Source organism: Hemibagrus wyckioides, linkage group LG01 (genome assembly GCF_019097595.1).
Source record: "Hemibagrus wyckioides isolate EC202008001 linkage group LG01, SWU_Hwy_1.0, whole genome shotgun sequence".
NCBI lineage: Eukaryota > Metazoa > Chordata > Actinopteri > Siluriformes > Bagridae > Hemibagrus > Hemibagrus wyckioides.
In genome coordinates, this window is record NC_080710.1 from 16981458 (window position 1) to 17051317 (window position 69860).

At 37.5% G+C, this 69860-nt stretch overlaps 7 protein-coding genes across 14 annotated transcripts in view; 4 read left to right on the forward strand and 3 right to left on the reverse strand.

Moving 5' to 3' along the window:
• Positions 1-4367: 4367 nt before the first annotated feature.
• Positions 4368-12607, forward strand: f3a (coagulation factor IIIa). Its single transcript, XM_058381995.1, has 6 exons — positions 4368-4578; positions 4735-4843; positions 5977-6170; positions 6262-6446; positions 6957-7122; positions 7626-12607. Exons 1-6 carry the CDS (start codon positions 4509-4511, stop codon positions 7769-7771), a joined length of 870 nt encoding a protein of 289 aa, XP_058237978.1. The 5' UTR covers positions 4368-4508; the 3' UTR covers positions 7772-12607.
• acp5b (acid phosphatase 5b, tartrate resistant) lies at positions 8603-11797 on the reverse strand. Of its 2 annotated transcripts, none has more exons than XM_058381869.1 (7): positions 11394-11797; positions 11057-11149; positions 10700-10890; positions 10020-10147; positions 9705-9896; positions 8933-9080; positions 8603-8842 (listed from the first exon to the last, which is right to left on the reverse strand). In XM_058381869.1, exons 2-7 carry the CDS (start codon positions 11127-11129, stop codon positions 8603-8605), a joined length of 972 nt encoding a protein of 323 aa, XP_058237852.1. In that variant the 5' UTR covers positions 11130-11149; positions 11394-11797. The 2 variants fall into 2 exon arrangements, with proteins under 2 accessions (XP_058237852.1, XP_058237754.1); XM_058381771.1 differs by having other exon boundaries at positions 11496-11794.
• Positions 12051-20455, reverse strand: abcd3a (ATP-binding cassette, sub-family D (ALD), member 3a). The gene is made up of 23 exons (XM_058381650.1): positions 20310-20455; positions 19658-19694; positions 19294-19392; positions 18441-18529; positions 17878-17947; positions 17377-17474; positions 17156-17279; positions 17007-17063; positions 16770-16912; positions 16606-16675; positions 16408-16477; positions 16216-16313; positions 15962-16053; positions 15527-15618; positions 15372-15444; positions 15218-15281; positions 14904-14981; positions 14662-14727; positions 14477-14566; positions 14246-14365; positions 14038-14142; positions 13888-13944; positions 12051-12915 (listed from the first exon to the last, which is right to left on the reverse strand). The coding sequence occupies exons 1-23, from the start codon at positions 20417-20419 to the stop codon at positions 12838-12840; spliced, it is 1980 nt and encodes a 659-aa protein (XP_058237633.1). The 5' UTR covers positions 20420-20455; the 3' UTR covers positions 12051-12837.
• A 1203-nt stretch (positions 20456-21658) lies between these two features.
• Positions 21659-26924, forward strand: fam168b (family with sequence similarity 168 member B). 4 transcript variants are annotated; one of them, XM_058382194.1, is made up of 7 exons: positions 21659-21830; positions 23310-23398; positions 23519-23602; positions 24835-25013; positions 25115-25292; positions 25465-25589; positions 25685-26924. In XM_058382194.1, the coding sequence occupies exons 2-6, from the start codon at positions 23329-23331 to the stop codon at positions 25575-25577; spliced, it is 624 nt and encodes a 207-aa protein (XP_058238177.1). In that variant the 5' UTR covers positions 21659-21830; positions 23310-23328; the 3' UTR covers positions 25578-25589; positions 25685-26924. The 4 variants fall into 4 exon arrangements, with proteins under 4 accessions (XP_058238177.1, XP_058238102.1, XP_058238323.1 ...); XM_058382119.1 differs by having other exon boundaries at positions 21663-21830; positions 25112-25292; XM_058382340.1 differs by having other exon boundaries at positions 21663-21830; positions 24871-25013.
• A 9339-nt stretch (positions 26925-36263) lies between these two features.
• Positions 36264-42490, forward strand: cremb (cAMP responsive element modulator b). Of its 3 annotated transcripts, none has more exons than XM_058388026.1 (3): positions 36264-36397; positions 39361-39517; positions 41682-42232. In XM_058388026.1, the coding sequence occupies exons 1-3, from the start codon at positions 36367-36369 to the stop codon at positions 41824-41826; spliced, it is 333 nt and encodes a 110-aa protein (XP_058244009.1). In that variant the 5' UTR covers positions 36264-36366; the 3' UTR covers positions 41827-42232. The 3 variants fall into 3 exon arrangements, with proteins under 3 accessions (XP_058244009.1, XP_058243998.1, XP_058243991.1); XM_058388015.1 differs by having other exon boundaries at positions 36325-36396; positions 39342-39517; positions 42090-42490; XM_058388008.1 differs by having other exon boundaries at positions 36341-36396; positions 39342-39517.
• A 3096-nt stretch (positions 42491-45586) lies between these two features.
• cpne3 (copine III) lies at positions 45587-59678 on the forward strand. Of its 2 annotated transcripts, XM_058387982.1 has the most exons (17): positions 45587-45739; positions 50153-50293; positions 50407-50586; positions 51432-51506; positions 51958-52029; positions 52230-52310; positions 53052-53141; positions 53937-54035; positions 54140-54226; positions 54318-54377; positions 54478-54611; positions 55562-55616; positions 55701-55752; positions 55862-55995; positions 56618-56854; positions 57150-57264; positions 57502-57642. In XM_058387982.1, exons 2-16 carry the CDS (start codon positions 50162-50164, stop codon positions 57258-57260), a joined length of 1599 nt encoding a protein of 532 aa, XP_058243965.1. In that variant the 5' UTR covers positions 45587-45739; positions 50153-50161; the 3' UTR covers positions 57261-57264; positions 57502-57642. The 2 variants fall into 2 exon arrangements, with proteins under 2 accessions (XP_058243965.1, XP_058243955.1); XM_058387972.1 differs by lacking the exon at positions 57150-57264 and having other exon boundaries at positions 57502-59678.
• Positions 59679-62694: 3016 nt separating this feature from the next.
• Positions 62695-69860, reverse strand: part of LOC131351719 (cyclic nucleotide-gated cation channel beta-3) — a 7967-nt gene continuing 801 nt past the window's right edge. Inside the window, exons 3-18 of the mRNA XM_058387228.1 lie at positions 69755-69833; positions 68626-68786; positions 68125-68436; positions 67834-68042; positions 67624-67674; positions 67435-67521; positions 67285-67349; positions 67086-67208; positions 66206-66347; positions 65810-65969; positions 64741-64838; positions 64560-64643; positions 64356-64474; positions 64096-64248; positions 63101-63251; positions 62695-62848 (exon numbers count right to left, since the gene is read on the reverse strand). Of these exons, the coding sequence (XP_058243211.1) occupies positions 62831-62848; positions 63101-63251; positions 64096-64248; positions 64356-64474; positions 64560-64643; positions 64741-64838; positions 65810-65969; positions 66206-66347; positions 67086-67208; positions 67285-67349; positions 67435-67521; positions 67624-67674; positions 67834-68042; positions 68125-68436; positions 68626-68786; positions 69755-69833 (2012 nt within the window). The 3' untranslated portion in view covers positions 62695-62830. The remainder of the gene's footprint in view (positions 62849-63100; positions 63252-64095; positions 64249-64355; positions 64475-64559; positions 64644-64740; positions 64839-65809; positions 65970-66205; positions 66348-67085; positions 67209-67284; positions 67350-67434; positions 67522-67623; positions 67675-67833; positions 68043-68124; positions 68437-68625; positions 68787-69754; positions 69834-69860) is intronic.

The window sequence follows — 69860 nt, forward strand, 5'->3', positions numbered from 1 at the left end:
AGCATGCGGCAGACAACTTTATCAAGAGCAACATCAGAGCAATTTATCTCATTTACACAACAGATGAGGGGTTGAGTCTTGCTCAAGGGTTCAAGCAGTGGCAGCCCCAACCACTGAGCTACTACATGCCCCATTTCACAAACACTAAACTTTACACACAGTTCCCAAATATCCCACACTTCCACATATCGGGTCAAACATATTCAGTTTGATGATTCTGTCTAAATATAGAGTACAGTGACTCAGCTTCCTTAATGTAAAAATCTTTCATTGTTTCATTACACAGCTGACTAATAAACCAAGCAAGCTACTAGAACACAAAAACACTTATGTCTGTGTGTTCTAGTAGCTTGCTAGGTTTATTAGCTAGCTAACTAGCTCATGTTAAGTCAAACATTTTTCTAGCTACAAAGTGAAGATGCCCCTTATAGGCTGTAGCATGAATTAGATATGTCTAACACAATAGGCAATCACTACTAAACATTATCAATGGCATCTTAAGTTTAATACAGAATATTCATACTGTACCATAAAAAGATCTGTCTAGCTAGTCTAGCTTACACAGCTAGCTAATGATATTTTCTGAAGGTTTGATGAGAAGCTGTGATATGGCAATATCTCTGTGGGTTTTGGGTTTTGGTTATCAAGCTGTTTCTTTTAAAGCATTTACTTTAAAGCATAGATATCATAAAAAAGGTATCTGATAAGGTATGCTCATCTGCCTCCACTGTCTCAAACATTGCTGCTGCTGAACAAGTATTTGACTTGATGTTATTGTCATATTGTCTTCTAGGGTTAAATCGACTCTTTTTCTTCTTTTCTTCTTCTTATTATGTAACTCTGAAACTGTAATAAGTAATACATTTAATAAAGTTTATTTAAATATTTTATGTAAAAAATGAAATGAAGTAAATGTACTATGATCTAGTTATATTAAAACATCTACTATTACGAGAAAATAAATAATTTCACATCACCTGTGACTACTCCATTGTAACAGAACGTACATTCCGACCTGTCATTGCTTCCTGTCATTGTAAATGTAAACAGAAACTACTTCTGATCACTTCTGAAAGTAAAATGTTTCTTCTTTATTCTTCTTACAAAACCTTGTGCAAACATTTTTTATTCAAACACTATAATATCATTGATTGACCATTACTGTTATATAGTATTATATTACACATTACACATTATTGTCTGGCAAACCAATCATAATGTCATACAAAAACATTATAAAGAATGAAAATGATCCCTAAGTAATGCATTACACTTACTATTCTCAGACGCTGCTCTGCTAAAATGTGTATAAAACACCACATGGGACTGTGTAATGGAACAGTGAATGGTTATTACATTAAGGAAGCTGAGTCACTGTACTCTATATTTAGACAGAATCATCAAACTGAATATGTTTGACCCGATATGTGGAAGTGTGGGATATTTGGGAACTGTGTGTAAAGTTTATTGTCTGAGCTAGAGAGTAGGACATAAAATACCTCCATGGATAGGCTGGACTAACAGCTCAGTCTTTCATGTTTAATGGGTTTCCCATTTCATCTTGGGAGCAACCTCGAGAGTAGTGCCGATCATTCAAGGATTTATTATGATAGTGGTTCAAAGAAATACAACATTTTCTCATTTGCATTGTTGCGTAGCTAAATATAATTATTAGAATCAAACTGAAATATGTACAATTATACACAAAAATATAAAAAACTTCTCATTGCAAACTTTACTTCTGAGGGACTGGGCTTCTGTGTATAATAAGGATTTTAGCATGCAAAGCCACAAGCAAGAAGGATCCACTCTCTAATTAGCATAAGCTCCTGAATGGGGAATAGTTAAAGAATGGCACACAGAGCTATTCACAGCACCAGTGAGTCACATTCTCTAGTAAAGGGCTTTACGGAAAAGGATTAGTAAAAATGAACATTGCTTAATTAAAATGAAATTATCGTAAAATGAAATCTTTATTGTAAAATGAAATCTTTATCGTAAAATGAAATCATTGTAGTTAATTAATACATGGAATGACAGAAATTAAAATAAAAATATTTGGATGACTGTCATTTTTATTTTTTAACTGATAACTGTGTATTTTTTAGGTATATTTTTCCTGCTGGTTCAATTTTTAAATCCTTTATGTATACATGAAAGATTTTAAGGAATGAGACCATAGTGTATATGATAGGTAAAGATTTAGATTATAGTTTTGTTTTAACTATAATCCTTGATTGTTTTAGAGGGCTGGAAATTATACTGTACTACCAGCAAATAAAGATACACTATATTACCAAATGTTTTGGGACACCCCTCCAAATCATTGAATTCAGGTGTTGTTTTTTCAGGGGTTGGGCTTGGCGCCTTAGTTCCAGCGAAAGGAACCCTTAATGCTTCAGCATACCAAGAAATTTTGGACAATTTAATGCTCCCAACTTTGTGGGAACAGTTTTGGGATGGCCGCTTCCTGTTGGACACAGGACATGGATTAGTAAATTTGATGTGGAGGAACTTGACTTACTTGCTTGACCTCAACCTGACAGAACACCTTTGGGATGAATTAGAGAGGAGACTGTGAGCCATTCCTAAACTGCGACGTCTGCCTTTACATTCACATGAATGTAATATGGAGTTGGCCCATCATTTGCGGCTATAACAGCTTCAACTCTTCTGGGAAGGCTTTCCACAATGTTTAGGAGTATGTTTACAGGAATTTCTGACCATTCCTCTAGAAAGTGCATTTGTGAGTCAGGCACTGGATGGAAGAGGTCTGGTTCACAGTCTCCACTCTAATTCATCCCAAAGGTGTTCTATCGGGTTGAGGTCAGGACTCTGTGAAGTTCCTCCGCACCAGACTCACTTGCTTTGAGCACTGGTGTTCAGTCATGTTGGAACAGGAAGTTGGGAGCATTAAATTGTCCAAAATGTCTTGGTATGCTGAAGCATTAAGAGTTCCTTTCACTGGAACTAAGGGGCCAAGCCCAAACCCTGAAAAACATCAACTGAATGTGGTGAACATTATGGCTCATATAAATGATATATGGTTTATAATTGTTTGATGCAAACATATGCATTACTTTGCAGTTGGTTCTTGTGATTGCAAATGAGATAAGCATCTGTGTAAAGATAAAGCTATTCTAGGTTACTATGTTCTATGTGTCGGTTCCAGTTCAGATACAAATGTGAAACTATGCTGGGAAATGGTCTTTGTTTGGTCTTCATGTCTAGCGTACCATATAGTTAATTAATCTTTCAGGCATCGCTGATTCTTTTTGAAACTGGAGTTCAAACAAAACACACATACACACATAAAAATAATCATGCAATATGCTGAAGAATGTATTGAATGAATACCAAATTAGACTTAATATATTATTTCAGGGAAAAAAAGAAACCTCCAAATGTTTTTGTTCTCATATTAAAATTGGATAGAAGTCATACTAGTGATAATAAGGAGGATACAATGCAGTTTCTCCCGGTTTTGTGGATTTAACTACTTTACAGTACAGAGAATAATTAACTGTTGTGCACATTAAAGACAAATATATGTATATTAATAAATATATATGTATATAATTTTACATTTTATATATATATTTGTGTGTGTGTGTTGTATCTTGTAACTGTCTAAGCTGCTGCAACACAACAATTTCCCTCATGGGAAATCTTCTATCTATCTATCTATCTATCCATCCATCCATCCATCCATCCATCCATCCATCCATCCATCCATCCATCTATCTATCTCAAGCTTTACTGCATCATGTGTCTTGGTCAAATAGCAATCAGAGAATATATTCATTTTATTTTGATGTCAAAAACCTACAAACAAACAACACCTAGAAAACAGATGGTTATTTTAGAGACGTAGATACCAACCCCCCCCCCCTTTTTTTAGTTTATTTGTCTGGATATCTTTGCTGGTTTACTCTCTCTGTTGTTATTATTTATGTACATATTTTTTGTTAAGTATGTTCATACGGTATATCTTCTATTTAACTGTGGATAATTAATTGTATAATTCAATTTGATACACTGAACCCTTTACTTTTATTCCTACAATATTGTAATTAAAAGAAAGAAAGAAAGAAAGAAAGAAAGAAAGAAAGAAAGAAAGAAAGAAAGAAAGATGAAAAAATGACCTGGCAGGTTTGAAATTAGCAGGAAAGAAAGAAAACGCAAATCACGGAGTATTATTTATAACTGGTTAAAAGTAATTATATGGAAAATCCAGTTAATAAGAAGTTTTACAGCGCGTGCCATCTGGGCGGATGACCATATATGGTCAACATGTACGTGCTTTATTGTAGCCTATGAGGAGCTTCACTTCCCAGATTTATAACCAGCGCCAAGGTATATATAAAGCGCATTAGTTATAGAGCGCAATAATACAAGCGCACATCACCAGGACTGTATAAATCTCACTACAGCAGTTTGACCTGCTTACAGAAGTGTGACTTGATTCATTGGAGCGGTTTTATAATCTTAACCTCGTGGGAATAAAAATGAAGGGGACTCGACACTGGAGCTTCGTGACTGTGTGGCTGCTGTGTTTTCTAAACGCTTCGGTTTCAGGTAAGATGTGCTTATGAGTAGATATTACTCGGCTGTTTCTTTCTTTTTTTAATTCATAAAATCAGTGAATATTTCGTATATGTCTGATTTAAGTGTTTTCACTCGGCCAGACATAATGTCCGGTTTTGTTTAGTGTTGTCTTTTTTCTGTGTGCAGGCTCCTTCCCAAACGCTAAGAACGTCACTTGGGTTTCTTTCAATTTCAAGACGATATTAACGTGGAGTCCGAAACCTACTGACTATTCCTACACTGTGGAGTACTCAAAGTAAGAAAGCCACACAAACATGATGTTTTTGAGCTACTGACCTGCTTTAAAGGCTATTCTGATTGTGTGTATATCTAACAAATAGAGCATATCACCTTTATCACTGCGGCCATATGCTTTACAACTACATGTACATTAAAGACGCAGTAAGCACATGGGTGTTATTAGTGCAGCAGTCTCTATTGATTTAAATTGGCTTATTTAAACAGAGTCAAGTCATTGTACGCTGACCCTGGTCCACTTTGTTTCGGTTTTTGATATACATCTCCTTTGTTCTTTTTAAGTTTAAGATTTGGAGTTAAGCTTTAAGAGGTTGGTGGCACAGATGGTAGTGTTGCTGCACCACCGCTCCATGGTCCTCCTCATGTTTAGATGATTTTGTTCCACTTAAGCAAAAAGGTGAACTGGCTGGGCTTAATTGCCCCAGGTAATGTGTGTGTGCATGTTGCCCTGCAGTGGATTGGATTGGCTTCAGGGTGTGTCTCTGGAATGGCGATCCTGACCTGGATAAAGATTAAGATTTTTTTATTTTCTGGCTGAAAAGGAGACATAACTGCTAGCTATGCCAAAAGTGCTATTTTCCTGTCTTTGAAAAAGTCTTCTCTGCTAGGGAGAGCCAAACCTGTTATGGCTATATAGATTTTGTTTTTAAGAAGGACCTTCTTTCTATGTCTTGTATAGAATTTGTGATACTGTGTGTTTTATGCTTTATGTGTTAATTTAACCCCTTAATCTTTTTAGAGTCAGTGGACCTTGAATCAGTTTTCCTTCCTATAGGTTTCATTGTTGTTACTGTGTAATATATAGTAATTAGTGAATAATATGATTTATGATGAACAACGAAATAATAAGCTAAGACTTTAATTACGGCGGTAATTAACACCATGTGTTTGTGGCTGTGTTTGAGGGTGAAGATTAAGCTCTATATATATATATATATATATATATATATATATATATATATATATATATATATATATACATATTCTCCGTTAGCAATTTCGCTCAGGTAAAGCTTTAGTGCTTGCTGTATACAGTAGGTATTGCAAAGATCCACACCCTTTGCATGTCTTAACATGTTTCAGTTACTTTGTGTGATTGGTTTATAACTTAGTACAATATAATGCTTCCAGACTTGCTGAGGACAATCAGAGGCCCAGTCATTGCATTCGGACGAACGAAACCGAATGCGATCTTACAGCTAAACTCACAGATCTGAAAAGCAAATATAGAGCAGACGTTGTGTCCGAACCTTTGGCGGGCATAACCTCTGATCTCGTTGAATTCCCCCGCACAAAATCTGAGATCTTCTGCCCCTATCAAGACAGTAAGTTTATCTAAAATATGTGGTTCATACTATATATTTCATGCTGTTTATTAATGAAAAAGGATTAAAAATGATTCTCATTTTTGCCTAGCTGAAATCGGCAGTCCTACAGTTAAATATGAGGAAAGGAAAGAGGAGCGGAAATTAATCCTGACCATAGAAGATATCCCAACAGCAGTCTACGATGCACAGAACCGTCAGCTAACGATTCAGGATATCTTTAAAACTGATCTGCAATACAAGGTCACTTACAATAAAGCCAAGAGCTCTGGAAAGGTAAGGGATGACAAGTATGTCTTAATGCTAATTATTAAATGGCAGTGTTAAATATATGATTGTCAATCCAGTAAGTTTATGGTGTGTGTTTAAAGATGCCTCTATTAAATCCATATTTTTATGCCTTTTCTAGTTAGCAGTATTAAGTTTTACTGTTTAAACTTTATTCCTGATATCTGATGTTACTGTGGTGTGCAAGAGCAGTGAAGTACAGTACCTCTGGCACACATATGAGTTTATTTCCAAGCTTACATACTAAATCTATGTATCTAAAAAGTAAAACCCTCCTTATAGCTACAAAATAGTGACACTACGTGGGAAAAACTTTAGGAACCTGGATATTTTTGTCTGGTCTATATCAAACTGGCAGCCGTGTAGGAATGTCATATATTTTGACTTTAGTCTCTTGTGATATTGCAATGTAATTTGAAAAGAAGCCAGAAAGTGTCATCTGTTGTAAAATACAATAAGATATTGTATAAAAACATACAGTGTGTTTTTCTTGCTCAGAAAGTGAAGACAAGTGCAAGCAGTCGGATAGAGCTGACAGATCTGGACAGAGGAGAGAGTTACTGCTTCAGTGTGCAAGTCTACATTCCCACCCGGAGCATTAACAAACAGCTTGGAGAGTTAAGTCAGATTATGTGCACGTCAGTGGACCCGTCTATTACTGATGGTAAGTTCATACAGTATGTTTATAAATATTTGGTGGTAGTTGTCATGCATTCTGCAATGCTTACCTATTCATAGATTTGAAGGTATGTTTATTACAATGCTACATTTGTCTCACATTTTTTAAAAGCTGGCGTTGTGGTTTAAGCCTAATGCTGTGTTTGTGGGAAACGGATATTTGAATTCATTTTTAAACGTTCAGGATGGTTTATGTCACAGGCATGTTAAAATACGTGGTATAGTTTTATTTCTACAAATTCTACACAAAGAGTTTTACTGTCGAGTTTTTGTCCTCGGCTATTAAGCGAGAACAGAAAAAGAGGGCTAACGTAATTGCGCCACACAGGCATGAGACTACAATACTGATCTAATCAGTAAATTTACAGGGTTGGTGATAGTGAGGCAGAAAACCAAACTGATTCAAGATTTTTTTTTTGTGTGTGTTCGTGTTTATGTTATGGTCAACAGCCTCTAATTAGACTTTCCCCTTTCATTTCCTTTCTTTAGAATATAGCCCTGCAGTAATCGTTGGAGGTATCCTGACCATCATTGCCATAATATCAGCTGTAATTGCTGCCATAGTTATTTGTACCAAACAACGAAAGAATGCAATGACAAGAGAAAAAGAGGGAGTACCTTTAAAGAGCGTGTGAGAACAGAAACACACACTCATGGCAAAAAACACGGTACAGAACTGGACTAACCCTTTCAGAGGGTTGCAATATTACAGTGTTAAGCTGTAATTCATGCAGTTTCTGTGAAACTAATCAAGGTAGACATTACACATAGGATTTACTCTCTAACAGATGTTTGCAGATCTTTTTTTTTTCCATCGGTACGTTCAATCACTGGGATTATCTACTGTTTTTTTTTTATATATTTCATAAGCACTACCTTTTTTCGACAACAGTACTACTTTTATAATAGATATTTTATTTTTGTAGCTGTGGAATAGTGATTATATGTATATTAGTTTTTAGTAAAATCATATTTATTGTTTGGTTATTGTATTTTTTGGTGATTTAATAGATGTAAAACAAACTTAAAAATCGAGAGCTTTACATAACATACATACAGACATACATACACTATACATCTTTTGTTAGACAACTGAAGAAAATGTGAAATCTATGGAAAAAGGTGCAAAATGTGCATATTCATTCCATTTCGAACTTCAAATAAATTCTTAAAGATCATGGAGATTTGTGTGTTTGGTGGTGTGTGTACTGTTTCAGCCCATAGATATGGGCACACTGACACTGAGGATCTGACTAGTGAACAATTTCATCATTAAGTCATTTCATTGCACTTAACTGGACATCACTGCTGTAATGAATGTGTTTCACCAAGATGTGAAAGGAAGAACTTAATTTTGAAATGAAGTGTGGTTTTTAAACTGGTGAACAAGCAACACTACACAATATATGATTAGATCAGAAACTGTTTTGCCGAGTTCATTCAGAGCCATTTCATTATTAAGCCTGTCATATGATTCGTTTAGGCAAAGAGGTCTGATACACACACTTACCATCCAGCTGCAGGTAACTAACTAACATCTTGTTCTCTGTCACCTCAAAGTATACAAAACCACCTAAAGTCTGATTCACTGCACTAGAAAACACTTGCCACGATGACGGGAAGCTCTTCCTGTGGTGAGTGGAGTTATTCAGGACATCCCCGCTTCCGCTGACGACAAATGAACTTCCATCCTCTTCTCGGATAAACTAATGGACGATAAAAGTTGAGTATCCTAAATCCTGTTCCACTTCAGTGTGAATTACATTTGATTTAAAAAAAAAAAAAAGGGTGTTCACCTGTAAATCATGGTCATGACCACTCAGATATAAAGTGACGTTGTACTTCTTCAGCAGTGGTCTCAGCTTCTGTACCAGACAGGGAGTAGGACCATGGTGACCGATGGACCACACAGGGTAGTGACCAGCCACCACAACATATTCAGACCTAAGACAGAATAAAAGATCAAAATGGAGTTTTTTTTCTATTCAGTTCAGTACATTTTTTAGGTTCTGAGTCATCCAGATATCTGAATTATCTTGCACTAGTAGGTCAAGGTAACAGAACATGTTTAATCTTACATCTGGAGGCAAACTGAAGAAGTCTTGATGATATACCAAGCAAAATTCTTTTTAATCATGCTTTACTTTGGCATGGGGTGTGCCCGTGTAACTCGGACTCTTTGTTTCCAAAGTATTTACTCACAACTGTTTAAACATGACTAAAGATTTGTTGGGAGTCATGGTAATGTTGAGTACTATACATTTTCCGGAAATCAGATATGGTTGCTTGTGTGAACATTGTGCTATCTGGTCACAGTCTGTCCTCAGGAATGCTTGTGTGGATGTGGGTATGAAGGTGGATTTGTCAGTGAAAAACATGCTTCAGAGGCTTCATATTCCTTTTAAAGAATTCACACTAAAGTTATTGAGGAAAACACATTTTTTTCAGCTCAGTCATCAAATTTCCCACCATTTTGCGGTTTTCCTTCTGGTACGTAAGCATGCTTTAACTTCCGTTTGTTCAGTTAAATATGAATGTCTGGTTTCATTCTGAACTGGTAAATCTTACTTAGTGTTTTGAAGAGTCTTCTCGATCCACTCAAACTGTTGTTCTGCAAAAGTGAGGTCCTCTGGTCCTTGGGGCTGATCTTTGTCATAAGTGTTCCCACACAATATTACCGTATCAATCATCAGGACGGTCATGGTGATGTTGGTGTGAGGAACCTTAAATCGCAGCTCATAATAGAGTTCAGGGAAATGCCTATGGAATGATGAAACATCACATTAACAGTATAAATGATGTTGGGCAACTCTTATGAGGAACCCAGACAGAATGCAATATTTTGCCACGGCTGAGGAAGTTCACTCAATGGCACACACTCACCACCTCTCAGACCTGGATGAATAGGCAATTTGAGCTGACACATTTCCCAAGTAGTCGTGATTACCTGCCACCAGATACCATGGAATAGCAATCAGAGCTGGGTGAGAAAATACATTTTCAAATGTCGCCTGAAAGCAGAAAGAGTGACATTCAAACCCATGAATCTGTATGTGCTTACATTATTATAGTACTGAACGAAATGGGAAAACTAAATAGTAACTTTAAAATAGTGAAATTGTTCCTGTAACACAACCTCCACTAGATGGCGTGTTTCACATACGTTTGTTAGCAGCATGTCACGTGATTAACCAACATTCGAGTGAGTGTCCCACTTATACAAACTCCTATTAAATCAACCATTTTGAACACATCTTTTCAGATATAAAAAAACAGAATCTAATTGTTAGAGCAAAAATCTGAAACAACTCATGTTCACAATTCCAAATTTGACAGAACTAAAGCCAAGTGAAGGGCAGTGTTGGCTCGGTGGCTAGGGTTGTGGGCTTCTGATCGGAAAATTCTCACTTCAAAACCCGGCACCACCAAGCTGTCACTGTCTTTGAGGAAGGAACTTAGCACTGTTGTATTTCACTATGGATAAAAGTGTTTGCTGACACATAAATAAAAATTTGCACATTCAATCGTATACATATCTCCAGTCACGAACGCCGATGACAGACCTTGAAGCGTATATCATCGATGTCCTTGACGCCACTGTAATAAAAGTGATCTCCCAAACTCAAGACAAAGTCCAAGCCCACACTTTCAGCCACTCTACCCATTTCCTGAGCTATCCTCTGCTCCTGAGCTGTGTAGAAAGGGGAGAAGGGAATGCCACCCCAGTCTCCAATACCAACAAAACGCAGAGAACCTTAAGAGACACAACAGACACAGAGACATGGAGAAAACTTGCTACCGAAACACAAACTGAGGAAAGAAACTGTTCGATCATACGTTTGAAATTAAGTTAAACTGGACTATGTAAAGCTAAAAACCTATACAAAATTAGTATTTAAAAAAAGAGGCAAGCTGTGTACTCTGTTCCTGAGCTTGACATGGCCCGTAGGTTGTCTGAAGAACAAAAAGGAGCAGAGCAGCCAGGCAAGTCATGGCGTGTTTGAGGTCGAGATCTGTGACGAATAACAATGTTAACACACAAGAAAAAGAGAGTTGCTGATACAAAAAGTGCTTTCAGTTGTAATTTGATGAGGAAGTAGTTTGTGGTTTAAGACCTTCCTGTATTGGCTTCAAAGGGGAAAAACTGTCATGCAAACTACGTGTCATCAAACCATACTCAGACACAAAACTGAACTTTGCTGTAGTCTAAATTACCAACAATCAATTACTATTATAACAGCAATGGAAACATAATACCTGATATCACTTATTCATTCTCAAGCTGTTTATGCTGATGTTGATATTACATTATTAGAATGACAAGGAATTGTAATAAAACGTTAGTTGTAATTTTCTTACAGACGGACTGAGTTTCTGACTTGAGGCTCTTTGCTGGCTTCTTCAGTAATCATTAACCAAAGTGGAATAGCAGCTTATGGTCACACCATCACAGCAGCTCCAGTAAGACTGACGATAGCTGAAGGAAGCAGCCTTTAACCCGGTAAGCACAGGGTGGGGTGAAGACTTGATAAGGTGCTGCTGTCTTCACTAAGACTAAAGTGTTGAAATGGAAAACATTACCCAAACATGACCCTACACAGAAAAATAGAAATCAGATACTGTTTCTGATAAAGGATGATATTTACATACATGACTGAAAAAAATGTATTGATGTATTTTGTGTTTCAAAATAATCAGTAAATAAGAGGGGAAATACTGAGGACCCAATGTAGTTATTTCTAGTCAGGGTGTACGGGTAAATGAGGGTGTGAACTGAACAACCCTTCACCCACATTTAACACATGGCCATTATCTTCCCAGTGTGTCTACAACTAAGGCATAGGTTAAAGATAAAGCATGTTACCCCTCCAGTGCAAGCCACAGATGAAAAGAAAAAGCACACAACCACAAAAGTACAGATCCATAATGTTTTTAATGAAACTGCCCCAGTGAGTAAACTCTAGTGCTATGGATTATTTGCGGTTCTGGTTTACTAGATGTCTTTTGTGTACAAAATCCAAGAGGTCTACAGAGATATTTTTGTCATAAACAACAGCTTGGACAAACATTAAATGTTTCGTGGAACAAAACGGTGCATTCAGGCAACCATTAGGCAATTACAGACAGTAATGTAAATAGTACAAGGCGTTCTGGCTTGCAAATCAGTGCAATCTACCCCATGATCGCTTACCATCGAAGGTAACATGCTCGCAGGACAGGTCCATTAAACCATCTTAGATGGGCCACACAGTAGACCCACCACACATCACTACGTTAAGTACTAAGGCCACTTAGTAGATGGTCATTTTATAACAGTTATATTATCCTGGTGTCAAAAAAGCCATATTAATTTACTAGCACTTCAAGAATCCTGATCAAACGCCAGGCATTGATTTCACATAGAGAACCATACAGGCTGATTCCTAGCGCATGATTTTAATCTAAAACATGATTTAGTTCACATATAAGACGTGAACACTTTTCATTAGGATTAGCCGATTCACTATTCTCATTAGTGGCTGTCCGGTAAATCGAACCACACTTTAAATTACAAATTATACAATTATACAGTCATGGAAGACAGAACTGTAGTGTCATAAACAAAAAAGAAATGTTACAAGTGATTAAAAACGAAATTCTATTTTCCACTGCAGTATTACTAATGCCCCATCTGGAGCCGTGTGCATGCCCATCAATGGTTCTACGAGCCAAACTCCACTGTTTCTGCAGTGATGGGTTTGAACTCATAGTTCCCTCTTCCATCCATATGGAGGTAGTACTGTAACAAACAGAAACAAACATGTGTTAAGGTTTATTGGATACCAGTAATAGTGTGCAGAGAAGCGAAACATCCTCACATGTGACCTCCAAAGTATTTTGCTTAAGGCAAATGCTGACTGAATGACCCTTGATGTCTAGTTTTTTAATCCCCTCATTTCTAAATAAGTTCCTGTGTCTTTGTTTTGTTTTCAGTCACATCACTACTCATCTGTATAATCCAAAATGTGCGCAAACACTGCCCAATATAATTGTTTAATCTGACTGTACTCCTGACATGTGGTTTTATAATGAGCACAAAGTATTTAGAAAGTCCTGCCAAAAAAAACAAAATAAAACAAAAAAAAACACACAGAAACACTAGTCCCCTCTTGTTCACTCAGATATAAGCAGTGAAAGAAAGAAGGAATGTTTAAGATGCAGTTCATCTATGTTAGTATGAAATACATGCTCATTATATTTACAGAAATATATTAGATTTCTGAAAGGTATTTATAATTATTGCCAATTATTGCAAAAGGGCTACAATCCCATATTGGGTTATTTGTAAGTTTTTAGTGTGCAAATGCAATTTTACTTCATACAGTAACAATTCCTGTTACTAACAATGGCATGACAACAGTGATAAAGGTCACTTACATATTCTCATATAATACATTTGACATCTACCTTCATCTTTGACTTCCCAAACTGTCTTCTATCTTTCCTATCTTTAATGCCCTACAGCAAAGTTCTGGTGATTTTCAACCCAGAAAAAAAGTAGTATATATTTTTTAGTTCTGTGTTTTACTGTAATTGTTTTAGTTTTCACTTTAGAATGCATCATCATGACCACATTTTAGGAAGTGAAACTTGTGACAGACTTTTTACATTTTCTGCCCTCTAGTGGACATGCTCACAGGGACTTCTTAATACAGACACAAGATAACAAACAAGAACAAAATATTCAGATGCTAACAGAAGTTCATCTCACCTCATGGTGTTTCCAGAGAGACTTTCTATGAGACACTGTGAACAGAGTGATGCCCACCTGTCAGGAAAATACAAAAGAAGTCAGTGTCCCATAAAAGGTGGCGAGTGTTGAGGTAGTACAAGAGAGGATTGCTGTAATGGGCCTCGTTACCTTCCTGCAATGGCTATAGATGTAGTCCTCCACATCCACACTTACAGCACTGGTACACTCATCCAGAATGGCAAACTGAGGCTTGTGATAGAACAACCTAGCCATCTGCAGCATACAAAGTTTAGAATATCATACATCTACGTTCAGGTCAGGTACAGCTGCTCTGCAAGGTAATGCAGTTATTATATGGGAATATTTGTTTGCTTACCGCCATCCTCTGCTTCTCTCCTCCACTGAGAACATCCATCCAGTCCTGAACAGAATCCCAGGTGCCCTCTCTGTCGAGAATGTGCCCCAGCTGCACATTGTCCAGGTATTCTTTCAGTACCTATTGCACACACGGATCATATTAGTGAGACAAAGCAATACGATATGTTGTTTTGAGATGAGAATGTTCGAAGCAGCAATCTATCTCAATTCTTATAATGTTCTCCAGGACCTGATCTGAAATCCCCTTTTTCTTCTGGTCTTCAAAGGTGTCAGGGTAGATCACCTGATCCCTCAGGGAGCCAAGTGTCATGTAAGGTCTCTAAAATAGGGATCCAAAAATAAAATCAGGAAATTATCACCAAGACATTACCTACATTACTAATGCTGCTAGTAATTATTTTTCAGGAATTTTACCTGAGGGACATAGAAGAGCTTCCCTCTCTCAGGTTTGGTCAAACTCCCCCCAAACAGAGGCCAAAGCTGAAGGACACACACACACACACACACACACTCTCAAACAACTGGCGATGCATACATATTTGTATATGAAACTGCACTTAGTGCAGCTGTTTCCAAATATTAAAAATATTTGAGAATGAGTTAACTTTTACATTCAATTTTATACTTTTAACATTCATATAAATTCAAGTATTTACTTCTCCAAGCACTCTGAAGAGTGAGCTCTTTCCACAGCCATTGGGCCCACACACCAAAACATTCGTGCCAGATGTCACCTGAAGACACGCAAAAACACACAATTCAAAATCTCTGAAAATCCGAACTGTATATATGTAAAGTTAGCTAAATATTCTGACACATATTCCACAGAGAGCTATTTGCACTGGAATTGTATTTTCACAGAATTTAGTCATCCATTGATGTATTTTTCCCCTGTAAACTATGAGACAATAAATTTACTATTGGTATCAGTGATATCACATTTACACAAAATATAAAACATTAAGAGTACCTCAAAACTGAGGTCCTTAATCAAAAGATCACCATTGGGTGTTGCTAAGGGTGTATGTTCAAACCTGTTGAAAAATAACAGATGAAAAATCTCTTATAAAATACAGCTGACAAAGATGGTGAAAATTGTTAAGAGAGAAAGGGTTAATAAGTACTTGATAACGTTGTCAATAAAAATGATTCGTCCACTTCCAGGCACCAGGCTCAGTTTTTCTAAAGCATCTGCTTCTGGAAATTAGACATATGATGAGAATAAGAATAATATGACCAAATACCTTCTCAGTTGGCTTCAATAATGATTAGAGCTCACCTTTATCTGAATTAGACACCATGGTGCGCTCATACTTCCCCATGTTCAGCTCTTTCAAGACCTTCATCAGCTCTGTGATACGGGTGGTGAACCTGTCAGGGTGTAAGATCATAACACTAAGCTTCAAAAATCAGTCAGTAATAACATGAAGAGACATAAAGGAGACAATCTCTAGGAGATTGTCTAAAGGAGAAATCTCCAAACTTCTGGCTACAAAATTCGATTTATTTAGTCATTAAATTATGCAGTGTAGTCGGCCTTGGATTTGTGCTGCATCCTTTGAAACACAAACCTTTCTTATATTTTCAAGGCAACAAATCCTGCTCTAAAAAGATTCATGTTACAGACAGTCAGTGACAAACCTTAATGATGGCTGTCTTGTCTTTTGTATGGTGTAATTTTGACTGTGAAATATAAGTAAAAATATAAGGTTACCCTGCAAGTCTGGTCATTTCTCGACCGGCAAGCACAATCCTTCCCAAAGCCTGTGACATGCGCAGCAGCATGCGGCCACTCTGGTAGTAATCCTACAAAACAAGGAAATATGAGGGATAAAATAGTTACTTATTCATATTCAAAGAACTTCAGAGATAATAACAGGCTGCACAGGAACAGTAACCTACATAAAGCCACTTCAAGGTTTTCAGCTCATTAAAGCATTTAAAACTATATGAACTGAGGCAGCTCACCTCTAGTAGTTCCGCATGTGTGCTGTGAAGGTGCCGTGGGTGTGCCAGGTTTAGAAATGGACGGCTCACAACCAGATAACCAACTACCGTGGCCAAGTCTGCACACAAGACAATCAGAGAGTTAACATTCACAGTGTGCTTACTGAGACTGATTGTATTAGTACAAATGTCTGTTAACAAGCTTTAACTTACATTTAGCGATAATGCTGTCTACCATGCCCATGGAGAAGCGGAAAAATATGAAACTGTGCAAGTGGTCAACCTGAAGGCAAAGGACAATTTATGAAAACGTTAATTTTCAGTAAAGAAAATTACAATTCAGTAAATCATTCCAACATCTGAAGACCATAATATATGTGATAATGTGATAAATGTTGTGGTAGTTCTCACCAGTTTCTTGAAAGTAGAGTGAATTGTCTGTTTCTCTCTGACATTTCCATTGTAAAAAGCAATCTCCTCACTAAGGAAGACCATCATTGTAAAGTTAATATGCACTAATCTTGTGACAACAAAATGTATACTATAAGATTCAGCACTGAAAGTTTGCATGTCACCTGTTGGTGATGAGGCGTGAGTTGACGTATCGGTACTCGCCCTCGTATTTCTGCTCGATGACAGTCATCTTTCCAATGGGTCTCCTCAACCTCGTCAGAAAGAGGCCTGAGATCAACAGGTAGGCCATCATAGTAGCAGGACCCTGAAAGCAGGGATGACATTACATGCAGTCATTGCTAGACATTCATGGTGATTCATGGTTTCCAGATGTGCTCAGAAAATGAGTTAAATTCTACCTGAGCTCCGATTGCAGTCGTCAGCTTAAAGATGTAGAGGCCAATGTCGAGAAGAGGCTGAAAGAGTAAATAAGGTTGGAATCCTGTTCAGTTGACATAGTGGCACATCAATATTATAACAACAATTCAGTGTCTAAAATGTTTTGTACTTTGCTGAGATTGGAGTACAGGTCAACCACGCTGTTGCAGAACTTTTCCACATCCTGAGTCAGCAGCTGATCAGCGTTGGCAATTCGGTTATCCAGGTTTCCCATCTTGTAGTAGGTGTATCCTCTAAAATTGTTAGAAGCAAGAAAGCAGAAATATCACAACCTGGGACAAATATGACCTTGAAAGCATGACTCTTATGAACAAACAATCTGGTTCTTACTTCAGATACTCCTCATACAGATGCTTAGTAAGTCTTTCACGGAAACAGAGCTTCAGTTCATTCAGTCCTAACTTCAGAAAGTTGTTCACCAGGGCGATCTACACGGCAGAAAGGCATTTGTTTGTGTCCACTATTCATTTCCATACAAATGCAAACATGATGGGATTTAGCGATGAAAAACTCTACACATCTACACAAGTTCTACACTGACACAGCTACGTCACATTAGCATCAGGAGGAGGGGAAAAGGTAGTTATTTGTTAGTGGGCACTAGAAATCTAAATATGCACAAACGCTGCAGTTGTATCTGCTGAAATGAACTTAATTCATTTAGACTGTTCAGCAGAAGTTAAGTAAGTTATAGATTTGCTCAGGTCTCCTCTGACATTCTACATCCTTTCAAAATAGAAAACTAAAATAATGAGTAACAAACAGAGCAATCTGAAATGCTGAGTTGTATACGTATATATTAAAAAAATTAAAAGAGAGAGAGAGACTTACTACGGGCATGACCCTCATAAAGTTGAACAAATACTTCTTGAAATCTTTTGTAGACCGACCGATAATTGCACTGTAAACCACAACATGCACAAAAATAAGAGAAGAACATTTTTAAAAAGAAAAACTGGTTGAAATCATTCAATGCCATGCAAAGGTTTGGTTCTGTGGGTGCAACAATGCCCAAAAAACATCAGAGGAGATCTGTATTTTAGCGTGAGAAACCAAATCAGCTATGATAGTGTATTAGTTGCTGTTTTCAAGTAATACAGGTAATAATAATGTTTAATTACATCATTGATTGAAATCAGCCAAGTGTCATTTGTTAAGACAAAAAGCACGATTTCACACATTTATTAGTCAAATATTTTCACAGCCGAGCCACAGAGTGAAACATTACCCCTGGTATGACTGTAATGTAGGAATAAAAGTGCCTTTTGAACAGTGTCATATCTCTGCTAATGATACCACTGTGAAAGATGTAAAAATATATACAAATAATCAAAAGTTGTTCGGATAATTACATTTGCTATCTAAATTACTGCAATTAAGCATTAAGATACAACCTTTCAATCATCGTTCCATTCTGAATCATCCAAACGTCGCAGTAGGTCCGAGCCACCAGCATCACTGCGATCATGAACAGGTACCAGGACTGTGACAAAAAAAAAAAAATACACCATTTAGATATTACAAACCGCACACAATCGTGATGAAAGGACAAGCAAACTATTTTATATACGCTGTAGGGAATAATACAAGCAAAATGGTAGATTTTCATTTCTTTATTTATTTTTTCATACACTATTTATGAAGGCAAAACAATATTGTTATATTTTTTCTGAGGTAATTTGACTTAATTATCACCTATTAAAAATCATCACCAATTTACAATCCCTGTGTGCAATATTACACTATTATTTGAAAGGTATTTGTACAGTATTTGTCCTTATTTATTCAATTTATGGTTTCTTTTCATTTTTTTTTTTTTATTTCTCCAGTTTTCTCCATGTATATAGTATATATTTCTTTCTTTCTCTCTTCCACTTTTATTAGAGCAACTTTAACATTACAAAGCAATTTCCCTTAAACTTCTTTAAATCTTGAATCTTAAAATAGTTGTGAAACATCAATACTAAAAATGCTAGAACATTAGGCATTAGATGTGGGCATTAAAGAATTGTTCAAGTAAGAATATTGCACTGAAATAAAAAATGGTGTTAATCTCAAATCTTAACCTTGGCTGCAGATGTTTAATAGTAGATCTTATAAAGAGGAATAATAACTCGGGTCTGTGTGTTCAGTTTGAAGTTACAGCTTAATCTTATCAATCCATCACTAACTACCATCATTATCCCCACACTTTCACAGCGTGTTTATTGTCCATGACAAAATTAACAAATCTTCTGAAGCCCTCACCTCTTTACAGAAGAGTTTCGGAACCATGATCCTGAGTATTCGCATGATTCGGCCAAAAAACACCTTGTCCACAGCCGCCCGATCTTTTTTCTGATCTTTCTGATCATTTGAGGAGAAAATAAATTCATGTAAGAAATTTTAAATGAGAGGCAATTTCAATATCAGTGCCAAGAAACTATCAATCCTGAATCTACACTTACGTTACAACATATGAACTTTGATACACCATTCATTCTTTGTAAGTTTAATAGAGGTTATACTAATGGCACATTTTAAACAAATGCTTATAAAATGACCAAAGACACACAGTGGATTAAGAAGGACACAGTTTTACATTTACAGTGAAATAAAACCGATGACTTACTTCATTGTTCAAGAGCAGCTCTGATGAACCCTTTTTGCTGTTTTGGAATTGAAAAAATAATAAAAGAAATATTAGGCAAATACCAAACTCTCCTTTGACTGACAAACATGATGTATATAATTGTCTTTCAGGAAAAACATGTTTGTCAAAGCTCGAGTAATATTTTCTCTCAGAGCCACATTCCTGGCCGCCGGCTGAATCAGTCCATGAGCCATTACTGCTGTTGGACACTGAGAATGAGTAAGTAAGTAAGTAAGTAAGTAAATAAGTAAGTAAATAAGTAAGTAAGTAAGTAAATAAGTAAGTAAGTAAGTAAGTAAGTAAGTAAATAAGTAAGTAAGTAAGTAAGTAAGTAAGTAAGTAAATAAGTAAGTAAGTAAATAAATAAATAAATAAATAAATAAATAAATGACCGAAGACACCTTACAGATACATGGTGCCCTAAAAGACATGAAATTTCATGCATTCACGAATGCACTAATGTGTTCATTCATTGCCTGTCACAGACCAGAGGCTGACCGTTAACATTTTGACAGCTTGTCTATTGCAGGTCAAGTGTCACAATGCTAAGCTAACTCGACTCACGCGGTGAAAGCGCCCTGTGCGTAGCGTTATGAACGTTAACAAAGCTCCACTGTCATGTGTCATGTACCTGTTTAGTTTGGAGGACCGTCGTCTTCGCTTAAGCAGATAGAGAACAAGCAGGACTCCGCCAGCTATCGAGGAATTCTTTGCTGTCAAGTACTTACTGATGACCGCCATGTTCCTGATGCGGCGAGACGGCTGGCAAACTCAGCAGGTGCATGCCGGGAAACTAACATAAGAGCCTCGCGCTCGCCACCTAGCGGCCCGCGCAGCTCCATGTCCTGTGGAGTGAAGGGGAAAGGACACATACAACTCAGAGTCCAGGGGCAATAATTAACTTCATAATGAATTTTACTGTAATGTAATTTGTCAGAAACATTCAGAGTTGTAGATATAACAGGGACATTTGTTGTCTGGAGAAATCTGGAAAAATAAAGAAATCATGTAAACCACTGTCACAAAATTGTAAATATTATAATAATAATAATAATAATAATAATAATAATAATAATAATAATAATAAACGTATTTTTGTTCATGTACACTATAATTCCTAAAGTTTTTGGACACCCCTCCAAATCATTGAATTCAGGTGTTGTTTTTCTGGGGTTGGGCTTGGACCCTTAGTTCCAATCAAAGAAACACTTAATGCTTCAGCATTTTGCTTTCAAGACATTTTGGACAATTTCATGCTCCTAACTTCGTGGGAACAGTTTGGGGATGACCCCTTCCTGTTCCAACATGACTGCACACCAGTGCACAAAGCAAAGGTCCATAAAGACATGGATGTGCGTGTTTGGTGTGGAGGAACTTGACTGACCTCAACGTGATAGAACACTTGGGATGAAGCGAGCCATTCCAAAACTGGGACGTCTGCCTTTACATGCACATGAATTTAATATGGAGTTGGCCTGCCCTTTGCAGCTATAACAGCTTCAACTCTTTTGAGAAGGCTTTCCACAAGGATTAGGAGTGCGTTTATGGGAATTTTTGACCATTCCTCTAGAATTACATTTGTAATCTAGCATTTGTGTGGTCAGGCACTGATGTTGGATGAGAAGGTCTGGCTCACAGTCTCCACTCTAATTCATCCCAAAGGACTCTGTGAAGTTCCTCCACACCAAACTCGCTCATCCATGTCTTTATGGACCTTGCTTTGTGCACTGGTGTGCAGTCATGTTGAAACAGGAAGGGGTCATCCTCAAACTGTTCACACAAAGCATGAAATTATCCAAAATGTCTTGGTATGCTGAAGCATTAAGAGTTCCTTTTACTGGAACTAAGAGGCCAAGCCCAACCTCTGAACACCAACACCTGAAACTTTGGGCAATATAGTGTAAGACTGAGTGAAGTCTCACTCACACCACTGAGCGCCGCTGTGTATCTCCACCGGACCTGGTTTCCGCTAATGAATCCGGAAGTGACGCACGTCACCGCTAGGCTTGCTGCGCAGTGTTCGGTAGCAAGCCCTTAGAGCACAAGACAACATCAGGTGCTGATAAAAAATAAATAAAAAATTAACGCGATTTCTTTTCTATATATTACAGGAAGGAGTTCACACACAGTCGACACGAAGACACGAGCAGTCGTAAGTAACCGTCACTGCTGTATTGTGGATAGAGACGGGAGCCTGATGCGGGGGCCTGTTGCGGGGATTTGTGTGAGCGGGAGATGGATGCGGTGTAGATGTGAGTGGGAGAAACTGGTGGTACAGTCAGGGGATGCGGGAGGATGAAGCAGCGCAGTGCCATGCCATCCGCGGCCTACTGCCTCACATCGCTAACATGCCAGGGTATCCTTTATTCCAGACACTGTGTGTGTAGCGGCAAGACTCACTACTGCAGTTATACCACGCTAAAGGAAACCAGTTCCGCCTTGTTCTCCGTGTGTGTGTGTGTGTGTGTGTGTGTGTGTGTGTGTTAAATACTAATTACACTCGAGGCTCCTCTGTTTAGGAAGACGCGGCTAGGCAGCTAATCAGAAACCGACTTGGTGTTTTCCTAATAAAGCGTTTAAGAGGCTGTCATGGTGAATAAAACACCTTCTGATCAGCAGTGTTGACATTTTTTAAACGTCCTTTAGACAGTAATTAGACGATACTGGAAAGGTGTGCTAAGCTATAGTGTGCTCCAGTCTTTAGGACAGTTGAATGGACATGGTCCTGTAGTGCTGTAGATCAGCATCACCAGGTACACTGGATTTCAACACTGAAACAGTCCCTCTGTTTCTTTATTCTTTATCCTTTATCCTGTGTTTATATCCATACTTGTTAGATTTACTGATGGAATAGTACCAGGTGAATATATCTCAAAATATTCCAGAGTAAATTAGACCACTTTTTTTTTTTTTGGTCACCAACAACTAAAGTGAAAATTGGCTTGCTTTATTCAATTCAACTCATTTGTATAACAATGGATATTGTCCCAAAGCAGCGTTACAGAAGTATAGAAACATAGAGGGAAAAAATTAGAAAGTTAAGTTACTGTTTTATCCCTAATGAGCAAGCCTGAGGTGACGGTGGTGAGGAAAAACTCCCTGAGATGATATGAGGAAGAAAACTTAAGAGGAGCCAGGCTCAGAAGGAAAACCCGTCCTCATTTGGGTGACTTTATTCGAGTAGTATAATAAATGAAGAATGGCTGCAGGAAAAAAATGTATTTGTGTGTAGATTTGTAGTGCCTGTGATACAGCAGGTTATTACATGTATACATGGATAAGTGCAATAAATAAGGAGTAATAACTCAGCGACCTTCAATTACACTTGAGTATATGTTTAAATTTACAACAATTTTGCAGACGTTTATCTATCTATTTATTTATTAAGGTGTCCCCAAATAAAATGCTAAATCAGTGTCTAAGAAGACATTCGAGCTGAAACCCTGTGAAACTGAAGTCAAAAAGAAAACCTTCCATTCAAGGGATTTCATTATGACCTGCCATATAGTACCTTGTTGTGTGTATTGTAATGTAATATATACTAATATGGTAATGTGTTGCAGTGACTGATTCCTAGTTCTGCATCTCATCTTTTTGGTTATTATACAGTACCTTGTAATTGTTTTCAAAGGAGCCAAACGATCAACACCATGAACCCTGTCTACAGCCCTGCACCAACAGGGGTTCCTTATGCCAACCCTAAAGGAATAGGATACCCAGGTAAACACTGAAGCGATCTCACTCACCATTTGTCTTTTCTTGTAGACTAAATTTAGCTTGGCTGAACATTGTACGTTTAGGATATATTACCACAGTTTTATTTCTGTTTTTATTTTGTAGCTGGATTTCCAGTTGGCTATGCTGCAGCAGCTCCTGCGTACTCCCCCAGTGTGTACTCTGGAGCAAACCCAGCGTTTCCTACAGGTAAGGGAAACTCATACTACATACATTTCTTAGTATCATTGTAAGAAAGATCCTTGTGTGGCAGACATATTGCAAAGGACAAATTTAGGGAGGAAAAAAAAGTCAGCACCCTTCCATAATTGTCTGTTTACACTGCACCAGTAATTTTAATAAAGAGAACCTGTTACACATGTATGGTTCATTGATTATTGTTTCTTAGCAGCTGACTGTATTTAATTTGATGTGTTTATTTGGTCCATACACTATATTGCCAAATGTTTTGGGACACCCCTCCAAATCACTGAATTCAGGGGTTGGGTTTGGCCTCTTAGTTCCAGTGAAAGGAACTCTTAATGCTTCAGCGTACCAAGACATTTTGGACAATTTCATGCTCCCAACTTTTTGGGACCAGTTTGGAGATGACCCCTTCCTGTTCCAACATGACTGCTCACCAGTGTAGAAAGCAAGGTTCATAAAGACATGGATGAGCGAGTTTGGTGTGGAGGAACTTGACTGGCCTGTACAAGACCTGCACTGACCTCAAAAACTGGGATGTCTGCCTTCACATGCACATGAATTTAATATGGATCTGGCCCACCCTTTGCAGCTATAACAGCTTTAACTCTTCTGGGAAGGCTTTCCACAAGGTTTAGAAGTGTGTTTATAGGAATTTTTGACCAATCCTCTAGAAGCACATTTGTGAAGTCAGGCACTGATGTTGGATGAGAAGGCCTGGCTCTCCCTCCACTCTAATTCATCCCAAAGGTGTTCTAGCAGGTTGAGGTCAGGACGGTGTGGTGTGAAGTTCCTCCACACCAAACTCAGTCATCCATGTCTTTATGGACCTTACTTTGTGCACTCCACTGGAACTAAGGGGTGAAGCTCAACCCCTGAAAAACAACACCTGAATTTGTATTTCAGTTTTGAAGTGTCCAAAAAAAAAAAAAAAAAACACCTTTATTTGCCTAAGACGTAGACACCAGCATGACTAATTCTGTTTCACTGCATTTCTCTTCTCTTCTTAACGTATTTGTTTCTGTGGATCTTGGATTACTGTAACTTGCTAAATGCCCATCTTTTATTGTCTTAGTGTTGTAACAGCTGTATAAGTGAAATATGCTGCATAAGAGACTCTTGCTGCATGCCATCTCGAATAAGATGCAGAGACTTTTGTATGCATATATGTATTTATAATGATCTGGAGAAGTACTTAACAATGAATAAATTCACTGACTTTTTTGTGTGGTTTTCAGTGAATTCTTCTTCAGTACATTCTTACCATCTTCTAGGTTATGCCCAAGGGACACCATTCAAAATGTCCTGCTCGCCAACAACAGGTGCTGTACCCCCCTACTCCTCTTCCCCTAACCCGTACCCTGCTGCTGTGTACCCAATGAGGAGCTCTTATCCTCAGCAGAATCCTTATGCACAGGTGAGAGACTTCAGACATGCAATTCACACATGTACATATTGTCCTTCTGGGAATGCTTGTAGATGTAAATTTAAAAATATAATATATAATATCCACAGCAGCAAGGCACTTACTACACACAGCCCCTGTACGCTGCGCCGCCTCATGTCATTCATCACACTACAGTGGTTCAGCCTAACGGCATGCCGGCGGCTATATATGCCCCTCCCATCCCTCCTCCACGCCCTAACGGAGTCGCCATGGGAATGGTAGCAGGCACTACTATGGCAATGTCAGCGGGTATGTAATTGTTGATGAAATATAATTGTTATATATATATATATATATATATATATATATATATATATATATATATATATATATATATATATATATATATATATATATATATATATATAGCTGCATGTGTTTGCGTGTTCATTTGGTGTGTAATGTCTCCTTCTTTCCACAGGGACTTTATTAACAACTCACTCCCCAACTCCAGTAGCTCCCCACCCCGTCACAGTGCCCACATATCGACCCCCTGGCACACCCACCTACAGCTATGTGCCCCCTCAGTGGTGAACAGATAGCACTGTGAGTACAAACCCATACCTCAGTTCCTAGTGTTATACATATGAATGTAGAATATATAACAGTTTATTCTCTAACAGTCCCCATGTCCTCCACAGGTTAGAAGATGATAGATATGCATTTGCACAGTCCAGTATTTTACAGCTACAGTTGGGGCTGATGCCACATGTGTTCCCAGCCAGTCGTTCTTCCTTCTAAGCATAATGTGAATCTGAACCCCGTTGGACGAAGAAAGAAAATTTTGGAGCGGGAATGAGAACCTTTCCGTTTCCGATCACATTTGTTAGCATTACTCATGTTCTCCGGCATATCTCACATCAGAAGACTAGCTCTTCATGCAGACTTGTGTTTTGTGGACTGTCTTGCAGTTTTTATAGCATTTAACTCTTGAAGTGGTTAAAAATAAGAGAAGGGTAATGGAATTAGTTTGTATTTGGAAACCATATTGAAGTGAGTGCATGTACGTATTAAAAAATAATAATGCTAGCTGAATCTACCTGCCATGATTGATGCAAAACCATCAAAAGGTTATAAGAAGCAACATCCAAAGGGTTTAGGGTCAACGCAGCAACTTCACATCTCTAATGCAGTGTCTTTATTGTTATTACATAGAAAATATAAATTATGTTTTCCATTTAAAACAACAAAAAATAAGAAACAGTGTTGTAAAATTCTTACATTGCTTTGGTTTTAACATGGGTTTTAATTTTTGTAAGTGTAACTGAGATGTCCGTATCTGGTTAAGACACTTCGCTCTTATGCCACTTTGTATGTGAATGTTGGGTTGGGTATTTTTTGAAATTTCTTTTTATTGTTTTTGTGCCTCAAACAGAGATTTCCATTTCTGTTATGACGGTTTATCATTCCTCATGCTCTTGCTACCGAAAATTATTGCACATCTTTGCCTGTGTGGAAACAGATTGATTGGCTGAGCTGCCAAACATACCGGTGTATTGGTGCTGAAAGCATGCCTTCTTATTTTTGTGCTTTTAGGGTTTGTATTTGCTAAGGATTTGGCAGGAAGAGTGATGGTGGAATCATTGCTTATCTAACACATTTTTCAGACCTAGTAAAACGAATTTATGTGGGCAGTTTATAACCCAGGCGTATTTGTTAACACTACTGAGGACATAGTAAGTTATTGGAGTCATTTGGTTAAGAAACCCCAAAACACTTACATTGCTTGTTACCTCAAGGTTGCACCATTACTGACTGAAATTTCACTGTCTTTTTACTTATTCATATTGCCTATGTCGCCTTGGTTAAAGAATGTTTTGTAATGTTTGTGTTTTTGTTTTGTACTTTCAGGAAAGACCAAAAATAAATACAATAATTCAACATTGTCTTTAGTCTTGAATGCTAAGAGTTGAAAGAAAAGACACCCGAACCTCAGCAGCAGGGACACGAAGTGTACTAGTAAAGCTTTGCTAAACGAATGTTACTCGCTATTATACGTATTTAATAAGAGGGTGGATGGATGTATATCAGCAGTAGTTTGTGATGGCATAAAATCTAAATAACCATTTAAGGTGCAAACTACTGCTAACTGGCTGCAGCATATTGATAATGTTGCCATAAAATATCACATTTTGTTCTAAAAACCTAGATATAAACTTCTTTTTACTCCTAAATCTCTGATATTTCACAGGATGTCAGCAGTATATCCCAGAGCTCAGATTGTTCCTTGCTTGCAAACAGAAGGTAGAAAAATATTTACAATGATTGTTCGATCCTTTTTGAACGTCAGTTTAGTGCAATAACTTTGCAATACATGTTATTCGACAAATATAAGCAACACTGTACAATATGTTATACTAACCATTTATAAATAAGCATCTGTAACTGCTAAAAAAAATCTGTTCAGGTCATTTAATTCTGCTTCTGTGGCTAGTGAACACATCGCAGAGCTCTTAGAAATTAAGTGGAATTTTAATAAGTTTATAAAATGAATAATTTATTGATCTGAAGTAGATCTGGAGCCTGCCAATGGACTGGGGCATACAACCAGTGTTCCTTTGATATTAAGGGGGTCATTTCTTATCTTGGGTGGTGTTGTGGTTAGGTCCGTGGATCCTCTGACCAGATGTATTTTTGCAGAGGAGATCTTAAGATTCATCAGACAAGGTGAGGTTTTTCCAGTCCAGTTTTCATGGGCCTCTGCAAACTGGGGCCCTGACTTCCTATTCTTGGTGCCAGCCCATGCAGCCATGACAGCTGTGACATGATAAGAGTCCCTGTGTCCACCCTGTTGTGGTCTTCTGCAGCGGTCACTCATCTACCTCAGGGAACTTTGATTTGATGTGTGTTCTGAGATGCTTGAGTTAGTATGTCAACTCGAACCAATCTGGTCATTCTCCTATGATCTCTCTCATCAACAAGGTTTTTCGCACCATTCTGTGTAAACTCTAGAGACTGTTGTGTGTGAAATTCCCAGGAGGTCAGCAGTTTCTGAAATACTCATACCAGACCATCTGACATCAACAACCATGCCACAGTTAAAGTCACAGAGATCACATTTTTTCCCCATTCTGATATTTGATGAGAATGTTAACTGAGGCTCTTGACCTGCATTATTTTATGCTTTGTGCTGCTGCTACATGATGACTGGATAACTGCATGAATGTACAAGTGTTCCTCAGTGAGTATATGTATTTATGAATGAATGTAGAATGTAAATATGCATGTATACAGTATATGTACAGTGTGCATGTGTGTATTTACAGTCAGGTCCATAAATATTTGGACATTGACAAAATGATTGTCATTTTTATCTGTCTACCACAGTATACTGAAATGGCAGACTTTCAAACATGCATGATCCTGATTGGATGATCTTTCCATCCATCTAACCATCCATCCATCCATCCATCCATCCATTCATCGTCTCACAAATTTGACAGTCGCATGAGAGTAAATGCTCCTCTTGTTGAGTATTCTGAAAGTGTCTTACACTGTATATGATTTGTGCTTGTCAAATATGTGAGAGGCTTCGTAAATTATGACATAATGGCATAGGAATTAAACAGAATTACTCAGAGCATTCACAACATAAATACACTATATTGCCAAAAGTTTTTGGACACCCCTCCAAATCATTGGATTCAAGTGTTGTTTTTCAGGGGTTGGGCTTGGCCCCTAGTTCCAGTGAAAGGAACTCTTAATGCTTCAGCATACCAAGACATTTTGGACAATTTCATGCTCCCAACTTTGTGGGACCAGTTTGCGGATGACCCCTTCCTGTTCCAACATGACTGCACACCAGTGTAGAAAGCAAGGTCCATAAAGACATGGATGAGTGAGTTTGGTGTAGAGGAACATGACTGGCCTGCACAGAGTCCTGACCTCAACCTAATAGAACACCTTTGGGATGAATTAGAGAGGAGACTACAAGCCAGGCCAAAACTGAGACGTCTGCCTTTATATGCACGTGAATTTAATATGGAGTTGACCTGTGTTTTGCAGCTATAACAGCTTCAACTCTTCTGGGAAGGCTTCTTCAGGATTAGGAGCGTGTTTATGGGAATTTTTGACCATTCCTCTAGAAGTGCATTTATGAGGTCAGACACTGATGTTGGATGAGAAGGCCTGGCTCGCAGTCTCCACTCTAATTCATCCCAAAAAAGGTGTTCTGTCAGGTTTCGGTCAGGATTTTGTGAAGTTCCTCCACACCAAACTCGCTCATCCATGTCTTTATGGACCTTGCTTTGTGCACTGGTGTGCAGTCATGTTGGAACAGGAAGGGGTCATCCCCAAACTGTTCACACAAAGTTTGGAGCATGAAATTATCCAAAATGTCTCAGTATGCTGAAGCATTAAGAGTTCCTTTCACTGGAACTAAGGGGCCAACCCCTGACAAACAAAACCTGAGCTCAATGATTTGGAGGGGTGTCCCAAAACTTTTGGCAATATAAGTGCACATCATGAAGACCGGACTATTTTCCAGAGTAGCACGCGCCCTCTCGTGGACCATTGCTTTATTAGCACCAATTAAACAATAACTTTCTAAAACCATTCCGTTACTCTTCATGTAGGGGATGACCGTTAAGGAGCACGCGCTCTTGCAGCATTCACTTGCATTTAAAAACACACAGAGAACAGTTTAATAGCCATCAGACATCACGAGTTATATAATCGTTTCAGGAATCATTCACGGTATCACACCTTATGGTAAGGGGCCTTTAACTCTTCCCAATATGTTTTTTTGTTTGTTTAAATAATACCATTAACCATATCATAAACATCAGCTAAGATATATCATATTTTTCTCCTTTCAGTGTATCAGACGTAGCTAATGAAACATTTTATAATGTGTTGAACAAACCGCTAATCCGTATTGCATTCATATTAAAATACCATCCTCACAGCTAGCCATGTTAGCGATTGTTAGCAATATCAGTTAGCACTGTACATTTGTATGCTTTTGACGTACTTATGCTTTTCTGTCTGCTTTTTCTCATTATTCTTCATTAACTATACACGAAACATCCGTGGTATAAAAAAGAAAAGAAGAAGAAAAACCTTTTTAAAAACTCTTGCCATTCACACAATGCAGTTAGCTGTGAGAGTGTGTATAAAACCTTACCTCATTATTTTGGAATAAACAAAGAGCAAGTCTATAAAACTAGGCGTCTATTTGTGCTTCTCTAGATAACATGGACAGTATCTAATTAGCAGTTAAAGTGCATGATGAGGTAAGCTTCATTATTTTGCCAACATTAATGGGCTCTCTTTAACTAAATTAACTTGTTTTCTCCTCTAAAGCTGTTAGACTTGCCATTACTAAATCCTACACCGTTATATAGTATATTAAAATTAAGACTTAATTTCATTAGCAACTTGAAGAATAAGTAAGATTTTGACATTGGAATATAATTTATAATTTCTACTCACATTCATACCACTGAATATTTAAAGTTCTGGGAAATATAAAGGTGATATACACCGATCAGGCATAACATTATGAGCATGATTATGATTATCTCCTTATCATGGCACCTGTTAGTGGGTGGGATATATTAGGCAGCAAGTGAACATTTTGTCCTCAAGGTTGATGTGTTAGAAGCAGGAAAAATGAGCGGTTTTGAGCGCATTTGATAAGGACCAAATTGTGATGGCTAGACGGCTGGATCAGAGCATCTCCAAAACTGCAGCTCTTGTGGGGTGTTCCCGGTCTGTAGTGGTCAGTGTCTATCAAAAATGGTCCGAGGAAGGAACAGTGGTGAACCGGCGAGAGGGTCATGGACGGCTCATTGATGCACGTGGAGAGTGAAGGCTGGCCCCTGTGGTCCAATCCAACAGACGAGCTACTGTTGCTCAAACTGCTGAAGAAGTTAATGCTGGTTCTGATAGAAAGGTGTCAGAATACACAGTACATCACATGTATGGGGCTGCATAGCTGCAGACCAGTCAGGGTGCCCATGCTGACCCCTGTACACTGCCCGAAAGTGCCAACAATGGGCACATGAGCGTCAGAACTGGACCCTGGAGCAATGGAAGAAGGTGGCCTGGTCTGATGAATCACATTTTCTTTTACATCACATAGATGGCCAGGTGAGTGTGCTTTGCTTACCTGGGGAACACATGGCACCAGGATGCACTCTGGGAAGAAGGTAACCCGGTGGAGGCAGTGTCAAGCTTTGGTCAATGTTCTGCTGGGACGCCTTGGGTCCTGCCCTCTATCTGGATATTCTTTGACATGTACCACCTACCTAAGCATTGTTTCAGAGCATGGACACCTTTTCATGGAAATGGTATTTCCTGATGGCTGTGGCCGCTTTCAGCAGGATAATGCGCCGTGCCACAAAGCAAAAATGGATCAGGAATGGTTGATGAGCACAACAACGAGTTTGAGGTGTTGACTTGGCCTCCAAATTCCCCAGATCTCAATCTAATCGAGCGTCTGTGGGATGTGCTAGACAAACAAGTCTGATCCATGGAGGCCCCACCTCGCAATTTACAGGACTTAAAGGATCTGCTGCTAAAATCTTGGTGCCAGATACCACGAAACACCTTCAGGGATTTAGTAGAGTCCATTCCTCGATGGGTCAGGGCTGTTTTGGCAGCAAAGAGAGGACCAACACAATATTAGGCAGGTGGTCATAATGTTATGTCTGATCAGTGTATATTATCAATGTTGCATACATTACATTTATTTACAAATACACGAATCTGTATGTGCTGTGTGCTGATGTGTTTTTTTTTCTTTGTTTTACTTAATTTTATAGTAAAGAATAAAATACCTCCATGGATACAAAAGATTCATCTCTTCAATTTAAAGTAGAAAGTCTATCTACCTTCAATCAAGAAGGCACTTCTGCACTTCATCAGGTATTTTAACCCAGGCATGTGCAGAATTGTGCTAAACATTTGCTGGATTTTGATAAAGAAGTTGCATCCTCACTCTGCACCAGACAAGCTAAATATACTTGAAGTCATGCCCATAGATTTATCTGACATTTATATTGCTTGGACATAATCCAATTCTTCTCTATGAAACTGACAAGTTCATTAGGTAGTCAGTGTTCTGACGGTGTATTTACTGCTCTTTCCTATTAATAACTTCTCACACCGACTTATCGGTTGCCAGGGTAACCTGCTTTCATTCTTCTTTTAACTACTTAAGTCATTTTAACATATTAGATACTATCTGTCAGCGCAATCTTAGAATCAGAGAGATCCAGTTGGTAGAAATGATTGAATTCACTTGTTTTGCAAGTACTAAAACAGTATGGACTTGTGTAATATGGTGCAAATTAAATGATTAGTGGAGCCTTCATGGAGGAGTTGCACAAATTCTATGTCCAAAAGTATGTGGACACCCGCCGATCACATCCACGTGTTGGGTTTTTTTCCAAACTCTTGCCACAAGGTTGGAATCACACATTTGTTTAGGATGGCTGTTTATAGTGTAGCATTACAATCTACTTTCACTAAAACATCAGTTTACGTTCACTAAAAGACTGGAGTGGAAGTACATGGGTGAGGTGCCCAAGGCCCTGACACTTTTGGGATGAACTGGAACACTGACTGTATGGCAGTATAGGTCTCCTCACCTGACCGCACTCACTACATACTCCTCACTACTTATGTGACTGGATTAACAAATGCCCACAGCCTGTTCTTCAGACTGTTAACAGCCAAGGGAGAGAAAATCTGGAATGGGATGTCCAAAATCATATATGGGTGTGATGGTGTCCACAAACTTTTGGCCATATGGTGTAACCGTATTTATAGTGGTTGTTTGTGGAGAACTGATCCTGCTAAATTAATTTAAAAAAAAAGAATAATAATTTTAGCCCAATGTGATCATATACTAGAAGTTAAACTAGACTTGCACAATGCCAGCTCATTATACAGTCTTATGCAAAAGTTTAGGCACCCCTTGATAAATAACAGATTTTGGTGATTTTATAATTGAAAAGATGTTAACACAGTCTCTCTTGGAAATGGAAAAAATGCACAATATTTTCAGCAAACATTGATGCATAGTTACTTCTTATGCCATAAATTGAACAAAGATAAAAAATAAAAACATTATTGTGGCACTGTGCAAAAGTTTGGGCACCCTACATAATCAGTACTTAGTAACACCTCCTCTGGCAGATATCACAGCTTGCAAACGCTTTTTATAGCCAGCTAAAAGTCTTTCAATTCTTGTACTTCGGATTTTCTCCCATTCTTCCTTGCAAAAGGCTTCTAGTTCTGTAATATTCTTTGGTCGTCTTGCATACACAGCTCTTTTAAGATCTACCCACAAATTTTCAATGATGTTTAAATCAGGGGACTGTGATGGCCATACCAGGTATTCCATAGTGGATTTTGAGGTATGTTTAGGATCATTGTCCTGTTGTAGAAGCCATCCTCTTTTCAGCTTCAGCTTTTTTACAGATGGTGTGATGTTTGCTTCCAGAATTTGCTGGTATTTAGTGGATTCCATTCTTCCCTCCACCCGTGCAATGTTTCCTGTGCCACTGGCTGCAACACAACCCCAAAGCATGATAGATCCACCCCCAAGCTTAATAGTTGGCAAGGTGTTCTTTTCATGAAATGCTGCTCCTTTTTTTCTCCAAACATGCCTTTGCTGATTGTGGCCAAAGAGTTCTATTTTAACTTCATCAGTCCACAGCACTTGTTTCCAAAATGCATCAGGCTTCTGTAGATGTTCTGCTGCATACTTCTGACGTTGGATTTTATGATGGGGACGCAGGTAAGGTTTTCTTCTGCTGACTCTTCCTTGAAGGTCTTGTCTGTGCAAGCATCGCTGCACAGTGGAACGGTGCACCACCACTCCTGAGTCTGCTAAATCTTCCTGCAGGTTTTTTGCAGTCAAATGGGGGTTTTGATTTGTCTTTCTGACCAGCATACGAGCAGTTCTCTCCGAGAGTTTTCTTGGTCTTCCAGATCTCATCTTGACCTCCACAGTTCCCCTGAACTGCCATCTCTTAATTACATTTCTCACTGTGGAAACTGCAAGCTGACAACACTTTGCTATCTTCTTGTAGCCTTCTCCTGCATTGTGGGCATCAGTAACTTTCATTTTCAGAGTCTTACACAGCTGCTTAGAGGAACCCATGGTTGTTGAGTGTCCGCAAGTGTGTGCACAAGGTTTGAAGAGTCAAAGTATTTGTAAAGCTTTGAAATTGGCATTTAATAATGACAGCTGATGCCATGCATCAGATCTAATGAGCTGATTAAGTTCTGAAACCTTGTAAAAAGAATCTGAGACTCTGGAACTCTTAGAGTGCCCAAACGTTTGCACAGTGCCATAATAATGTTTTTATTTTTTATTTTTGTTCAATTTATGGCATAAGAAGTAACTATGCATGAATGTTTGCTGAAAATATTGTGCATTTTTTCCATTTCCAAGAGAGACTGTGTTAACATCTTTTCAATTATAAAATCACCAAAATCTGTTATTTATCAAGGGGTGCCTAAACTTTTGCATAAGACTGTAAGCCCTGAGCCAAAACCATGATCCTCGACTGAACCTGACTTTTTGTCTTCAATTCTTTTAAAAGATTTTACATCCACAAAATGCATTTCGTTTTCATTTCAAGGCCGTGAACTGTAACGAGATTGTCAGTGATGTTAAAATACTTACATGACTGAACATATGCTTTTATTTATTTAACAAACCTGCCTCTGGAATGAATTTTTAAAGAAGCAGCCATGGAGAAACTGCAAGACATATTTTGTATGGTACAACAAATTTATTTGCAATTTTTAAGAAATAAGAAAATGTACTTTATAAATAAATGAGTAAATAAGTAGAGGATTAGGGAATATTACTATATATACATATATATATATATATATATATATATATATATATATATATATATATATATATATATATATATATATATACATGTATGTACTTAGGAATCAACCTGAGCATACAGTTCCTAGGGATAAACATTTCTGTGTATTCATATGATGTAAAATTTGTAGATACATTAGCAGGTGATATGTTGTGTATATTGTGATTCCACTATAACACTGGATTTCAAAAATCACAAGGCATTGAATGTCTCTTTAGCAAGCATCGGTGGACTCTAAAGATGAGAAATATAGAAAGGATATCACTGGTTCAGGTGACTCCTACAGGTAACAAATAGTTTGTTATTTTTATTATGCTTATAGGAAGTTTTACTGTTAGAAATGTGTTAGAAAAAAGTTTTTTTGTGTGTATGTGTGTGTGTGTGTGTGTTTTCAAGGCAATATTATAATTACATGGGTTCCCTGGCAGCTATGAACATGGGGGTTTCAGAAATGTTCACAAATGAGCAAGCTGCTCCATCTAGTGTACAAGCACCTACTGACTACAGTAAGACAAGCCAGATTCATAAGACTTTTCGAAAAATCAAATACAAATATGATTTCTAGATGAGTTAAAGTAATAATTTGTATCGGGATAATTCTCACCTGTTAGTTCTCCCTTAAAAAATATGTGATAGTAAAGATTTAGAATTTATATCTTTGCCACTAGACTCCTTCAAGCTCAATGTTGGTATCCACATGGACAACTCCGAGGAGGGTTTCAACATATCCACTTCAGATCCCGCACAGCCTGGTCCTGCCTTTGTCAACTGCCCTGTGCTGTCTAGAAATGTGGCTCAAAAGTATGCCCCTGGCAACAGAATGGTATTCAAAGGTAAAGTTCTGCTTTATTCACTGCTTCAGTTAAGTAAGAGTAATGTCACAGGATTATGGATCAAATTATTATTTTACAATATGTAAAATCTCCACTGACAGCATTAAATGTGTTATCTATCAATTAACCTAAAATAAATGGTCATGGGTAGTTGTATTTTAAAATTTATTAATTTAAATCTATTTAAAATGAAATATTATTTCAAATGATTAAATGAGGATATCTTGAAAGAAAAGAATTTACATGGTGGTGTATCTGGTGTAGTGGTGTGGTGTCATGTTGTAAATCTACTTGGCAAAGACAAACACATTCCCCTTGTATACACTCACCTTGTATTAAATAAAGAAAAAGGGAAAAACAATCTGTTGTAAAATTCTCTACAAGTAAGTATTTGGCAACAGAAACTCTTGATGCTGCGTGTTACAATACGGCTTTGAAGCTAAGAATAACACCACAAATGCTTTTGGCTCGAGGAAGCAGGAAGAGATGAAGGGAGGCGGGGATTGCTCCGACAGCCACTGAGCTACTGACATCAGGAGGCTGGTGATGTCATAGTGATGTCAATAGCTTTAATTGTAATTGCACACATAGCTAGTCAGTGTGTGCTGAAGGCAGACAGAGAAACACATGGCTATAATTAGAGAGGAGACAGAATCAGGTATGTTTTTATTCATTTTTCATGTTCTGAATGGTACTAGAGTGCGTAAATATTATACAGAGTTCACAGTGGTGTAGCACACATGATGTAGTTCACATGATGTTACAGCAAACAGCATAATGTTTCAGGCTACTTTTAGTTTTGAGCTGAATGAACTCCTGCTGTTTGAATGAGGGTACTGTAATGATAAATAGTAAGTTACAAGACTTGTGTCACACTTAAACATGTCCAGGTTTGTTACGAGAACTGTGAGAAAGGGGAACCAGTTTCAGCTTGTTTTAAGACATTAAATTGGCATATATTAGAAATACAAGACAAAGTCTGTGTACTAAAATCTCTGCAATCAGTTAAATAACAGCAAGTGCTTTCTTGTCGGTACTTTTTTATATCACTTTTGCTACTCCCTCTTGCACCGTTTCTTTATCTCTCTCTCTCTCTTTCTCTCTCTCTCTCTCTCTCTCTCTCTCACACACACACACACACACACACACACACTCTCTCTTTCTCTCTCTCTCACACACACACACACACACACACACACATACTCTCTCTTTCTCTCTCTCTCTCTCTCTCTCACACACACACACACACACACATACTCTCTCTTTCTCTCTCTCTCTTGTCCCTCTGTGTCTCTCACCCCTCCTCCCTGCAATGTTCAACCCACTCACTGACGTCATCATGCTTCCTGGAACTGGACGCCAGCAGGGAAATGTAAATGCTGAACAGCAAATAAGATGTACATTGACGTCAGTCCCGAGTCATGCTGTGATTACCGACAGTTCCTTTTGCGAGAGCAAGACATTACAAAATTTATCATCTGTTAGGTAAAAAAAAAACAAAAAACGTTGCTGCCTCTGAGAGACATGAGAAACAGAGATGTCCGCAGAGAAAAGAACAGAAAAAGAGCCTCAGGGAAATAGCTCTGTAAGAAAAAAGCAAGAGAAGGTAAAAGAAATGTTGTGTATATTGTTTTCCACTCTGAACATTAGTGCTGTTTCTGTGGATTGCATATCTGATACTAAAAGACAGTCTCGGGAGTAGCAATAGTTAAAAACAGGAAGTTCGTATTTTTGTTAATATTTTTGCTTTTTTATGCTGAACAGTGACTTGCCACTGCTTGGCAACAAGTCTGAGCCCAGTGTGTCCTCGTCCTGGTTAGGTGTGTGTGTGTGTGTCTTTTCTACCACATAATTCAACACGTGAAAGTAGGAGGTGGAGTTACTCCGGAGGTTTTGGGTTTTGCCGATAAAAACTAAAATGACATAAAACTAAAATTGTATTTGTATTTCTCACAGTATGTAAGATTCTCTTGCCTCTGATTGCATCACTTACTGCCTGAGTTTTAGCAGAATTCATGATTTGATGTCGTTTTCCTGTTTTTAAACATAACAGGGATAATCAACTATTGGAAATCTGTATTGATCAACCTCTCTGGACCTCTGAGTGAGGCATGTCATTCTCATGGACGAAAACAAAACTTACTGGTATTGTGACAACACTGTAATGTCCTGGAAAAAAACAGAGCAGGATTTTTAATTTCAAGCCAGAATTTTAGTTAGTACTATCGAACCGGACATATTTCCAAACCAACAGAAGATTTCCAGGCAGTTTGGAGGAATAATTCTGGTCTGGGTGTTATTTTCATATTACAGGACAATCTGATGTGTGTTAATTCACTTAAACCACAGCAATCTGCCAGTGATTACAATGTGTAATTTATTAATGAATGATGCACCGTACATTTTAGGGGTTTATTGTTAGATTTATTGTTAGAACATTTATTGGAACATTTGAGAGACAAGTTCTCTTTTTCTTTTTTGCTTTTGCTATGATCACCCCCTCCTGTACCCTTTCTCTCTCTCTCTCTCTCTCTCTCTCACACACACACACACACACACACACACACACACAAATACAGCCTGTTATTTTACCAAGAAAATGGAAATTGTGAGTGAGACCGAGCCTGCTTACAACCAAGATTCTTTCCATAAATGTTAAATAAATCTCCTAACAAAAAACCCAACACTCCAACCTCAAACACCACAGAAGTCATTTTAAGAATAACATTCTTAAACAACAACCCCTTTTAAAACTTGTTATTAGTCTAAGATTATTTGGAGCACAAGTTCTGTGTATGAGATGTTACTATAGAAACAATAACATGTTAGAAGTGCATTAATATTAATGTTTATGTTATAGCCAGAGCCGCCTGTTATACAAAAACATATTTACAACAGATTCATTGATTGTTTTATACATATATATTTTTTATTTTGGCCAGAATATCCATTAACAGGCACTGAAGTACTGAAAAACTACTTAAAAAGAAAAAGTATAATAGAACTAGCTATTATTTGATGCCAACATGTATTTGATATTGTTTAGTTTGAGTGAAGTATTAAACACGAGCCCAAAATCCTTTCAGGAACGTCAGTCTACTATGTGGGCATCTTTGCAGAATAGTTGTGTTAACCAGATTCAAAAACTTTTCATGCTTTGTCTATTAACTGATAAATGTTTGCTTTGGATTATTATCTCTTAAACAGTTCCTTAACATGGTCAGGGACTCCCCTGTTTAGTTTATTTTGTTGTTATCGCTGCTCAAACACAGCTGATCAAACTAATCACTTAATTAACATGCCCTTCCTGAACTGACATGGGTGTGGTAGAGCAGGACAGGACAGGGGTACAACAGGACCATGGCTGGAAATCACTGCTGTAAATAATGCAATAAACAATCATGTTTTTTTTTTCCAAGAGTTGTCTCGATTCGTCACTATAACAGAATGTGTCGCTGTATATTAAGAAAGGCGGGGCTCAAATAAACTGCCTTATTGTTTCTTTGGCACATTAGGTTTTATATTATTAGGTATAAATTAATTTAAAAATGCACAAAGCCTGGAAATACTCTTGACATCACTTTTGTTTGTTTGTGTGTGTGGGCGTGTGGGTTATGCTAGCTGCTACAGGAGACGTGTCAGCATATCAGATCTGTGCTCCCACCACCAGCCTGCCGCAGGGTGTAGCGATGGCGAGCTCACCAAGCCCTCTGCACAGCTCTCAACAACTTGCTGAAGAGGCCTCACGCAAGAGGGAGCTCCGCCTGTTGAAGAACAGGTAACACACTAATTCATACCTACACTACATACTAGGTTTCTGTATTTGCGTTTTGCAGTTCAACGTTACTCCACCACACAAACACTTTGCTACCATTCTAATAACTTTTCAGCATATAACCGCTCTCATCAACTCACCCTAAGCTTGATATTTCCATTTCCATCAGCTCAGCTGCTTTATGCTACTTTCACACATACAGCGATTCTTATCGCCGCACATCACCAATCGCTGTACTGTGAAATCATCAGTAGGCGTTCTTACTAGTGGTTGCCATAGAAAGAACTTTTAACAGTGGCTGGTACAAATAGCTTTCCAAATCAGATTTCTGCTGCTAAAATGAATCATTCTGGAAGGAAAGCGTTTGTGTATGAAATTCACCAGTGAATATATGCGTGTGCGCTCTACTGACTTCACTGCAGCAAGTGGCTCCATATTTGCATGAAGGTAAACTTTCCCCAACTTGTTGCTGGACATGCCCACATCTATTTGCCAACGGCTGCAGTCGCTCATGTCGCTGGAAGTTGCCCACTCTGATTGAAAATAAATGTTCTCCATTCGGTTTGTCGCTGCAGCTTGCTGTAAAACTGAACTAATGTGTAGCAATAGTTGTTCAACACATGCTTTCCACATACTATCTTTCCCTTCTTTGACTATAGCCTGTGTTCTATTTCTCTTAGTGTAATTCAATGCTTGTAATTTCTGGCCGCAGTAGTAAGGTATAGGCTGGTTAATTTCTTCTTTCCATTAAAAAAAAAAAAAAAGGAATTCATGATGTATGTTAAAAGTATCCGTTTATTTTATGTACAGTGGCATAAAAACTGGAAAAGTAGTGTTTTATAAATTATACAGATGTGTTTGGTGTTTTTAGACCACTTTAATTTGTGCATTTTTCCAAACAGCCAAACATGTGGTAGCTGTGCATGTATATAATCTTTCAGAGACATATCAAGAGCTTCAATTAATGTTTATCTAACATATCAGAATGAGGGAAAAACATGATCTCAGAGACTTTTGGTTTTTGGTGCCTGACTGGCTGGTTTAAGTTTTTCAGAAATGTGCTGATCTCCTGAGATTTTCAGAAACAACAGTCTTTTTGCAAAATGAGAATAGTGCCAAAAAGGAATAGTCAATTGCCTCAAACCAGCATCTGTCAAATTTACTGAAATCACATATTTTGATGTTTGATTTGAATAATACCAGCAGGGCTTGATCTGTATCTGTATGACTTTAAACATTGGGCTGCTGCCACATCAATGGCTGATCCTATTACAGTGACCAGGGGACATACACTGTTGTTGAGTCCTTAAAAAAGCTGCAGGGGGCTCTATTCTTATCCTTATAGCTTTAGACACTTTGATAAAGAGATAATTGAAATATAAAACATCTAATAAAGAATAACAATAAAGAATGATTTTATATGTAGTTTTAATGCAATTTATGGTAAAATTATCATAAGAAATTATGCACTGTGTGGGTTTGGGGGAAATTTTGCCCCAAAGTATACTCATGATCTGTAAGAAAAGAACTTTGAATTTTGCATTTGACATGTAACTTGTAAAACTTTTTTTTCACATTTGAGTAAATATCTAGTGGACACTTTAATTAGTTTTAAAAATTGTATAAAAACTGCCTGAGGTGTCTAGAAATGGCTTTTAGTTGATCAAAAATATAAATTTGAAAAACAGTGAACGCCCCCTTTAAGAAATCAGTCCTAATGTACTGTATTTTCAAATAATACACTCTTCAGAGTAAGACAGAACATAAACATATTTAACATGGTATTGAAATGGTGGGAACATATCGATAAAATATAGTACACATATGTTAGAATAAAATATGTTATTGATCACAACCAATTATGCCCCAGTTGTCTCTGATGGCAGGCTGCAGATTTTATTCTCAGATTTTGTATATTATCCCTTCCTTCCTTCCTTCCTTCCTTCCTTCCTTCCTTTATTCATTCATTCTTTCATTCATTCATTCAGATTATGACCTTTTCCTTCCATTTGCATGTGGAGCACGTGGCTTGACTGAACTGCTAAAAAATTATTATTTTTTAAGTAACTAATTAATTAACTTTATTTTTTTGCGTTGATTGGAGTAGCTTTTGAAGTCTAGTTGGATGTGATCATGCTCAATGGAGGGTCTTTGTTATCGCTTCCAGGGAAGCTGCACGGGAATGCCGCCGGAAGAAGAAAGAGTATGTCAAATGTCTCGAGAACCGCGTTGCCGTGCTCGAAAATCAAAACAAGACACTCATCGAAGAACTCAAGGCCTTAAAAGACTTGTACTGTCGCAAAAACGAATAAGAAAAAACTGTTGGAGATCACACATTAGAGATCGCGCTCTTTACGGATTACTGAATGCACCTAAGCAAAAGCACTTTTCACTCTGTTTAGTCACTGCTCGCAAATGCAGAAAACAGGCCACAGATGCATTGTTTATGTAGTTTTATATCTTGATGACTGTGAAGATTGTATGTGTGTGCGTCATGTGGTTGTCTAACAGAGCTGATTTGCTGCACTGAACCAGTGAATGTGGTATTTTGCCTTTGTCACTTGTGCTTTTTCAGGCAGGCAGCTAAAGTGTGTCGCCGTAGAAAAAGGGAGTATGTAAACTGCTTAGAGGCCCAGGTCTCCATGCTGCAGATGCAGAACAAGAAGCTCATGGAAGACCTAAAGTATCTGAAGGGAATCTGTGCACAGCAGTCAAGTTAGGTCTTAACAGTTACTGCCTCATTGCTTTGCCTCTGCTTCTTTTTTTTCAGTTGTTCTGCATGTTCAATCTTCTCCTTCAGTTTGTTTTTATAGCTTTTTTTTGGACAAAAGAAATATACCAGCACAAAACACCATACTATCCTGGGTTTTTTTAAAGAAATTTGTTTTCTATTGTTTTATCAATGTTTCAGTTAGAAATACCTACAATATAAAAGGATAGACTATATATTAAAAAAACTGTTGTGTATATATATATATATATATATATATATATATATATATATATATATATATGATTATATCTATCTTACATATAGATGTATTTGAATTGAACGTGAAAACTGAACTAAATATTCAATTAATTTTGGATCTTTATCTATGTAGTGAGTTTTAATCCTGAATAAATATATTTTTGACACTTAATTTCTGATACTCTTTTTCCACATGTTGTAACATGTAACATTACACTGTGTGTGTGTGTGTGTGTGTGTGTGTGTGTATGTGTGTGTGTGTGTGTTTTGGTGAGGATTTATTAGCTGTGCAGTTGAACCATATAATACACAGATCAGCCATAACATTAAAACCACCTGCCTAATATTGTGAAGGTCCCCTTTATACAGCCAAAAATACGGCTCTGATCCCTCATGGCATGGACTCCATAAGACCTCTGAATGTGTACTGTGGTATCTGACAGCAGATCCTTGAAGTCCTGTAAGTTGTAAGGTGGGGCCTCCATGGATCAGACTTGTTTGTCCAGCACATCCCACATATGTTCATTCGAATTAAGATTGAGAAATTTAAAATCAACACCTTGAATTCATGTTCCTCAGACCATTCCTGAACAATTTTTTGCAGTGTGGCATGGCACATTATCTTGCTGATGCTCACATCCCCATTGTTGGCACTTTCAGTGGTAGACAGGGGTCAGCATGGGCACTCAGACTGATCTGTGACTATACAGCTTCATACACAGCATGTATCTGTAGTTCATTGTGTGTGAACTTTTTCTGCAATTTGTACTACAGTAGCTCATCTGTGGGATCAAACCAGACAGGCCTTCACCCACTATAACAACCCATTATAATGGCACCCATGACTCACAGGTCTACCAGTTTCCTTCCTTAGACCTCATTTGGTAGGTTCTAACCAATGAAAACACTGCAAAAGACCTGCCATTTTGACACATAATTTGAATATGATGCCATCCAAAGCAGGGCACCTTACATGCACATTCACATCTGGGGAAATTACCAGCATGTTTCACAGAAACTGAAGAACCCAGAGAAAACCCATGCAGACATATGGACAAAATGCACATGTGTAAACAAGTGCTAATGTACAACAAATTCAAATCACTTTATTTGTATAGTGCGTTTAACAATGGGCATGGTCAACAATGGGCAACTTTTACTGAAATATAGAAACAGAATTATAAAGTGTAAAATTAAATTAATATTTATCCATTACATTTATCACTAATGAGCAAGACTGAGGCGATGGTGGCAAGGAAAGACTCCCTGAGGTGATATGAAGATGAAACCTAGAGACGCACCAGGCTCAGAAGGAAACCCATCCTCATCTGGGTGACACTGGACAATAAATAATGTGAATGTACATAATGTCCTTTCTACAACTGTTTATAGTCAAGTGGAATTGTGCAACCAAGAGCTCCTGTGCAACTAATATTTCAGCGTAATGTTTTGAGTTCATTGTATTTCAAATGTAATATATGTACAATTGACACTGTAATTCTTGATTCATTTTATTAGGTACACGAACTATATGGAGGCAGTTGGTCTGTGGAAAATTACAGACTGTTGGCTGTCTGTTATTAGCTTTGCTTTATTCCCTTCTTCTCTAAAGGGACCATTACAGAATATCTAGAAAATTTGGGTGGTGGACAGCTGTGGTACTAACATAGTAGTATCATGTTAGTGTGTGTTGTTCTGGTGTGAATGCATCATGTACAGTTGCAGGTAAGGACATTATAAATCATATTTTTACTGGCCATTTTATTACTTCCATGTTGGTCCTACATGCTTGTGTACAGCATGCATACACTATATTGCCAAAAGTTTTGGGACACCCCTCCAAATCATTCAATTCAGGTGTTCCAATCACTTCCATGGCCACAGGCGTATAAAATCAAGCACCTAGACATGCAGACTGCTTCTACAAACATAGAATGGCTCGCTCTCAGGACCTCAGTGAATTCAAGCGTGTTACCGTGATTGGTTGCCAACTGTGCAATAAGTCTGCGTGCCAGGCCTTTGCGTCCAACATCAGTGCCTGATCTCTCAAATGCGCTTCTAGAGGAATGATCAAAAATTGCCATAAACACACTCCTAAATGTTGTGGAAAGCCTTCCCAGAAGAGCTGAAGCTGTTATAGCTGCAAAGGGTGTGACACTCCATATTAAACCTTACGGATTAAGAATGGGATGTCATTAAATTTCATGTGTATGTAAAGGCAGATGTCCCAAAACTTTTGGCAATATAGTGGACTTAAGCTCTTTTTCATGCACAATTTATGTTAATCATTCTTAAGCCCTTTATACAGTAGTTATCTCACAGCACTACAACAAATGCACCAAAATAACGTGAGATAATATTAATGACCCCCCCCAAATAATATCTGCTGAGTTGTGCTCCTATGGTGGCCACTTTCCCATGATGGACACCTAAACAGTGCACCAAAATATAGCATACCTGATAAAAGGGTCAATGATTTTTGTATTTGTATAACCTTACTAACTAAAGGACAGAGGTTTTTATTGTACTATTTGGTTAATAGCATGGCTCTGAAAATAGCTGGGTGATACGTAAATGGTTGGTTTATAGAAATACGTTTCCACAGTAAGAGATACTAACAAAGACAGACATATAATATTCAATTTAATTCAATTCAGTTCAATTCAATTCAAAAACTTTATTTGTCCCCAGGGGACAATTTAAGGCTTGCAGAGTAGTTAAAAAGATCAGTGTAAATACAAAATAAAATAAAATAAATACAATACAGTTGTTGTAACTGTTGAATAATAGTTGATATGGTGAAACTTTCTGTAATTTAACTTAACACTGACTTAAGTTTTCCATCACAGGAGCTTCTTCATTCACACTTATTATGAGTAATCCAGAGAAAATGAAGGATGTAAGAGTTCCTATACCGTTACAGCTGCTGTAAGTGGAACTAGCTTCCACTACATCTATTATATTAACTTTAAACTATTACCACACATCGATGTGGTATAAGTGGAACAAACGTGTTCTTATAAGAAAACTCCGCGATCACGGACTATTTTCTTTCACTTAGTGTTGAAAGTTACTCCTGGCGGAACGCAAATTATTTACCCTTCTGTGCACTGCGACAAACAAACGTAACCAATGCAGGCGATCTACGCATGCGCACGGAGTGCTGTCAATAAGGGAGTTTGCAGTCGAAAGGGAGTGGAGCTGGAACAGCTGCCGAAAATCTTTTCTTCTGGTAAAGAAAATACAATTAATTGGTAAGTTTGCCTTCTAGCTGTTGTTATAGTGTATTCATCCAGCAGTCAGCTAGTCCTCGGTTAAAACTCTGAATACGAAAAGACGAAAAGGACAAAAAAATGGTCTAAATACAAATATGAACGTTAACCAGCTTAATCATTTACATTAAGACGTTTTGTCGAGGCCAAGGTAACGTTAGCGAAGTCAGTTCAGCTGATGATGAACGATTCAGCAATAATTTAAGATAAATTATTCAGTTATTTAGACTTGTATGAGATCTCAGAAGCCGATAATGTATAGAATGTTTAGCGTGTTTAATAGCAGTAGTCTGGCAGCAGTCGCTGTGTACAACACTGAGTTCAAAGCAAATCACCAAGCTGTATGAAATCCCCCATGTTAACAGTGCAGGAAGATCAATTCAGACCTGATTTAGTTAGGAGGAAACATGACGGACATAAACACGAGGAAAATGGTGATAATAAAGTAGTCGTCGTTGCTATGTGCTTACTTTTACATCGATACATTCACGAGAGTGAAAGTAATTTTGGTCGGTAGCGTTTAGATGGGAGTAAACACACACACACACACACACACACACACACACACACACGGTGGGCCAAGGACAAGAGTACAGTACATTTAATATTATTCATTTAATCAAAGGCTGAACACGTGTACACTAAATCAACATATAACATAAATTAACGCGGAATTTGCTTTTTGTTTTTTTAATTGATCGATACATGAGTGAGTGAATGAATGAATTCATTCATTGATCCTGGTCAAGGTTGCACTGGAACCAGAACCTATCCTGGGAATACGTCCATGAAGTGGGGATAGGCCCTTGAAGAATGGATACACCCATGACGTAGGGATACACCCTTGAATTAGGGATACACCCATGAATTAGGGCTACGCCCATGACGTAGGGATACACCCATGACGTAGGGATACGCCCATGAATTAGGGATATACCCATGAAGTAGGGATACACCCATGAAGTAGGGATACACCAAGGATAGGACCATAGACACATTCATTTATACCCAGGGTCAGTTTAGATAATCAAAGCCAAATAACCAACATGTGAAATGCCATACAGTCACTAAAATGAGCCCAGTAACGCAACCCACTGAACCACTCTGTGCCTATCCAATTACACTTAATTGGTCCAAAAAATTATTTTGGCCATCACTGAACGCCTGTGCATGCAATGTAGTGACTGTCAGAATAATCGAAATACTCCTCCACGTCAGTAGGTAGCACATCAATGACCGCATGAACATACTGAGAAACAGTATGCTTTAAAAAAAAAAACAAAAAAAACCCACAATGGTGAATGAGAGAGTCCAGGCTTCACACTGGGAGAATATATTGAGAGATTCAAATTTTCATTATATATACTGTGTTAAGGTACAGTGTGTCAGTTTGTAAAAATTCTTTGGTTGGTGGTGTGCCGTGGGGTTTTTTTTATTCTTTTAAACCTCATAAAAGGTTGAGAAACACTGGTTTAGAGGTAAGGTATATTTTAAGGTATTTCTCCAGACAGCCTATTTAGGGCCCAAGCATTAGCAGTGCGAAGGGCCCTCTTGTTCTTCTAAGGATTATTATTTATTATTTTTTTATTTTTATTTTTTTCAATCATCCGAGCACTTTTGTGGCTCTTAACACGCTCAAAAACTCATGAAAATCAGGGATTTATATTATTTTGACCAAATAGAGTCCAATATGATCTGAAGACATTGAGTAATCTAAAATTGTGAAGGGATTTTTGATATCTCAAATGGTTCAGCCATGAGGAGCCCTTAAACTTATGGCGAATAAAAGGAAACAGGAAGTGGCTAATAACTTCGGTGTATATTGAGTGATGTACATCAAACCTCAACTTTATGTTAAGAGAAGAAAGCTGTTCACACGGACATGACTACTGTGAGTCTCAGTCATAGCGCCACCAACTGGCAGCAGGAAGTGTGTCACTTTTAGAAATCTAATGTTTTGTCCCTTACTTTCACCTGATTTGGTTCAAAATCAGTCAGAATAATAGCAAGACACTAGAAGCTCTTTCCCCTTTATTTTTATTTTTAATATGGCTTTATGTTCACAATTTATATATAATCAGAGTCAACCAGAAAATGTGTATAAACTTCAGGAAAAGAAAAATAGTATGATGTATATTATATTAGTATAATATTATCATATTATTATCATAATATCATATATATCTAATATATATATATATATATCAATCTATAACATATAGCAAAAAATTTTGTAATAAAATATTTATACAAATTTTTCTTTTCCTGAAAGGTGTACACATTTTTCTGGGTGACTCTCTCTCTCTCTCTCTCTCTCTCTCTCTCTCACATATCACATATATATTCTCTATATCAGTTTTCATATATATATATATATATATATATATATATATATATATATATATATATATATATATATATATATATATATATATATATATATACCTTTTGGTATTTCCCCTTTAAATGCATGTACCCGCTGTGCTCACTGTGTCTGGTGTGCCTGGGTGGTGATGGTGCCGTTGCTTGGGCTGGATCATTGTTGCTTGCAACTATATTTACACTGGGAAATGTCAGTGTTAGATTCATCTTAAGCTTATCATCAACAGATGATTGGCAGGCTGTCAGACAGGTTTGTTATGTACACTTATGTATTGCCAAAAGTATTCGCTCACCTGCCGTGACTCGCATATGAATTTAAGTGACATCCCATTCCTAATCCATAGGGTTCAATATGACATCGATCCACCCTTTGCAGCTATAACAGCTTCAACTCTTCTGGGAAGGCTGTCCACAAGGTTTAGGAGTATGTTTATGGGAATTTTTGACCATTCTTCCAGAAGCGCATTTGTGAGGTCACACACTGATGTTGGACGAGAAGGCCTGGCTCTCAGTCTCCACTCTAATTCATCCCAAAGGTGTTCTATCGGGTTGAGGTCAGGACTCTGTGCAGGCCAGTCAAGTTCATCCACACCAGACTCTGTCATCCATGTCTTTATGGACCTTGCTTTGTGCACTGGTGCACAGTCATGTTGGAAGAGGAAGGGGCCAGCTCCAAACTGTTCCCACAAAGTTGGGAGCATGGAATTGTCCAAAATGTCTTGGTATGCTGAAGCATTCAGAGTTCCTTTCACTGGAACTAAGGGGCCAAGCCCAGCTCCTGAAAAACAACCCCACACCATAATCCCCCCTCCACCAAACTTTACACTTGGCACAATGCAGTCAGACAAGTACCGTTCTCCTGGCAACCGCCAAACCCAGACTCGTCCATCAGATTGCCAGATGGAGAAGTGCGATTCGTCACTCCAGAGAACGCGTCTCCACTGCTCTAGAGTCCAGTGGCAGCGTGCTTTACACCACTGCATCCGACGCTTTGCATTGCACTTGGTGATGTATGGCTTGGATGCAGCTGCTCGGCCATGGAAACCCATTCCATGAAGCTCTCTGCGCACTGTTCTTGAGCTAATCTGAAGGCCACATGAAGTTTGGAGGTCTGTAGCGATTGACTCTGCAGAAAGTTGGCGACCTCTTTGCACTATGCACCTCAGCATCCGCTGACCCCGCTCCGTCAGTTTACGTGGCCTACCACTTCGTGGCTGAGTTGCTGTCGTTCCCAAACACTTCCACGTTCTTATAATACAGCTGACAGTTGACTGTGGAATATTTAGGAGCGAGGAAATTTCACGACTGGATTTGTTGCACAGGTGGCATCCTATCACAGTTCCATGCTGGAATTCACTGAGCTCCTGAGAGCGACCCATTCTTTCACAAATGTTTGTAAAAACAGTCTGCATGCCTAGGTGCTTGATTTTATACACCTGTGGCCATGGAAGTGATGTGAACACCTGATTCTGATTATTTGGATGGGTGAGCGAATACTTTTGGCAATATAGTGTATATTAATAAAAAAAGCGGATCCTAAATTTGAATGATCTGCGTTCTCAAGTCATTGGAACGTCACTTAATCATTAAGGAGAGGACCGCCATGTAAGTGCAAGTGCGTGAACTGTAAACCTTAGTATTTAAGGTCTGACTGCTGCAGTAAGAAAGGAAATGAACTGTTGTAGTGTTGTGCAATCCTGCTGTTCAAAAGTTACAGAATTACTACACCGAAAACTCTTAGGTGGTCAACTTAGGGAATTGAAAACACATAGTAATGAAGTAATGCAGTAACAGACATGATGTGAAATTGTAGAAGGTACTCTGTTTATCACGCATAGCTTAGTTACATATTACCATCTAACATTTTTTGTGCGTATGTGCTGTATGTCGTGTGCTATTTATTATAATATTATATTTCAAATTAAAAACACGGAAGACAAAACATGAACAGGTAAAACACTGAAAGTAAACATTTTCAACAAAACTATGAATTACTGTATGCTGTTTTTAAAGCTTCCCTCAATGGCGACACAGTGTGTGACCAAAGTGGAGCTCACAGTCTCCTGTGAAAACCTTTTGGACATGGATGTGGGCTCCAAGTCTGACCCACTTTGTATCCTGCATATGAATGCATCTGGAAATCACTGGTTTGAGGTGAGTATTTAAGACCTGGCATATTAGATAAAGGTGCATAACAACCAGAAACAACCAAAAAACTGCAAATTTTTAACCGATTTATAACAAAACAAATGCTGTTGGCTTCGCAGGTGGGCCGCACAGAGAAAATACAGAATTGCCTGAATCCCAAATTTGCCAAGAAGTTTCTCATCGATTATCACTTTGAAATTGTACAGAAACTTAAATTTGGTATTTATGATATAGACAACAAAACCATTGATCTGAGTGATGATGACTTCCTTGGAGAGTTGGAGTGTTCTTTGGGTCAGGTAAGAAAAATCTGCTGTTTATTGTTGATCAGCATTGGAACGTCTGGTCCAGTGCTGGTTCAGTTGCTGTCACATTGTCCTGTTATATCAGTTCATCACGTTTCCGTTCATGTTTGTGTAGTCAAACATTGTGTATTGTGGAAATACTTTTATTTTGAATTAGGAGAAGCATTAATAGAATAATACATGCACTACAGTAAACATATTCTCTAACTGAGTACACTGTTATGTGTCTACATTAGGGTTAGGAATCAAAAATTCAGTTTCAGAATAGAACAGGTAGCAGAACTAAAAGTATGTGGTAACCGTTTAAAAAAAATAGTTCTTTGTTCCTAAAAATGAGTTTCACACATGTTTGTTAGGGAAAAAAAAGTCCTTGATTGTTGTATCTACATCTGTATGACGTCACTATGTCATGCTTCAACACATCAGCATGTAAACCGGATTCAGTTGCTAGGCTAGTGACAGATAGTGGATAAGAGAACGGCTGAAAAGGTCAAAGTTTTTGCTTTTTCGAACCAAACTAAAGACACTGCTAAATGCAATAAATGCAGAAAGCTAATTTATTTGAAACATTTGTATCAACACGAAATAAACCTCCAGCAATGCAGTGTGTTTGATGTCTTGTAGCCCCCAAGCTAGGCAATGCAGCTAGTGCTAACACCTCGCTAGTAACCTACATCTGTTGCCTAGCCTTGCAATATATCATTGGGAGGAGTGTCACTGGTCATGACATGTTTTCAAGATCTTTTGTAAAAATCATTTTTGTCAGATCTGTGAATGTTTGCATGTATCGGAAGCACATTTAGCAGATGTTTATTCATCTTTTTGTTGTTTCGACACAGGTTGTATCCAGTGGGAAGCTGACCAGACCTCTGATCTTGAAGAACAAAAAACCAGCAGGAAAAGGAACCATTACAGTGATTATTTTCCCATAATACTACATCACAATAGCAGAAAGAAATCTGATATGCTGCTTAGCTTTTGTATTTATAAAATTGGCTGTAGTTCAGTGCCCTTGCTAAACTTGTTAGACTGCTCAGGTAACTTTCAATGTAATTATGTATAAATGTTTACACTGCAGTTTGTTTTGATATATTAATAAATACTATCAAAATATATACTACATACTACTGCTACACATTACAGTTTGATTCATTTTTATTTGAGGGATAAAAAATATGATGTTGGGTCCAGATGCTAGCTTTCTGGCAGTCAATCATTAAGATCTGAGATAGTGAAAGGGAATCGGCAGATAAGTAAAATGGGGAGAAAGTAGCAGAGTAAAGAATACTATTTTTGGTTGTGGGACTTGAAGAAAAAGAGATCAGAGAGTTTTCCTTCTGTTAAAAATATTTGGTTTTGTTCTAGATCGCTGCAGAGGAAATTAAGGATAATAGGGTGGTGAATTTTGAAGCCGAGGCCAGGAAGCTGGATAAAAAGGTAAGCTTGAACGTAGCTTTTATGGAAAAAAAACAACATAAAAAAACAACTAAAATTTACATTTATTTTTTTATTAGAATGAAGGCATTATGTTAAAAAAAAAACTTTAATTATTTAAATAGTTCTCAAATTACTTGTATACTTTTTTTGTAATAAAAAGTATTTATTGTGATGTGATTATTGTGATACAATGATTGCAGGATTTCTTCGGAAAGTCCGACCCCTACCTGGAATTCTACAGGCAAGTGGACTCCGGGTGGCAGCTTGCCCACCGAACTGAGGTATAATTCACTATGAGGAAAGATAAGAAGTCATTATACACTCACCAAGCACTTTATTAGGAACGCTACACTAATACTGGGTATTATCATCAATCCTTTGTTGCATGGATTTCACAAGATGTTGGAAACATTCCTGCTGGGATTCTGGTCCATGTTGACATGATTGCATCACACAAGTCTTGCAGATATTTCTGCTGGAATGTTAAGCTGCAAATCTCTCGTTCTACATCACAAAGGTGTTCTACTGAGCTCAGATGTAGTGACTGGAAAGACCACTGAACAGCACTGAACTCATGGTCATGTCCATGAACCTAGTCTGAGACGACTTTCGCTTTGTGAAATGGTGCATTATAATGCTGGATGCGTCCATTAGAAGATAATGTAGCCATTAGAAGATAAAGGGCCATGTGCTGGGTAAATTGTGGTCATGAATAGATGCACATGCGGACCAAACGATCTGCTGTGGCGACCCCAAACAGGGAGCAGCTGAAGGAGTAAAACAGCAGCAACCTGAAGCTGCTAGCCGGTATCTGCATGAGGTTCTACATTGCACTGAGACCACTAAATTGGCTGAAAATTCATGTGTTTCTAAGTAAAGTGCTCTGTGTGTGTATATTTTTAGATGAACATAGGAGTTTGCCTATGTTTTTGAAATCCTCTGCTTTCATCAGTTCCTAATCTGGATACTTGCTGTGTAAACATTCAGCTGACTGAAGAATTTGTATCATTCTGATATCCTAGGTGGTGAAGAACAACCTTAACCCCTGTTGGAGACCTTTTAAAATCCCACTGCAGTCTCTCTGTGGAGGAGATATGGAGAAACCCATCAAGGTAGTGAATCCTTCCATTAGCAAATCACAATACTGAATTGAGCATCAGGCATTTTAATTGCATTTAATGTATTTTATCTGACATGTTCATGATAGCCCTGTTATTAATATACTGGGTTTTGGAAATGTATTGTAAACCTTGAAACCTTGAATTAGTGAATGAATGCATGCAGAGTTCTTCGATTGCTGCTTATTTGTTTAATAATACTTTGATATCTTTCTTTTTTTATTTCCAAAAGTCTCAAAAAGGAAAGACGACTGTCATAAAGTAATTGTTCAGTTGAGTTTAATTATATCATATGGTTTGCATTAAATCTAATGTTCTCAAATGTGTTTTCAGTAGAATAGTGCAGTTTCCATGATTGTTGTACTTTCTTTAATTAATCTGTTGGTTTAGAGACCCAGCATTATTCCAGCTCTTATTTGGTATTGATCTTAGAAATCTGTCTATTGTCTTTAGTATGGCATTTTATCATATCATGTCACATATATGTTATCATTTAACAAGAACATTACGTAACTGATTTCATAGCTAATAATACCCTGTCTGGTGCTAATGTTTATGCTTTTGTAAAGCATTGTCCTGTTCTTCCTTTTTAAGCGGCATCATGCTCAATTTTCAAGTCATAATCATTGTACGAGTGTACATCATAGAGAGAATCATAGATATTTGTCTATCTATGGTTCTTGGTTTGGTGTTGATGCATGCTGTTTATTACTGTCTGGCTTGCTGTGTCGGTGTGAAGTGAAAGAGTGAGATTTAGATGGTCATGTTGTTGCTCTGATGCATCCGAAGGTGGAATGTTACGACTATGATAATGATGGATCACATGACCTTATTGGGATATTTGAGACCAATCTAAAACGCCTACAGGAGGCCACACGCACTTCTCCGGTGAGATCACCTTATAGAATACTTTCATTTTATTTTCACACCTATTAAATGTCATTAGATTCTATTTCTGTTTGTCATGTGGGTTTTTTTTTAATGTCCTACAGGCAGAGTTTGACTGTGTAAACATGAAGAAAAAGCAGAAGAAAAAGAACTATAAGAACTCTGGTGTTGTGAGTGTGAAACTCTGCCAGGTATTGTGTCTCATGCCTTTTTCTGCTGTTTTGAATTCATTTTATCATGCGAATTCATTTTAAAATTGTTTCCCCTTTTGTTACGGCTCAGGTTGTGAAGGAGTACACGTTTTTGGATTACATCATGGGCGGCTGTCAGTTAAATTTCACTGTAAGTCTGTTTTGGTCATAATTATAGACTTTTTACTGAAGTATGTCTTAGTATGGTCCGTCACATAAGACTACCACCACTCATGCTTCCTCTGCTGCAGGTTGGAGTGGACTTCACAGGGTCAAACGGTGACCCAAGGTCTCCTGACTCTTTGCATTACATCAGTCCTAATGGGGTTAATGAGTACCTTTCTGCTATCTGGTCTGTTGGCCTGGTGATTCAGGATTATGACAGGTGAAGTTGCAAGAAAGGAATCTAATCTATCCAAATCATTTTAGCTCAACAGGCGAGTTACAAATCTTGTTTTTTACCATTGCGTAAAAAAAGGTTCTGAATTGTGTATTAAGCATGCAGTTTCAGTCTCAGCTCACTACTACACAATAGGAAAAATCTTTAACAAAAATCTGATAAAGTTGCATTGATGTAGGTACATTGTTCAAATTCTTTGAAGCGTTGTTCATTACAGTAGTTTAGTTTAACCTTTTCTGACAGTAAACCCTCATTCAGGCGACCTTTGACATTTCCATCAGTATAAACAAATCATTTTTTATGGCCACAACTCCATCGAATTAGTCAGGACACTGTTAGATTTCTGTGTGTAAAGTATAATTACTGTGTGTGTGATATCATATAAAAACCCAGTAGGCTAGGTAAAAAAAAAAAGTAAATGTTTAGCAAAAAATAACCATGAAATACAATGAAAACAAAGCTGTTAGAATTTCAGAATTCGCTCAGAAAAGAAGCTTGAGCCGCCCTGCTGCCGCTGCCTCTGTAGATATCAGGGAAGATATCGCTAAAGAACCAGGCAGAGACAGTGATTGAATAGCAAATGTCTTCGAAATTTACTGAGATAAACAGCGAGTATTTAGGTGTAATATTCAGTGTTATATTTTGATAAACAAAAGACGTCAATAGAAGCAGACGTGACGTGTTCACTGGCGGTTTGGTGCATTTAGTACAAAAAGGATTATCTAAATTACGGAAGAAGAAACCATCACAGCGTGTCTGTGTTCAACACGTTTATCAAAACAGAACAGAAAGAATTTCTAGGACTAAACAAAAGATATCACAGCCATAAGATGAGGTCATAAACAAATGGTATCAGAAAGTCAGCCAAGGGCCACAGAGCGTGCCAAAATATATTCAGAATATATCAGCTTTTTTTTTTTTTTTTTTTTTTGCAGTGATAAATTGTTCCCAGCTTTTGGATTTGGGGCACAGATTCCTCCAAACTGGCAGGTAAATATTGAATATGAACATATTCTAACTTTAGGTTTGAAGGTATTGGAATATGAACACATTATGCCTACATTTGTTTTACAGGTGTCTCATGAGTTTCCACTTAACTTTAACCCATCTAATCCATTCTGTGCTGGTATGTAATAGTCATAATGTACAATAATCTCATGTAGATTTGGATTAATTGGTCAGAGCATGAATGGTAGATGGTGATGTTTGGTGTGTGTCTGATGTTGCTTCTGTAGGAGTAGAGGGCATGGTGGAAGCATATAGGTTGTGCCTGCCACAGGTCAAACTTTATGGGCCTACAAATTTTTCTCCCATCATCAGACATGTGAGCAATTTTGCCCAACAGGCAAAACAACAGAATGCAGCCAGTGTGAGTATTAATACAGTTACACAGTAAATATATAATATTCAGTTTCTTTTCTTTTTTTAAATGAAAGAAGACTTTATTTGCAGTGTTAGAGGTCATGATTTCTGTAATACACACTGATCAGGCATAACATTATGACTACCTGCCTAATATTGTGTCGGGCCCCCTTTTGCTGCGAAAATAGCCCTGACCTGTTGACGCATAGACTCCACTAGATCCCTGAAGGTGTGCTGTGGTATCTGGCACCAAGATGTTAGGAGCAGATCCTTTAAGTCCTGTAACTTACACCCCACAAGAGCAGCAGTTTTGGAGATGCTCCGATGCTCCGATGCTCCAGTCGTCTAGCCATCACAATTTGGCCCTTGTCAAACTCGCTCAAATTCTTACTCCTGCCCATTTTTTCTGCTTCTAACACATCAACTTTGAGGACAAAATGTTCACTTGCTGCCTAATATATCCCACCCACTAACAGATGCCATGACAAGGAGATAATCAGTGATATTCACGTCACCTCTCAGTGCTCATAATGTTATGCCTGATTGGTGTATGCTATGAACATACTGTAACTACTCATATTTTACACTACGTTTTTCATTTCTCTCCTCTGTGTTTCTCTGTGAGACAGCAATACTTTGTTCTGCTCATTATCACCGACGGCGTGATCACAGACATGGACCAGACCCGAGCTGCCATTGTAGCTGCTTCCCATTTGCCCCTGTCCATCATAATTGTGGGTGTGGGCGGGGCTGACTTCACTGACATGGAAATCCTGGATGGGGATGACGGACGTCTGAGATCTCCATCAGGAGAGCCGGCTATAAGGGACATTGTGCAGTTCGTTCCTTACAGAAAGTTCCAGAATGTAAGTTTGCCTTACATATATAAAGCTCTGTTGGTCTGGATGTATAGCTGTCTTTCAAGCTGCTGGTGTGGTGTTTTGTTCATTAGTTCTGCTAACAAAAGTAAATCAATCTCTTTACAATTAGAGGAAAATAGTTAATGATATTTACAAAAGGGTATCGTGCATAGGAAGTAAACTTGATATTGGATAGTAATTTTAGCAGATAGTGGAGTCATTTTAGTAATAATGTGCATGCTCTCTTCATTATGTGTTTGAAGCACTGCCAGCCTCTTCCTCTTTTTCCATCTCATTTCAGGCACCCAGGGAGGCACTTGCCCAGTGTGTACTAGCAGAATTGCCTCAACAAGTTGTGTCGTACTTCACATTTAAAAAACTGCATCCTCCCCATGAACCAACCCCTTCATAGACATGTAGGGCTATTATAGGCTTTTTCTTTAAAATCAGTCTCTCTGATTTTACCTTCACCTTGCTTTTCTCTGCACTAAAGGATGTGCATGGACTGCAGCATGAGAGAAATGCAAAATGTAATATGAGTGATTCTTGGTGCTTACTGTAACTTTCTCTCCTTATGATCACTAACCTCATAATCATGCTGTTAACACCATTAACTCCAGTTTCTCTTTCTCTCTGTCTCTGTGTGTTTGCAGGCTCCTAAAGAGGCATTGGCTCAGAGTGTGTTGGCAGAGGTTCCTGATCAGGTTGTCACTTTCTTCAACATGTTGAAGCTCAGCCCTCTTAATTCAAGAACCCCTGTGGCTGATTCTGAAGGGCAAACAAGCTAAATGCCTAATGCTGTTTCAGCAACAACCAGTAAGGGACCTCACCGGTTCTAGCCCATGCTTCATTCCTGTACAGCATACCCTTGCTACCTGACTCACTCCACAGAAGCATGTAAACCGATGTGCAAAGTCTTGCCACTTTAAATGTATCTTTTATTGCAAGAAAATGCTCAGTTTAACCTGCATGCTCAATTGTAGTTTATATTCTGCAGTGTCTCATTTAGTCAGGTACAAACAAGATATGTTTTGACACCCAATCAAATAAGCTCATGCTCTGAATTGCGCTTTAATAATCCAAACACAGAGGCAGTAATATCTTCACTAAGGCTGTGTTCACATTAGAGTATTGAAGTGTCTCAAGTACAATATAAAATTTGACACAGCTGTGTGAACCCAGAAGACTGTTCTGATTTGATTTATTTTTCTGATTTCATCTGCAAAGCCAAAGCATGACAAGTGTTGAAACATATCTAGTTTACTCTTATAATGTGTACATAGCATTTACACACATTGGTTCAAATGTGTGCATGTTTTTTTTTTGTTTTTTTGTTTTTTTTAAATCTATTTTTGGTTATGTTGAATCCTGTTTGGTGCCTTATATATCAGGTTTCCAATAATGCTATAGTAATTTTCAAACAGGATATATTTTTATATATTGGTATAAAATTACTTTAATATTTAGAGGAAATTGTTTATTTTTGTCACAGTTTACACAGTTCCTTTTTATGAAAATACTTTAATCATTAACGCTGCTTGTGAGCAGTTATGCTAATTAAGTGCCATAATAGTCATACTGTTTATTGATATTGTCTGTAGCACCTGAATGGGTATAGAGTGGCATAGTGCTAGTGTTGCTTTTTCACACCACAGGTTACCAACCCACTCCAGAATTTCTGGGTCGATCCCAGAAACTCTGGAGTGGCTCTGCCATGCACCCAGTGTCCCCAAAGAAGACTTGAGCTCCACCACACCCCAGACCAGGGTAAAGCGATTACTGCAAATTGGAGATGAATGAATGAGTGAATTTATATATATATATATAAAATGCTCTTGACTGTTAAATATTCCCCATCTTGACTTATTATTTTTCCTTTTACTGTTTTTTAAAGAAATGAATAGTTAATCAGGCACACTTATTTTAACTCATCCCACAGTCAGTTATGTTTGTATATACTACTAACTTTCAGATGGAGTTTGTCTTTGGGTGGTTGTTATGGTAAAAACAAGCTTTGACATTTCTGTCTGTATTACCTTATTACCTTTTTATGACTAGCATTTTTCAGAATTGTGGAGTATTAATGAATAAGCCATATAATGACTCTAACCTATATTACAGTATTGATGAACTGATTCTAGTTTTCTCAAATTTTTATTTTAAATTTACAAATATATTTACAGATACATATTTTCATTTAATATTTTTCAAACGTGGAATTTGATATAAAGAAATGTCCAAGCAATTGTTAATGAAGCTGTAATAATGAAAATTCTCAAAATGGGAAACACTATGGAAGGTGTTATACATAGATGTGTGACGTTGTGTTATGTTGTTATATTGTATATTGCTCTAATTCTGACTGGCTGATTGTTCACTGTATTGTGTGTACGTATGTTTTTTTTCCCATGTGTACTCAAAGTGTCGCTCATTGTGGTGGAAAACTTTTCACTTTAGTGTAATAAGTCCCTGTTTGATTAACATACTTTTGTTATTTAGTGTTTGGCTAGATAAAATGATAATCACATAGCTTATTGAGCTGGGCACAAAACTTATATCAACACATTTTATTGCTTCTCGTAATTTGTTTTGTTTGCTACTAGTTGCAAGTAATTTGATTAATGCTTAAATCAGTCCTAGATTAAATTAAGTTTGTTTCCATCACAGGAGTGAAATGGATTAAACTGGAGTGTTGACAACTATGTTAAGATATTGTCCTTGTATTTTGTGACCTATATTATGCAGCCAAATAATCAGCAGGTAGATGACTATCCTAAAAGAAAAACCTATAGTTATGTATTGTCATCTTTACATAAACTGTTAAAATGCATAGTGTGTTTTGTGTTTTGTTGAATGCATTGTGATTATATGAAAGAAGGATGGTGATGATGGTTAATTCATAATACATTTGAGTCGGGTTATAAAAAGCATTTTATTAGCATAATCATGGCAAGAGATTGTAGTCTACCATTATTACCACATATCACACCTGGAATAAAAGCTACAGGCATAAGATCTTAAAATATATTTAACAATTATTATCCAAACAAACTTCCTTAGAAAAAAGAACATCTATTTTTGGGACAAATGAAGAAAGAGGAAAAACACAGGCCTTTAAGGCATTTTTGTTATACGTACACCGATCAGGCATAACATTATGACGTTGTGAAATGAATAACGCTGATTATCTCGTCATCATGGCACCTGTTAGTGGGTGGGATATATTAGGCAGCAAGTGAACATTTTGTCCTCAAAGTTGATGTGTTAGAAGCAGGAAAAATGGGCAAGCGTAAGGATTTGAGTGAGTTTGACAAGGGCCAAAATGTGATGGCTAGACCACTGGATCAGAGCGTCTCCAAAACTGCAGCTCTTGTGGGGTGTTCCCGGTCTGCAGTGGTCAGTGTCTATCAAAAGTGGTCCAAGGAAGGAACAGTGGTGAACCGGCGACAGGGTCATGGACGGCTCATTGATGCATCTGGGGAGCAAAGGCTGGCCCGTGTGATCCGATCCAACAGACGAGCTACTGTTGCTCAAATTGCTGAAGAAGTTAATGCTGGTTCTGATAGAAAGGTGTCAGAATACACAGTGCATGATGGGTCAGGGCTGTATTGGCAGCAAAAGGGGGACCAACACAATATTATGGCCATAGTGTTATGCCTGATCTCTGTATATCACAGTCACAATAAAAATACATTACAATACTTCAATAATTACAATACAATAATTCACTGTAGAAGGTGTTGTTTATAAAAATAAAACATTTTAAAAACAACAACAACAAACACGAACTATGGCGACAGAAACTCCATCCAATCAGGATTAAGCTGTCGTCATCAGGTCACCTCTGTGCTCTGTCCAGGACTCACTGTTGAGGAGGTTCCATATGAAGGTGAAAATTGTTTATTTAACTTTAACGTTTCTGAACCCATGCTAGTTTTCCTTATGCACAGTAACATACAGGTCTGCTTGCAAACTCTTCATGCATCAAGTGTTTCTCATCATCATAAATAGGTGATTAGAAATGTTCCAGTGCATCCAATTAATTAAATATGAACCAGCTACCATTAACTAATGTTGGAATAATGAAGCAATTCTGATCAATAGACCTAACCCAGCACTTTTTGTAGTATCTGCTATCCAGTTAAACTCTTTACTGTGAAGGTGGTTCTTAAACACCAGGCATATACTTTAACTGTACTGTAAGTAAATTTCATGGAAGCCGCCAGTACAGATTTATTTTATAATAAAGTGCAATGTGCAATAGATGCATGTCTGTTTCTGACTGTCGTAGGCAATAATATAGCATTATAACACACTTGTTTTCTCTAAATGCACACAATAAATTAATTGCTTCATTACATCTGTATACATTTGTATTTAAAAAATACAGTTTTGTTCCAGGTAAAAAACAAACAAACAAACAAACAAACAAAAAAAGGATGTAGTTCTCTAATATTAATTTCAACTCTACTCGGCCAGTTTGCATTGGTTTTCAGAGTTTGTGCATGATGCTTCTGTTTGCATGATTGTGGCAAGGCGTGGGTGCAGTCTGTGGTACTCTGTGTGGTCTGCATCTTCCTTTAGAGCAGTCTCATGTTATTAAGTGATCTGTTGTAGTACTGTGTTGTGTGATCCTACTTCTCAGTTACTCATTGTCTTTTTATTTGAAAATCTGTTGCGATTTTAGTTAGATTTTTTTTTTCTACTAGAAGCCAGATTGATGGACTGAATTCTGGTGCAGTTCATTAGGAGATCTTATTAACAACAAAGCATAGTGCAAACAGAAATAAATCCATGCTAATTAATTTGATCTGCTTTTACCATCTGCCACCATGATTATGGTGGTCACACCAGCTTACAAAAGCACACTGAACCCCTAAACCTGCTGTCAACCTTTTCTCATGAGCAAAAACCCTGGCACTTTGTGGCATGCAGATTAAAAATCTTTAAAGACACAGTCTTATGGCCCCATTATGTGAATTATTGCTAATGCCAATGTAAACAAAAAACTACAATAACTACAAATCATGAAAGTTGTACACACTGAGCTCTATATCATACAACTTGTGTGCAGGGGGTGGGGGTGCTTGATGAGGGATGACAAAGAAGCTTCATTTGATCTGAGCAGCATTTCCTGAAGTATGACAAACTATATGCTCAAAGATAACACAGTGGTTTCATTTAAACAGAACTGGACAACAAGCTGGTTCATGAGATTCTGTATTAGAGCTTCCATTGGTTTGGGATATACTTGTTTTTGCATATTTTCTGCAAGCATACATTCAGGTTTAATCTTTCCTTAACCATGTGTTTCAGTTTTAGGTTTATTAATTTCCTCTGGAGGTGAGTAATCATACCTCCTTTCTAAACGTTATCTGTCCTTTTGTAGGCCAAACATTGTGCTTGGTAGACTGCACCTTTTCTGCTGATGCATCCTATGCAAATACACTCCATACTGGTTGAGTATGCTGAACTAATTGAGATTTTAATTTTAATATTTTGCCCAAGAATCATATTTAATTCCTACAATCTTCTCAACGATTCCTTTATTTCCTTACATTTCAACAAGAACCAAAAAGTAATAGTTTACTCTTTATCCTGTTAGAGCACAAGTGTACACGGAGCACACATACAGAGAGACCACTTATTTAATGAAATCTCACTGTTCCTTGGCTTAGCTAAAAGGATTAGACAAAGGATTTCACTAATGCTTAGCATTTCCCAGGACCTTCAGCATTACTGGCAAACTGAAGAGTTGACAGATTAACCACACCTTGGTAATTTTTTGTAATTTTTATTTTATAAATTAGTTTGAACACACACTTAATTTAAAGAATTTGCTGAACTTTAAAAATATCTGTTTTATAATGTTGTGGTACAAAATGTACAATCTATTCATACAGTAAATGAATTCCATATACAAAAGTAAAAATATCCTATGCTTTATATAGGTGAAGTGGTGAAATTGTCCTTTTGTCACACTTATTGTGCATTTGAGATCTAGAAAACAGAAGGAAGGAAAAGAAAAAAAAAAGTTAGGCCATTTTGTAATGCATGAAAATATATCAAGTGAATAAGGAATCTGTTAAACTGTTGTTCTGTGCATGTTTGCCATTGTGATATTAAAGCTACTGTTTTAATTTTGTTAAACAAAATTTGCTGCATTCAAACCATACAGCTGTTTCAGAGCCCTTGCTGTTTGTGCTTTTAACATGCCTTTCATTTTTTTAAATTCTGTGTTGAGTTTCCTACCTTGAGTTTTTCCATAAATGTTTTTTTGTTGAACCTTCCAAATGCCCGTAGCATTTGAGGAGTGGGAGGTTTGGGTCTAAACAACTCCAGGCCTTTCTTTTTCTCCCCTTCATCTTTAGCTGTCGCTGGACCCTTGGCCTTCATTAGTTTCCTTCATGCCATTAAAAGAGATAAAATTAGTTTTTAGTAATGCTCCTGAATATTGCAGCCCAGATGCTCCAAACTAGGAGTGTAAAACAATGGCACTGTCTGTGTTTGTATCTTTTTATTGCACCACATATATCTGTATTCAGATTTGAACTAGATGTAGCCATTTGTTATCCACAAGAAAGGTCATAAGAAATTGTGGGACATGTTATCATAATGTATTGCAACACTGAGATGCAGTGATGCTGCTAGCCAAAATCATTCAGGTGGCATTTCATTGTAATGACTACATGATTTTCCAGGAAGATTTTCTTTGACCATCAATGAAGAATATTCATTTTAGAACAAAAATAAACATGTGCGACGAAAATACTAAGAACTATAAATAAAATCATTTTTGGTTACTTTTGGGTCAGTTTGTATAGAAATATGGTAGAAATAGAGTTTTATTTTATTGCTCAGTAAGGCAATGTTTAGGTCAGTCTATTGGAGCAAACTGCTGAGAAAATACAATTGAATTCTGTACCAACTATTTGAATCTCTTTGATACTGTGCTATATCTGTATTTCTATCTGTTTATAACACATTGTATGTTTATTCTGAATGAAGTATATATATATATATATATATATATATATATATATATATAAATATATATATATATATATATATATATATATATATATATATATATATATACATATATATATATATATATATATATATATATATATATATATATATATATATATATATATATATATATATATATATATATATACATACACACAGTATATATATAGTTGCCTACTATGATCCTAATCCAAACCATAATGAACAAATCTCACCTTCCTTTCCTGGCCAGAATTTTCTGGGATTCTGGGTAGTGAATTAGGATGTCATTGAGGTCTTTCTTATCCAGCACAAAGAGGTTAGCGAATCCATGAGCTGCCACGTTAGCTGTTCTCCTGTTGCCTCCATTTGCTGAAGACTGCAGAAGACTAGAAGAGTGTTTGTTGTATAGTGTGACAGTCATGCAGTGAGCCTTTTGCTGGATTATAGACTTGCATGTAGGGTAAGAGGGAAAATGTTTTTATTATAACCTCACCTGATCTCCCCGAACACACAGCCTGCCTTCAGTGTCACAAAAACTGTCTTGTTGTCAGGCCCACCAACAACCTGCACCTCTCCAGCTTTGATGATGTACATCTCTTTACCAATGTCACCCTGTGTAACAGAAATGGGTAAATGAGTCTTAACATGCTGTTACTCTTTCTTAAATATGAGCATAAAATGGCATTGATTAACTCACCTTCTTACACACATAATCTCCTGGCAGATACACTATAGACTTTAGCCTTAGCAACATGTCCACAAGCATCTGGTTATCACATCCCTGCAGAAGCACACAAGCATCAGTCACTCTTACTTTCTTGTTTTATTGTTTCAGTCCTGATCTTTTGAACTTGAGTCTAAGAATAAACCAGTCTCACCTTAAACAGGTCGATCTTCTGGAAAGTGGTGAGGTTGATGTCTACAGCGATGGCTGTTCTCATTACCAGTGGCATTTGTTCCAGCAACTCTGACTCATCTAAGGTTAGAGTCAAAAAAGTCACATATAGCACCGTTGTGCCCTCATGGTTAAAATGGGGTCTTTAATGTCTTTAGTTATTATAGATCTTTCTAGGTATTTTTTATGCTCAGCAACTCAAAATCCAAAACAAATTTATTTTAAGTACAAATATAATAAACTGGTAAAAGTGCTGTGAAGGATATAAAATGTACATCTAGTGTTAAACTGAGATAACTGGTATGGGTTTTATGGCTGTGTAAGAAATAAAATCTCTTATGGCTCCAAACAACACATTTAACCTAATGTTCTAGATTTAAACAGTTGGTTTATGTTTATAATATTTATTTGATTCTACTGATCTCTTTCCACTGGAAAGGATCTGTAGCTGCTGAAAGTTTGAGGAACCCCTGACATATGCTAAACATATACTAAACTAAGTCTCAGCTGTATGCTTGTATTGGATTCATTGTCATTGGTAATTCACTTTGGCTAAAAGTGTCTGAATAAATGTAATTGTTAATTATGATCAGTGTAGTAAATGAAAGATAGGTTGCAATGAGAAGGACCATTTTAATCTCAATGCACCTCCACAATATTTTTAATGAGTTTAGTTTATTTCTATTTTCGAGTGGGTCATTTAAACCACAGTGACCCTAACCAGGATAGAGCAGTTATGATAGACAGACAGACAGACAGACAGACAGACAGACAGACATACAGATAGATAGATAGATAGATAGATAGATAGATAGATAGATAGATAGATAGATAGATAGATAGATAGATAGATAGATAGATAGATGGATATATAGAGGGATAGATATATGGAAGGATAGATTGATAGGCAGACAGATTGGTAGGTGAAAAAATAAATAGATGAATGGGTAGGTAGATGATAGGTAGAAAAGTAGAAGGTTGGATGCACACCTTCAATTGAAGATTCATATTCAGGACCTTTGCAAAGGTAGGGTTAAACAAACAGTTCTTACCCAGCATACCCTGTGAGTCCCAGGTGTAGTTGTACCATGTACGGACTCTGTGTTGTACCAGCTTTGGAATACGATTTGTCACCATATAGGATACACATGCATCCATAGAGGCACGGAAGTATGTCTGACCAGCAGTGGCAGCCCCAATGACGTCCCTCATCTGTAATGTACCACAATCAGAGAAACACTCTGTGGTTCTGACATATTCAATAACATTTATTCAGATGACTTATTGGGATGCCAAATCATCAGCTACAGGCTTGTTGGAAGACTACTGATGAATGATTTATTCTGTGAAGTCCACAGAATAAATCTTGAGGAAAAACAGTCAGCTGTGAGGAACATGACTGGATGACTGGACAATCCTGTGGGTATTCTAAACCAACTATCTTTTACCTGTCCAATTAAACTTGAGAAGACAAAAACACCAACAAAAAAGTTTGCCAACTGAAATGTGATCTCAAAAACAGTGTAAGGCTCAGGTAATCCACCAATGTTGATCAGAGTCCGCACAGCAAAATAGTAACAGCGCAAGTACCTACAGAAAGAAAATGCCTTTTAATGTTGTTCCACATTTTAATAATATTTTAATATTTAACATTTAGCAGAAAAATTGCTCTTAGAAAGTTAGTGGAAAAATCAAAACTAAAGAAAAAAAATGAATAAAAAAAGCAGAAGCAAACAAACAAAAAGCAAAAAATGTAGTCATGCAAAAAGCAAAAATTGTCTACCTGGCCAAGAACGATGGACAAAAAAAATGCACCGAAAATATAGCTGGTCATCTGAAAGATTTGACCAAATAAGGTGTCTGGAAAAGGAAGCTCTGCAATCATCAACAGGGTTTTCTCTGAGTAGAAGAAACACCTCAGGTAGCTATGAGAATATAAAAATCCAAAAAGGCTAATGCTATTAAATAGTTTATGCAACATGAGATATTTAGCATGAGAATTTTTCTTTTAACACTGAGGGTAAATTATCAGATAGAGATCAAGTTTAATCCTGGATTAAAAAAAAACATAAAGCCAGGTCTAGGTTAAAATGATCTCAATCACTTTAAAAAAAAAAAACCCAAAAAAAACAACAACAATTTTAATATTTAAGATTTTGTTTTTCATCAAAAATGACAAGAAAATAAAAATCTCTTAAAAATCAGTTGCAAAAAAAATCTTTGGAAAAAAACCACTTATATTATTTACAGAAGACCTGCATGAACTATAGGTTTTTTTTGTATATATGTGTATAAGTACAAAGTACAAATAAGTACAAAGTGACATACGCATTGCCTTGTCCACTGTAGACCCATTTGGTTGTTCCAATGCCTTGGTAAGCAGATGCCACATAGTAAAGGCACGAGTTGATATGAAGTGCGAACAGTAGATACCCAATGGTGCGAATTACTCTATTAAAAAGAAAAAAAACTAGAGTTAAAAGTTTCACACGCCACAAAGTTATGTGATAATGTCTTGATTACGTACCTCCAGATGTACGCCTTTGTCATGATACCCTCAAGTCGATCACTGAACTCAAAAAAAGCCTCAAACTTAAAAGAAAGTTAGCATCAGTGATTATTCCATTGACATGAGAAAAAAAAAACACAAGTCAGAAAGACTGTATGTATCACATACCCTCATGATGCGATTAATCCTGAAAATAGACTGGAATCCAAATGGAATATACAAGATTTCCAGGGGTATGACTGATAACAGATCATGCTGATCAAGCCGAGAAAATATATATGTTCAAATATTTAAAATACTGTTGAATTTCACACTGAAATCTATGCATGAAAAACATTTTAGGTCCAATTTTGATACCTGAAATTTTGGGGAGGCTCTGTAATTCTTCTTAATAGCAGCTCGGTCATACTGAAAAAGAAAAAAAAAAATGAAACAGAAAAATATGAAATGTTATTGAAATGTGATTTGAGGGATAATACATTATTAATGTCTAGATTATGCAAAGTCAATACAATCTATACAAACACACACGTTGTAAATAATGGTAATAATATACTTTGTGCTTACTATGATATCTCCAGTTTTGCAGAACTGCAGCCTTGGCTGGAAAATGATCATGTCGATGATGTAGATGAGGTCAGCTAGAACATCTACAGTAAACCACACAGGGATTGAGGTGGGAGTGTGATAGGGGAAGGTCATACGGACTGGTATGAACCAAAGGTTGTAGCTGAAAGCTATAGTCACCAGGCTAAGCCAAGTGATGTAGCGCCGATCTAGAGAGAGTTACATAGATCAATATGCAACATTTGTATTCAAAGTGGATTTAAAGTACTTTATTGATGCTGTGTTTATAACCTGTGAAAGAATCTATGGATGTGCCCAAAACATTATCCATGCTGTCTTCAATCGGTTTCAGCATTAAGTCTATGCAGGTGCATTCGATTTTTGGACAAATAGAACCTAATTTCTTTGAGCCTGGTTCAGTCCCTTCTTTCTTCTCATCTTTTGCTTTATCATCTTTTTTTTCTTCCTTCTTCTCTTTCTTTTCCTCGGCTTTTGCTGCTGCTTTCTTTGCCTCCTCCTCCTTTTTAATCCTCTCCTCCTCTTCTTTTCTTTTTCTCTCTTCCTCTTGCTTTTTTAAGAAATTCTTTTTTCTCAAAACAGGTGCTATTTTTGACCAAACCCCCCCAAGAAACAATGATAGTAGATAAAATGAATGGTAAAACATTTAAAAGATTTTTTTTTTTTTTAAAAAAAAGATGAATATAAACAGATTTGCAGACATGCATGAAGTTGAAGCATGTTACAATCTTGCTAAATCAGTTATTTATTCATTGGAAATGTTTTTGTACTCACTGACAGGAGGGCTGTGCTCAGGTGAGGATGCATAGGGATCTGTGACTTTTTCTTTGAACATTTGTGTACGTTGGCGCATCTGCTTTACTATTTTTAGAAGTTGTGCATCAGAGTATGTGTTTATTACAACTGGACATGGTGGACAGGGCTGTGCTTCTTGCCTAAATAATAAAAAAAAGGACCACTGTTACCCATTTCTGCTTATGGCATTTAAATGTGGACATAAATTGCAAGCACTTGGTTTAAAAAGGCATGTTTTGCATATTGAAATAAAATATGAAGGTATAGATGTATAAGTCTGTTTATCCTTGTTTTTCTCTGTGGGTGAAAATGTAGCCATGTGTGTGTGGTAGGTGTGAATGGTGCAGGATTTCTTCTACATCATTTTTGGTCATAAACAAAAGAAAAACCCTGCACATTATAATCAAAACATACTGCCCACAGGAGACAGTGCAAAACAACACTTATCCTCCTCTAGCTAAATGAGACTGTCTGTGACACTGAAGGATAAATGTGGGGATGGACTCTTCATTACAGTAACAACCACTGCAGTATTCCCATCACTTTAATTCAGGCTTTGTTTTTTTTTTTCCCCTCCCATGTCTTGTTGCTTAAATTTTAAATAGCTCCCCTGGCAGCTTCTTAAGTCCCTTAAAGCTGCAAATCTCATAATCTCTTCTTTGCTCCTCACTTGAGTAATCCTTCTGCTTTCTGGTAGGCAGATATAGATCCTGTGGATAATGTTTGTGTTTGTTGAATGCAAGATTGCTGGAACACTTGAAATCAGTTAACAAAAATATTCATGTATTCATCTTCTGGAATCTGGAATAAGTTCTGGTTACATAAGGCAGGAGGCAGGAGTACACCACAGATGGGACACCTGTCCATTGCAGTGCAACATACACACACATACACACACATTCACACCTAGGGCCAATTTGGCCTATCCACCTGGCGTGTTTATGGAAAGTTGGAGGAACTTGGAAAACCTAATGGAAACATACAGAGAGAACGGGGTGAAACGCTACACAGACAGTACTTTAAGTTCACTGAAAAGGGGTGACTATGATTGCATATGGCTGTGTGGTGCATGCGTAAAGAAATAACTGTTGAAATTTTCCAGTCTTACTCATCAGCTGGTGGCTGATCTTTTACAGGCTTCTCTTCTAGTTTTGGCTCAGCAGCAGGTGCAGGTGTTGGTGCTGGAGCTGGTTATACACAGAAATAAGACACAT

Bases quoted from the DNA above. Each gene is read 5' to 3' on its own strand.
- cpne3 (XM_058387972.1), top strand. From the start codon at position 50,162: ATGGCGACACAGTGTGTGACCAAAGTGGAGCTCACAGTCTCCTGTGAA. The intron at 52,311-53,051 runs GTATAATTCACT...CTGATATCCTAG, and splicing joins AGCTTGCCCACCGAACTGAG to GTGGTGAAGAACAACCTTAA. The intron at 54,378-54,477 runs GTAAGTCTGTTT...CCTCTGCTGCAG, and splicing joins GCTGTCAGTTAAATTTCACT to GTTGGAGTGGACTTCACAGG.
- cremb (XM_058388015.1), top strand. From the start codon at position 36,367: ATGGCTATAATTAGAGAGGAGACAGAATCA. The intron at 36,397-39,341 runs GGTATGTTTTTA...TTTGTGTGTGTG, and splicing joins TTAGAGAGGAGACAGAATCA to GGCGTGTGGGTTATGCTAGC. The intron at 39,518-42,089 runs GTAACACACTAA...GTGCTTTTTCAG, and splicing joins CTCCGCCTGTTGAAGAACAG to GCAGGCAGCTAAAGTGTGTC.
- fam168b (XM_058382119.1), top strand. From the start codon at position 23,329: ATGAACCCTGTCTACAGCCCTGCACCAACAGGGGTTCCTTATGCCAAC. The intron at 23,399-23,518 runs GTAAACACTGAA...TTTATTTTGTAG, and splicing joins TAAAGGAATAGGATACCCAG to CTGGATTTCCAGTTGGCTAT. The intron at 25,293-25,464 runs GTATGTAATTGT...TTCTTTCCACAG, and splicing joins TACTATGGCAATGTCAGCGG to GGACTTTATTAACAACTCAC.
- abcd3a (XM_058381650.1), bottom strand. From the start codon at position 20,419: ATGGCGGTCATCAGTAAGTACTTGACAGCAAAGAATTCCTCGATAGCT. The intron at 17,475-17,877 runs GTAAGTCTCTCT...TCTGCCGTGTAG, and splicing joins TTATGAGGGTCATGCCCGTA to ATCGCCCTGGTGAACAACTT. The intron at 16,054-16,215 runs GTGAGCTGCCTC...CTTGTTTTGTAG, and splicing joins CACATGCGGAACTACTAGAG to GATTACTACCAGAGTGGCCG.
- acp5b (XM_058381869.1), bottom strand. From the start codon at position 11,129: ATGACTTGCCTGGCTGCTCTGCTCCTTTTTGTTCTTCAGACAACCTAC. The intron at 10,148-10,699 runs GTCTGTCATCGG...TTCTGCTTTCAG, and splicing joins TCGATGATATACGCTTCAAG to GCGACATTTGAAAATGTATT. The intron at 8,843-8,932 runs GTGAACACCCTT...ATCGTCCATTAG, and splicing joins GTCATGACCATGATTTACAG to TTTATCCGAGAAGAGGATGG.
- f3a (XM_058381995.1), top strand. From the start codon at position 4,509: ATGAAGGGGACTCGACACTGGAGCTTCGTGACTGTGTGGCTGCTGTGT. The intron at 4,579-4,734 runs GTAAGATGTGCT...TTCTGTGTGCAG, and splicing joins TCTAAACGCTTCGGTTTCAG to GCTCCTTCCCAAACGCTAAG. The intron at 6,447-6,956 runs GTAAGGGATGAC...TTTCTTGCTCAG, and splicing joins AAGCCAAGAGCTCTGGAAAG to AAAGTGAAGACAAGTGCAAG.